Source organism: Otolemur garnettii, unplaced genomic scaffold (assembly GCF_000181295.1).
Source record: "Otolemur garnettii isolate 467f Iridium unplaced genomic scaffold, OtoGar3 scaffold00011, whole genome shotgun sequence".
NCBI lineage: Eukaryota > Metazoa > Chordata > Mammalia > Primates > Galagidae > Otolemur > Otolemur garnettii.
Genome location: NW_003852406.1, coordinates 3,833,144 through 3,904,280, shown reverse-complemented (window position 1 = coordinate 3,904,280; position 71,137 = coordinate 3,833,144). Strand labels below are relative to the sequence as shown.

Below are 71,137 nucleotides of genomic sequence, written 5' to 3'. Positions count from 1 at the left end.
AAGTGCTCAGAACTGGCATCTGCCTTTTCAGTATGGCTAGCACACACAGCCCCTGACTTGCTTAGGCCTCACGTCAAAGTCATGAACAGCCAGAACACAAATCCAGGTGTCTTCACTCCAACACAGCAGAAATTACTCAATGTTTAAGTTGTCTGGAGGCAAGGCCAGGAAGAGGACACGGGCTCCAGGAACATGAGGGCATGCAGGCCAGAAGGTCCCATGAGGATAACTCAGGGGAGAAGTGCCTGAGGCCAAGCCAGGGAGCCAAACCCTACAGCCCTCACAGCAATGCATGGGAGACAGGCCTGAAGCTGTCCTGTCTTCAGGAGGAGAAGGGGGGGTCAGGAGTGCTCGCACCAGGGATGGGACTGCTGCAGACTGAGAGCTAAAGGAACAAAGAAATGAAATGGGAGCTGTGGGTGGGGAGCCAGGGCAGGGGGCAGACAGAGACTGAAATGGAGTAGGACAGGGCTGGCCTGTGACAAACCCATCATGTCTTTGAGCCCGCTGAGTTCCTTATTCTGATATTGTCTGTAGGGCTCTCCTGTGAGAGGGGAGCAGAGCAGGGTAGCAGAGAGGCAGGCTGTCAGACAAAGAATGATGGCTGAGAAAGTCTGGGCTCTGGCTTGGTTGTAGCTGGATTTGGGCAAGGCTGGAAAGGGGAGACGAGCCAAGAGTGCATTGTTGCCGCAATCGTGTCTCGGGCAGAGAACTGGGAGGAGGGAACCACAGATATGGAAAGGAAAGGGTAAAATCAAAAGGCTTGTGGCAGAAATGGCATCACAATTTGATAGGGCTTTGATGCCAACAAGGAAATAAGACAGAAATAAGGGAACTAATTTGAAGCCTCTGAGCCTAGGGAAGTGGGGGCTGTTGGCACCTTGGATGCAACAGAGATGTAATTGTTGGAAAGCTGCGATTGTTTGGAGAGAGCTGAGAGTCCTTGCACAGACCCCACCCTCTATACTGGGAGAGGAGAGCATGATGGGATTTCAATTCCTGTTTCTGAGGCTGTCCTCTTTCACGCCAGCAACTCCCCATTCCTATTAACTCTTGTAGCCATAACTATAATAAGGAAGGTGTCCTGTACTCTTGTTTTCTGGGACAAAACCCCGATATTTGATCCTTGGACTTACTGATTTCATCAAGAGAAATTAAAGTTTGAGTAATGGGAAGGTGGAGGATGAACCATGTTCCTAAGTTCTTGACAATTATGTGACTGAGACAAAATCCACATTAGAGGAAAGTAAGACAGAATTTGAGAAGATAGAAGATCGTAATTAAGCCAACTGGAAATATGGTATCAACTTGTCTGTTTGGGGGAATGACCAGTTCACTTGACCAAGGTCACTATGACTCAGATATTATACTATAATGATGTTATCCTGAAACTGCTTCAATAAATCTAACCACTGATAAATGTCTAGATAAGACATCTTGGCAAGATGTAAAAACCAGCTAAGATTGATACTGACAGCCAAAGGAGAAAGTTGCTGAAACATTGGAAGCTCCCACGGGAGGATACGTGTTAACGGTCTGAACTGAAATAAATTTTATATCCTCGGCTATGGGAGGGTTTCCTATCTCTGCAATAGTGCTCGAGCTGCTAAGATACTCACAACCACAGGCAAGAGATGGGGAAGTAACAGACAGGCCCAGGCGTCAGCTGCTAAGGGACACATCAAGTGTGCCTTTCTTCAAAGAACAATCAAAGGTTTAGGACAACCAGGGATCAGATCCAGTGAGTGGAAGATTCCTCCCTCAGAAGTGTTGATGCCTTCAACCAGGCAGATTGCTCTGAGCACAGAAGAAAGGAATCACTTTAAGGACAATGCCAAGAGAAGACTTGGTAGGAAATAAAACGTTGGCTAGAGAGAAGAGAGAAATGAACAGTTTGAAAACTCAGAAAAGAATAAAAGGGAAGGGGAAATGGGGAAGGAACTGATTGAAGAGATGAAGAAATTGAAAAAGGCTTCGGTCAAGTCCAGCTTTTGATGATTCCATCCCGGGTTGAGATGGGCCACGAGAACACTGGTGTGTGGGAGGTAAAAAAAACAGGGAAAGATCTGTATTTGGAAGATATTTGGAAGAGGCTGAAAGTGGTCATAGTAAAGGAGAGAAGCAGGGCCATGGTGGACCACAGCAAGATGATGAGATCTCCCGGAGTAGGGCCAGAGACCTGGGTTTGAGTCCCAGTTCTGTCCCTAACTTGGGACAAGCTACTCTATCTTTCTAGATTTATTTCTTTGTGCCTAAAGCGATGGGGTTAAACCGAGTGACCTTGAACATTCCTTCTCCCTTCTACAGCCCTCAATTCAACATAGGCATTATGAAATCAGAGCCTTACATAAATGGAACCTTCCAGATTGGAACATGTATTTAGCTTTTCTAAGTAGAAAATGCTTTGAAGGGAGGAATAAAAGGTTCCACTCAACACTTGGCGAGCAATATTTGTTCTGTAAAATAATTAGCAAGCAAGCATTATTGAGCGGGGCTGTCACATAATTACAAGAGAATTAAAAGGAAAAAAAGAATTTAGGAGATTCAGTTATCCCTCCCATAGATCAGCAGGGTGATTAACATGAATAAGTGGAGGATGGCTAATCAAAATACATGCAGGAGAGAAAGCCAGTGTGAAATGGCTAGAGGTCGGAAGCCTTGAGTTCCAGTCCCAGCTCTGCCACTTCCAGGACTTGGGTGTGTCATTTCCTTTCTGTGCCTCAGCTTCCAGAGAAGCCTAAAGATCTTGGACTCCAGCCTCCTACAAAGCCCCAAAGAATACCCTGAACAGGATCAATTTTTTGTTGTTGTTTGCGACAGAGTCTCACTCTGTTGCCTAGACTAGAGTGCCAAGGCATCAGCCTAGCTCATAGCAACCTCAAACTCCTGGGTTCAAGTGATCCTCCTGCCTCAGCCTCCTGAGTTCCTGCGATTACAGGCATCTGCCACAACAATCAGCTGATTTTTCAATTTAAAAAAAAAATTTTAAAAATCAGGTCTCGCTCCTGATCAGGCTGATCTTAACCTCATGGGCTCAGATGATCCTTCCACCTCAGCACCCCCAGAGTGCTTCGATTACTGGCATAAGCCATCACACCCAGCCTAGTTGTAATTATTAAATAATCATTTCTTATTCTTGTGTATTTGAACCAATAATATCCAACTAAAAAAGTATTTTAGATATTTTCAAAAGAGGTGATGTGGGGAATTGGGTACACGGCTAGTGGAAGAGCTAAGAAGCCAAACAGAGGACAACAGACATTAGCAACAGCAAGAAGCCACTGCCACCTGGGCTGAAGCCCGTGAGGGAGAAGGTGCTGGGGGCACCTCATGGAAGCTGGAACCATGCAGCAGGGAGTCCAACTGGCAAGAGCAAGAGACACAGCCACTGTCAGAGGCGCCGAGATTAAGGGATAGAGGACTGAGGGGAACAGCCTGGCTATTTCATCCCCCACCTGCCAATCTTCTGCCAGCACCTCCTATTAGCTTGGTCCAGCTAGAAACCAGCTGGCACAGGAGCGTGGCAAATGCAGCCTGCAGGGATCAGCCCCTCTTCCTTGCAGAGGAGGGAAAAGCCAAGGGATGGAGCTGAGGATAAGCAGGCCAGGATGGACACAGATCCCAATTCTACTTTCCTATAACTTCCACCCATCAGTCCTGCAACAGCCTAGAATGTAAGTCTTTGCATAGTTGAGGACATGCATCCAGTCATGCCTTCTTGCTGATGTGGTTCTCCTTGCCCAGCTGACATGCAAACTTCCTCAGGCAGAAAGACTTACAGACCTCTTCTGCTCCTTGAGGGGGGCTCCTCTCCTTACAATGCAGCACCAAATATTCATAAGCCCCCCCCCCCGGTGTCCATAATACACTCACTATCTCTGATACAGAAGAACCATTCCTGTCCTCCTGTAGCAGTACAGCAGTTAAGCCCTCTGTTGACTCATGTTAATATTAGGAACAGCTAAGATCCACATATTTTTTCACTTGATTTTAGCCAAAAGGCCAGGAAGCAATCACATATTTTTTCCGTACGATTTCAAGTCTTCTCTGACTTCTCCTAGCAGGGCAATCTACTCATTTGATAAGTACAACCATAAAATTATTTTTCTAAATCACAGTTGCTGTTACTGTTTTAAAAAAAAAATTAGAATACATCATTCCCAGCTTCTTCAACCTTTTGAATTTTATTATCTTAAAAAAAAAAATAGAATAGCCCAAAGCCAAGAACAGAGCTCTGTGTCACTCCACTGGAGACCTCCCTCCAAGTTCATTCAGAGCCATGAATCAAACCGCACTGGTTAGGATTGTACAACCAGTTCCAGATCCACCTAACAGCAAGGAGATTGCACAAGACTGCATCAGATTCTTTACTTAAATCACAACATATGGTATCTGTGGCGTCATTTCTCTTCACTTTCTACCTAAAGCACAGAGAGTGCTCAACTAATACTTGCTGTACTAAAGTTGAATAAACTTATCATGATTTATTCACATAATGATCCTGTTTAAATAAAGTTAACATGGTTATTATAGTATTATACAACAAGAAACCCATATCGGCTGCTGGTGACCACCATTTCACTTTAAATGTTTATAAACCTGTTTGTTCCAGACTTTTGCTAGACAGCAACAAAAATGTCACCAGTCAGTTATTTCTGGAATCCAGCTTCTTCCATTTGAAAACTAGGGCAACATTGCCCCATCCAGTCTTTGAGTACTTCCTATCTTCCCCCAAAAAGACGAAGACACTAGTTGCTACTGTAGCCTCGTGGATCTTGCCTCAGGCTTCTCCCCCGTGGGAATAATATTAATCCTTCCCATGCCACAGAGTTGTGTAAGGAAGTATCCTGGGAGATGGGAAGGCACTGGACACAGCCAAAACAGTACTCAGGGTGCCCACATGGGAGCTGTGTGGAGCCTTGTAAGAACAGGCCCATAGGGCAGCACAGTCATCGCCTACAGCCCCCACAGAAAGCACAGCAGGACCAGTCACCATATGCAATCAGGGAGGCTTCACTTCTGATTCTGGTGCTGCTCTTTAAAGAGCTTACGAGTAACCCCACAGGAAGCTGTCCAGAGCACAACAGAGATTGGGCCCGTGAAGTTGTCTTCTCTCTCCCTCTTTCTCTTCCTCTTTTCTCTTCCTCAATTTCCTCTCCCTCTGAATCAGAGTTCTAGAGTCACTGCCTTCACTACCCAGGAAGCTGTCCTGGAGGCAGTTCAGGACGCAGAAGCTAAGAACCTGGAAGGACAGCTGAATGCCCAAGTTACCAGCCTTATCCACCCTCTGCCTTCCACAGGGCGTCTGGACTTGGACGGAGCTGTGCAGAGGATGCGTTGTCCACAAAGAAAGTGTGAAGGAAACTTTCCAGTTCTCTCCTAAATCCATAGGAATCCCCTCCGGGCTCCATCAATTCTTGACAAATTCAAGAATGAATTCAAAAACCCACCCTCTGCCTGGCCCATAAAAATTCTTGATAGCCTTAAAGTCTCACGATATAAGCAGAAATTACTTTGTTAGCTGCAATTTTCTGTCTTCTCTCTCCAAAGGTAAACCCAGCAGGCTGCTAAAGATGCACAGGCACGGATTAAAGATGTGTGCAAAGATTTAGATATGAGGATGTTTACCGATGCTATTGTAGCAGAAAATGAGAAACAACCTAAATGTCCAAAAATATTGTTTAGATACATTCTGGTCCATCCACCCAACAGGATACTGTGCAGCTATTAAAAATCATGTTAAAATGGGCTAGGCATGGTGGCTCATGCCTGGAATCCCAGCACTCTCAGAGGCCAAGGCAGGCCTCTCACTTGAGCTCACGAGTTTGAGACCAGCCTGAGCAAGAATGAGACCCTGTCTCTACTAAAAATGAAAAACTGAGACAAAAGGATCATTTGGGCCCAAGAATTTGAACTTGCTGTGAGCTATGACGCCATGGCACTCTACCAAGATCAACAAAGTGAGACTCTGTCTCAAAATTTAAAAAAATCATGTTAAAATGATGCTTATAATATATTGTTAAAAGGAAAAAGCAAGTTACAAATGCAGGACACTGGGAAATACACAAAGGGAAATTTTTCAAAAGATGTATTGTTAACAGTAATTGCAACTGGCAGAATTATGAATGGATTTTTTATTCTTTTTTGCTTATATGTATTTTTCAGTTTTTCTATAGTGATGTGAATTGCACTTGAAATAAAAGGTGGGGTGAGAGGAATAATAAAAGCTTATTTTTACCAGCAAGAAAGAAATACACCTAGCACTTTGGGAGGCCAAGACAGGACACTTGCTTGAGAGCAGGATTTGAGACCAGCCTAAGCAAGAGGGAGACCCTATCTCTACAAAAAATTAAAAATATTCCCTGGGTGTGGTGGTGCATGCCTATAGTGCCAGCAAGTTAGGAGGCTGAGGCTTCTGCTTGAGCCCAGGAGTTTGAGGTTGCAGTGAGCTCTGGTGAGGCCACTCTACTCTAGCTTGGGTGACAAAGCAAGACCCTGTTTAAAAAAAAAAAAAGAAGAACAAAATAAATAGGAAAATTCCCTCTTTCAAGGCTGTTTTCCAGCATGCTGTCCCATCGGGTAGATGTAAAGCAAGGTCGGACCCTGTGGTCCAGCTTGCCTACAGTCCCATGGAAGCCACCTTAGCTCTGGACAAAAGCTTCCTTGGGACCAGTGTCTACCTTGAGACAAGTTATTAAAAATGGGCTTGTCTTGGCCAAGCTTTCACCCCTAAGGACCAGGAGGCACTTCAGCCCAAAGAAAACTACAGTTCCAGAGCCTGTAGGCTCTCGAAGCAGCACAGCAGCCCTAGCATGTGAAAGGTATCTCTTTCCCTCCCACTGCTGAAGGCTTGCAGACAGCTCCCTCTCCATCCCACAAGAGGAGACAGGCAGATGAGTCATAGCGCTGGCTCAGATTAAAAGAGTATTATTGTGTTAGCAGAAATGGATCTATTTTATTATCTGTTTCTTGACACCTTACAAATAGATACGCTTTTCCCACCAGACTCACAATTCCCTTAAAAAGTCAACAATTTCATTCGCTGAAGTTAAAAAATGACCAATGAGAGTTAGAAACTCATATGTCAGAAGAGCTGCCAGGATGAAAAGATGTAGTGGAAATATTGAGGAAGGTGGTTTATAACCCTCAGACTCTAGATTCAAGTCTGCAGAGTGATGCCATTCTTCTAAAAATATACAGAGGAACCACAGAAACCTTGTCTCCAGTTCTCTCTCTCTCTATTTATTAAGAAATACACCAGAATTGGTTAGCAAAGGGAATTCACCACCTCAGACTTTTCTGTTTTTAATGCTGGGGCAGGGGGAAAGGTGATGGTCTGGGGTACTATTTTAAGGACTTCCTTCTCTTACCCAGATTTTTTCCATACTGGGAGGACAGATAAAGTATGTTCCACTAATGCTCTTCGTTAAAACTCACATGCATGCCAGCAGTCATTTCCCTTTGTCGTTCTGTCCCATGACAACAGATTGCATGTCATAGGAAATTGGAATGAAGACCTTATTTTGTTTGGATCTCTCCTCTCCATTGTTTAATTCCACACTCAATTTTTCATTCTACAGTTGCCTCCCTTTGCAGACATACACCACGAGTGCCTACAGAAACAGCTAAATGAATGGGTGTTGTTTATCTAAGCACTCACCTCAGAGACTTTTCAGGGCACGATGACCAGCTCTTCCTTCTCCTTGTCCCCAAGCACTCATCTCCTAGTACTAGGCACACAGTAAAGCCCCAGTGACCAACTGGCGTGCATTCCCAGCACTTTGTTTACCATTGATCAAGTGCCAGTACGTGAGCTTCCCTGTTTTTCCTTCCCATAGATGTCTCCATGGTACTTTTGTCTCTCTCAGCCTGCAACCCAGGTCACCTGTCCATTACAATATATAAACAAACACAACCGAAAATGCTTCCAAAACGTGCCAGGGAAAGAGGTCTCGGGAAATAGAGAAAGTTTCACATTTCCTGTTGTTGACTCCAGGCATGCCCTGTAGGGGAAGCTGAATGCTTTCCAATCCAATATGCTCTGTTCTGTGAAACTAGCATAGTTGTTTTACGTTAAGACTGCAAAGCTATATGGCTAACTTGTTAAATGACCTGATTTTTTTTTGTTTTTCTTTTTTTCTTTTTAATTATTATGAGTACCTAATAATTGTATACCTTTGTAGAGTATGTGTGATGTTTTGGTGCAGGCATACAATGTGAATTAATCAAATCACTGTAATTGACTGGGGTATCCCTCACCTCAAGCACTTTACATTTCTTTCTGTTAGGAACATTCCAACTCCACTCTTCTAGTTATTCTTAAGTATACCCTAACTTGTTTATTATAATCACATTGTTGGCAAATATTGTTCATTCTATCTTTATCTATATTTTTGCACCCACCCCCCTCTCCTAACCTTCCCAGTCTCTGGCAACTGTCACTCTACTATCTCCATAAGACCAATTGATTGTTATTTGAGTATCAGCTTATATCCAAATTTTGGCATTACTTTCTTCTTTTTTATTTAAAAATGCAATTTTAAAATATTTTGTATTTCTAAATAGAACCCGTTAGATCTAACAATTAATGTTGTTTCTGTTTATCAAACATTAACTGTGTGTCACGCATTGGGTAATTGCTTCCACACTCATTATTTCATTCTCATAATCACCCTATGAAGGAGATGCCAACACCTGAGGAAGCTGAAGGTTAAGCCATTTGCCCAAGATCACAAATGTAGTGTGATCATTTCATCGAAATCCATCCAACTTTTATCTCTGCAGTCCACGAGTTTAGTCACACGGAACACTTTTTCTGAGAACACAGAGTAGAACTGTATTTGCACTGTGGTGTCCACAACTTTACCAAAGAAGGCAGCCCCCGGGGAAAGCAGAAGCCAAACTCACCTGTGACAACAACAGCACAGCAGCTAGGAACAGGTCTGGGCATTGGCCCTGATTTCAACCCCAGCTCACACCCACTTACAAGACCTGAGACCACAGGGAAGTTTTCTACTCTCTGGACTCAGTTTCCACATCTGTAAAATGGGCAGGGGGGGTGATAATACTAGTAGGTTGGATTCTATGAAATTGCCAACCTTCAACCATTTTTTGCCTCCAAAAAAGTATTTTCAAATGGTTCAGCCTAAATTCTTCAGTGGGTCATTGTACAGATTAAACAAGAGCACACAGGAAACATCCCCCCCACCCCCCGATTTCCTGCCATTCAGGTCATACTACGCATTCTCCGGATAGACTTTATAGACAGAGAAGCCAGCTTGAGGTTATGTATGTGTTGGAGCCTTAACTCAGGGGGACAATAAAACTGCAGGGATAATCAAGGATTAACAACACAGGGCGGGGCGTGGTGGCTCATGCCTGCCTACAATCTGTACACTCTGGGAGGCTGAGGCAGGGGGATCACTTGAGCTCAGGAGTTTAAAACCAGTCTGGGCAAGAGCAAGAATATAAAAATCAGGCGGGTGTGGTGGCGACACCTGTAGTCTCAGCTACTCAGGAGGCCGAGGCAGGAGGCTGAGGCAGGAGGATCGCTTGAACACAAGAGTCTGCGGTTGCAGTGAGCTAGGCTGATGCCATGGCGCTCTAGCCTGGGCAACGGTGTGACTCTTGGTGCAAAACAAAAAGAAAAAAAAGGATCTTACTGCTCCATAAATTTTCCCCCTAGGTTGTGTTCTTAATTAGTAAATAGGTTTACAAATGCTTTTTTTTTTTAAGAAAATGGTGGGTGGATGACGGTGTTTCAGGAAGTTCAGCACTTTTGCGTTTAATCCCATCCAGAAAGAAGACGTTTCAAGATTAATTCTGGCCCCTCTAGTCGCAGGCGCTTGATTGGCTGCTCGATTGGCCGGGCAGGCCCAGCCTTTCAGGCTAGCCAGGGGTCCCCACTCACTAGCCCCCGGCGGCTGGCCCCACCTGCCCCGTGCAGTTCGGAGACCCAGAGCGGCTGGAGTTAGCATTACCTGCCCCGTGTGGTCCGCTTCCTCTCTGGGAGCAGGCCCAGCGCTTGGTCCCTCCTGTGTATCTTATTTACTTCCCACAGTCCCTAGGAGAAGGAAAATGTCATTCTCACCCCTTCTCCCCAATCCTCCAGGAGAGGAAAAAGACACACATAGGTCTCTCCCAAGGTCTACTCAGCGTTGAAGTCAGACTCGAACCCCGGGAACCCTAGAACTCGGAACACTTGGAACCCTCCTTTTCCTACGCGAGTAGAGGGGCTTTTTCACCCCCGAATTCAGCAAACTTGGCCACACCCTAAGGAAGGGGCTCTGTCTCGCCGACCCGCATAACCTCGTTGCGCTCCGCAAGTTCAAGGGCTCGCCGCGCCGGGCGCGGGTGTGGAGGAGTGGCGCCGCCCCCGGAGTATTTAACCCCAGCGCGGACCCCGCCGGGCGCCGGACGCTCCGGCTCCCCAGCGCTCGCGCCTCCCTCCTCCTCCCGGCTCTCTCCCGAGCGCCCCACCCTCCGCCCCGCGCTCGCCTGGCGCGCAGGCACCGGCCGGCGGGCACCGGGAGCTGGGCGCGGGCGGCGCTCGCCTCTGCGGAGCAGCCCCCGGGCCGCGGCCGCAGCGCACTGCCCCGGCTTCTGCCCGCACCGAGTGCGCCGCGGCAGCCCGAGCGCCCCGCAGACGGGCAAGTGGTCGTGGACGCCCAGCAAGCAGCCTGCAGCATGGATTCGGATTCCGGGGAGCAGAGCGAGGGCGAGCCCGTGTCCGCCGCAGGTACCGAGGGGCCGCGGCTGCCCAGCCAGGAGGGCTGGGGCTGGGGAGGAGGGGAGGCTGGGGCAGGAAATCGCGAGTATTTCTTGGAGCTGCCAGGCTGGAGGCCGATCGCCAGCAGCCGGATCCCTTCCAGGCCAGGACTGGGGATTGCTCCGCGCTGTGAGTTTGCTTTGGGGCTTACCCCACCTCACTGCACTTGGGCGCGCAGAGGGGAGAGAAGGCGCTTTTGCGGGTGGCTCTCTGCGCTGCCAGCCTCCTGCGACGGGCTCGGGTCGCCCCGGCTGGTTGGGGGTGGGGAAGAGTAGGGCAGCCAGCTCCTGTAGTTTGCTGCGGCGAGGGTTGCAACACGTCTGCCTTTTGAAATAAGTTTCCGAGCTCCGGCCCGGTCCTCGAACTTCGGGCGCCAAAGCCACGCTGTGGAGCAGGTGACCGGGTCCCAGAGGGATATACTCTGGGAAAAAAAGGACCCGCGAGTGAACGGCCGGGGTCAAACCACAGCTCATGACTGCGGTTTCTGGGGCTCCTGGCGAGCCGGTGCAGAAGCGCTCGCTCATCACTATCGCGCAGCCAGCAGAGAGGTCCCGGAGGAGGGTCCCCGAACCCAGACGCGGGGGCACGGCAGCTGGGTTTGGCCTTTAAGAGGCGCCGCCGGCTTTTCACAATCGATATGTTATCAAAGCAATAGGTGGATGCATACTTCGGGGAAAAATGAATGTCCTCCCCCGCCGCTCCCTGATACTGAGCAACAGGAGGAAGCCACCCACACCGTGGGTTGCCTTGCCGCGGGGTCTGCCCACCTCCGCCGGCCGGCTCCTCCCTCCGCCCACCGGGCCACGCACTTGGGACCCGTTTGCGCTCCCCACAGGCCCGCGGGCCCCGCGTAGCCCTAAAGGTTAGCGCTGGGTCACAGGCTGGGACCCTCCGGGTGCCGAGCACAGCCGGGTCTAGCCCCTACTCTTCCCAGTGTCAGACCAGAGTGCCGAGGGTGGGGACCAAGTGACAGAGAGGCACCATCAGCCCAGGCGTGGGTGTAGGAAAGGCATGTTAAGGAACCCGGCAGGACTGCGCCCTGAATATATTATTCCCCTTCGTCCTCGGTACCTTGCCAGGTGATTATCTCTATTTTACGGAGGTGCATAGAGGCTCAGGGGCTCGCCCCAGTCTCACAGCCAGGCAGTAGGCAGGGCCAAGTGACACCCTTCACCCTCCATCAGGTCCCTCAGAGGACAGCTGTGGTCTACACCTTTGAGTGGGTAGGTGGCTGGATGCCTGGCTGAGAGGGAAGGCATCGCGAGGATTCCTCTGTGTAGTGTGTGCGTGTGTGTGCGTGTGTGTGCGTGTGTGTGCGTGCATGTGTGCAAGAGCCACCTGCTCCGCGTAGGTATGTGTGGATATAATTCATAAACATGAGCCCTTTGCATGCCTGTGTTTCTGTGACTATAAAGCACGAAGATTGTGCTTCGCAGGTGGCTCTTCTCATCATTTAAAAGTTGCAGGAGGTGTTTTGTGTATATCTAAGTACATTTCCAGAGCTAAAGGAGGGGGAGGCACGTTGACACTGACACTGGACTCTCTCAAAATCCCAGGGAGTAACACTCATGCTACCCCTGCCACAGCCTCAATCCCTTTTGCTGGTTGAGGGAGAGGGGGCAGGAGGAGAAGGCCGGTAGAGAAGTGAGGGAGGGGGAGGAGAATCTCCAGACTCCTCGGTACTTGGGTGAAAGACGAGGGGGTTCTCACCACCCTGCTGTCTTCTCCCCCAGCCCGTCAGGGTGTCTGATATCCCTGAGTATGCTCACATCAGTTTGTCAACACCAAACTTACGGCTAAGGTCAGATGTGTGGGATGAAGAGCAGGGCGGCCAGCTCTCCTGTGCTGTCACCGTTCCTTTGCTCCTGCCTGTTTGCTATAGTCATTTCTTCTTTCTGCTCGTGCATGAATCTCACAAGGTGAACATTTATTTTAATGCCATTCTTCGACATGGCATTCAGTTTCCCTCATTATTTTTAATCTTAAAGTATTCTCTGTGACAAAGCTTCACAACTGGATGCTTTGCTTACGGCTGCCTCCTGTCAAACAGAAACCCTCGCTGCAGATTCCAACAGGAGTTAAATGACGGCTATCCCACCTGTAGAGATTGACCTTTGGCCATGCAAGAAACTTGGCATTCCTCTGCGGACCTGCACTGTGCAGGCTGCATGAGTGTGTGCCTGAGAAAGGCAGCAGAGTGAGCGGGGCCTCTTGGAGCTCTTAGGTGTGTTTCTGTGTGCACCAGCCTCTCAGGGAGTTGAGATGAGAGAGCTGCTCCCTCCTCCACACCCTTCCCTTCCTGGACTTGTGAAGACTTGTCATAAAATGGACCTTATAAGGTTAAGAGGCTGGACTTTGGAATCAGACAGACCTGGATTTCCATCTTCACCGGATGGGCAAGGTTAAGGTTACTTAACCTCTCTAACCTCAGTTTCCCTCTTTGTAAAATGGAGAAAACAACAGTACTACCAGGACTTACAAAAATTAAATCAAATAATACATGAAATCATTCAGCAAATGGTAGCTACTTTGACTATCACTTGATTGGATTAATTGTTGTAAGAAGATTGTTGAACAACAGACCCCAGCTTTATAAAATATAAAGCATTAGGCATGTGTAAGGTGATTAATATTTTGTTGTTATTATTGCATTAATATAATTGCTTAAAGAGATTTGTTTGGAATTTTCTCCTTTTTGGTCTCATTCTCGCTAGTGTGTGCATGTGTGTGTTGAGGGGTATTTTCAATTTACCTCTTTCTCATCTTCATCCATCTTCCAGCTCAAGAGATGAAGATGGTGGCCAGGCATAGTGGCTCATGCCTGTAATCCTAGCACTGTGGGAGGATTGCTTCAGCTCAGGAGTTTGAGACCAGCCTGAACAAGAGCAAGACCCCATCTCTAAAAAATAGCCAGATGTTGTGGCAGGCACCTATAGTCCCAGCTGTACTCAGGAGACTGAGGCAGGGTGATCACTTGAGCCCAGGAGTTTGAGATTACTGTGAGCTCTGATGCCACGACACTCTGTCTCTGTCTGGACAGCAGAGTGAGACTCTGTCTCAAAAAAAAAAAAAAATGAGGACATTCCAATCTGCACTTCTCACCACCCTCTCCTCCACCCTAGGGAGAATTGTAGACAGCAAAGGGCCCCTTGTCCAGCTAACTGGAAATGAAGGCGTTTCTTTTTTCATGCTGCTCCACATAGAAGTGGGGGCAATCCCCTTCCCTTCACCCCCTACTCCACTGCTAAACCTGTTCCCTTCAAGGTGGCAGGAGGCCCCAGAGGTGCTGACCCTCCTCCCTTCCACCTTTGCCCATCATGGTCACCTTCCCGTCACTCGGCAGAAGAGTGAGGACATCTCCACAGACCCCTCACTATTTATTGTACCCCTTCAAGAGACTCTTCCAGAGGTCTCCCCACTGCACGCATGTGGTGCGGGCAGGGAACGGGAGTTGTTTCCTCCTGCATTTTCTGTTTTTCAGGAAGCACTGAATGATGCTTCTAGGTCATTCTGCCGCCTGCAGGTCTCCTCAGCCTTTCTGTCATTTTATGGATCTTTCTATGATTAGGAAAAAGGCAAGGTTTATGGAACACTGGACTCATTCCAGAGACTCAGCTTGGCAGTTTCTCCTTTGGCAAACCTACCATCCATCTCTCAGAAATCTTAGAGCTTGGTGTATCCTCTCGGGAGTAGTTGAGAGTCTTTCCTAAGAAGCAACAGGGGAGTAAACATTAGCGACATCGGCTTTTTCCCTTTCTGGCTTGGAAGACCAAGGCATCTACCCTGCCTCCCCTAGCTAGACAGTCCAGGGCTGTCTACAGTGGGCATCCTTGTGATGGAGTTGGAATGGTAGGGGAACCCCAAGAGAAAGAGAGGACTGGGGAAACAGCAGGCCTCTAACTCTGCCATTCCTGTCCCTCTCCCCCCGTAGGTCCTAACAAGCAACAAGAAACAGGTAGGGGAGGAGAAAAGACAGTCCCAGAATCAGATACAGCTTGAACAAAGACACAGATATACCGGCAACTAGAGTAGGGGCATGTACTGGGGAGTCCCAGGAAATAAAACTAGGGGAGTGTGTAAGGAGGCCAATGATAAGAGGGTCTTAATACCTCGGTCCTGAGTGCCTGGGGGCCCCCATGATTGCTGAGCAGAGATGTATTCATAGGAGAGCTGGCTTTTCAGAAGCTGTATGCAGCAAAGATGGAGAAATTTGGGGTTTGCCTTGGCTTGGCACCTCTGCCCCCAGGGTGTGTGTGGCCACAGCACAGGAAAAAGGGCAGTGACAGGGAGGAAGCAAATGGTATTTCAGAGAAATCAACCACAGAAGCTATGACAGATTGTACAAAAGTGATAAAAAGAGAGGGAGAGTGGAAGGAGATGGTGGCCTGTTGAGTTGGATGAAGATGCCCCGGAGGCAGGCGATGGGATCCCCCACCCAGCAAATGCTCCCCATTCCTCCAGGCCCTTGTCAGGGGGGGGTTAAAGGTTCTTTCCCCCCAGTAAATTATACAGCTGCACTGGTTTTGAGTTTTGGGGGGTTGGTGATTCTCATTGTTAGGTAGAAGCTGTTCCATCATCTTCCTCAAGTCACAGATGGACGACGGATGGGCTGGCCAGCTGAGGGAAGGGGCAGCCTGGGATGATTTGGCTGTTAGTCATATTCCCATTTCTTCTTCCTGTTTGTAGAAATGTGCGCAAATCTGCACCTTGTCCACACGGTGAGCAGTTGCTTTGCAGTCAGGATCTTGTCTTGTGCTTGTCCGTGTTCCTGAGATTTTATGGACTTTGTAAATGGCAGAGCATCTTGAGGAACCTCCTGAGAACTTTGCATTAAAAGGCCAAACCAGCGCCTAGAAACCTGTCCTATAAAGCTGTGATCCCCGACCCCCAGCTGTAGACCGGGCTGCACAGCACCACCACCTGAGCACCTCCTCCTGTCCATCCCACCCCCTTCTGCAAACAAACTGTCTTCCATGAAACCAAAAAGGTTGGGGGCCACTGCTATAAAGTATAGTTGCCCAAGCGTTGTTTGCTTCAGAGTTTTGTCTGGTTCTGTGTTTTCAGATTTCTTGCACTATTAGAGACACTGTATTAAGAATTATGGGAAATGTAAAGAAAGAGAAGGAAACCGTCTACAGTGTCCTTCAGAAATCAGGTGGGGAGACAGGGCTTGAAATTGGGTGGGGAGACAGGTTGTGTGCACTGATGGCTGCAGCCCGCAGGTGCGTGAAGACTCTGACCTCCCTTGTCTGGGATTATAGCGCTGGTTGCGTATGTTCCAGTCACTTTTTATCTCTTGTGTTCTTTATAGTTCATTCCTGTTCTGTACTGTTAGTTTGTTCCCTAAGGGCAAGGATTGGGTTTTTTCTTTTTTTTCATCTTTATCGTCCCACACTACCCAGGTACCCTGAACACAGTGGCTGGCTAGGTGGGTGGACAGATGGATGTGTGAATGGTATTATAGGTCGGTTCCCCAGAAAGCAGACTGAGATGGAAGTTGGCAGTGTGTGGAGGTTTATTTGGGACTCCTCTTAGGACTAATAGCTGTAGAGAACCTGAGGTCCTCTTAGGACCTGAGCTGCAGTGCAGGCTGGGCAACCGCCAAGCCCACAGGGAGCTCTGGATGGGCTGGAATGGCCCTTCAGAACTGTACGGATTTGGAGTGAGGGGCCACACTTTATGCCCCCAAATGAAGCATCCCAGGGAACAGGGTGTGACATTGAGAGGGGCTGTTCCTTTCAGTTGCTGAAGGGAAATCGAGGCAGTACATAGCAGTGACCACTGCAGGTGGGCTGCACAGTTCTGCAAGGATGTTTCATCAGGGACAGCAGCCCTGCCTACCGGCAGAGTTCAGTGGCTGGTCATGGCACTGTAAACCTTATCTAGACCTCTTCTGGCAGTTGTAAGTTGCCAGATTAAAGTGTCTGCTCTACACCTCCTAGCTCCGCATCTGTCTGTTCCATCCGATCAATCCAACAACTTTTGCTGGATAGGCTGTTTTGTGTTCAGAATGGTGCTGGTGCTGCAGTGGTAGACAGAAACGGAATTAGATGTGGCCTTACCTTCAAGTGGTTTGCACCCATGTTAGAGAAAACACCCAACCATGGCTGAATCTGTGAAATTGGGCAGCACCAGCAATAAATAACATAGGGCGTGGAGCATGGGCCAGTGTGGTTTGCAGTTGGAGGAGGAAGGCTCTCGGAGGCAGAGAGAAAATATATGTGAGTATGTACTTACAAAGCTCTATTTTCTACATTTTTTTTCTTAAAAGATACAGCACCTGCTTTTTCATTGTCAGCAAAGCCAGATTATAGTCACACTTTCCATTAGCACCTTTCTCTCCCTGGTTCATCTTCCTCCAGAGTCACCATCAGCTTTCACTCGACTTCACACGTGACTCTCTATAAAGATACTATAGAAATAATTTTGTTTTGTTTTTTCAGTCCCTTGGCTTCCAACTCTTTATGTAAAATGCCTGTGTAGGTGGTGTTTGGGCTGTATTCTATATAAGTATAGAAGGAAAAAGACAGAGAAGGACATAAGAGACCAGGTTCCTCTAACAGCTCAATCCAAAAAAATTTTCTAAGGAGAGCAAATACCCCTCAACCCCCATATATATTAAGGTATGCTGGAAAATGTTATTTTATTACGTATCAGCAATGGTCTTTTTAGGCAACTTCGTGGCACAAATGCTGAGGCTGCTTTAGAACGGCCTTCGCGTTCATATTGGGTTTCCTAAACATCATTGCCTGGGAATAAATCTGAGCCTGTTCATGGAAAATCTACCAGTGTGCAGACTATAAAAATGGAAGACTTGGCAGCACAGAAAGTGCTAGACACACCCTAATAGAAACCAGTATTTTCTAACTTAGTTCTCTGAAAAAAAAAAAAAGAGAGAGAAAGACAGAGAGACTTCCAGTGATGTCTAATATTGCTTTAAACTGTAGAAAAGCCACAGGGGCAGCCACTGGCTTCTAGGTTCTGTGTCAGAAGTAAAATATGCTTTCCGTAAAACTATTCTCACCCTGAAAGGAAGCATTTTAGTGATACGTAGGTCGGTGGAGACTCCCGGTTTGTATTTTTATAGTAGAGGCATCCAGTTCTGCACGAGGGAGGAACAGAGCTGCTGCTGGTGAGCGTGCGCCTCCCACGCTCCTGAGCTGGGCCTGTGGGTTACGCTGGGAAAGTGGCGAAGAAGGAATAGAACATGGGGGGGCAGTGATGGGGGCCGTCTGCAGGGCGGGCGTCTACGGCAGCTCTTTCCTGCCGCCACATTTGAGTCCTGGTTCCTGGGTTTCCTTTGGATAATACTGAGAAAGTGAGAGAGAGAAGACTAGGTTTAGGGGTTAAAGGTTAAAGAAACTAGAATTTAAGAAATTGTGGCAAAGGAAGATGACAAACCCTGAGGACGATCTTTCCCAGCAAGAGCCCAGCCCCAGAGGGCTGGTACTGAATGGAAAATAATAGTGATCTTTTAAATTTGTATTTATTTCATATCAGCTAGCATTTACACTGTATAAGGCACTGGGTTCATTGTTTGTATGGTACTTAGTCCTTTTACCAACCTTCTGGGCTACGTACTATAAATAGCCCCATTTTATAGATCAGGAAACTGAGGCACAGAGAGATTAAGTTGCTCAGGATTATACAGCTTGTCAATGGAAAGGAAGCCAGTCTAACTCCAAGACTCATCTCCTTTATAAGGCAGACCACATGGTTAGATTGATGGGTGCCACTGTGATCCCCCACTCAGCTCCCACTGTGCCCAGAACCCTGACCATGGGACCCCTCTGTTAGGTCAGGACATTGTATCTCTTCAAGGCCCTGTTTTAAGCTGCGACACTCCCTGTATTAGCCCAATAACACACAAGTGAGGACTGGCGGATGTGGGCTCCAGAACAGGGCTGTGAAGTATGGTTTGGGAGGGAAGATGGGGAGAGCTAGCACAAAGCTGCTGCAGGAAGAAGGCCCTGGAAGGATGCAGCAGCCATGGGCTACTTCTGGGTCCCAGGGGCCTGGTGAGAGAAGAAGGATTGAAAAGCACAGTTAAGAGAGACGCCAAAGATAAATGTTCCTTTTTTAGAGAATGTTTAAATTGGGGCCTAAGCCTTTTTTTTCCTACCCCAACATTTAGAACCATTTCAAATGTAGAATCCCCAGGCCATGGTGACATTAGGACTTGACTCAAAGGCGTGACTTCAGCATAGTGGAAAGAACTTGAGATTCAGAAACTAGGTGACTCAGTTTGGGTTTCCAGCATTGTCGCTTAGTAACTGCTTTTTAGTAACATTATTTTCTGACCAAAGAAGTCCAAGCTCATGGTAGATTATGTGAAAACAGTATAAGGAAGAAAATGAGGTTGAGCCCTGAGAGAAGATGCTCTTCTTCTCGAGGAAAGGGTGTAGCCCAAAAGCAATCTGGAAAAGATACGAGAGAGCTGTATTTAGAGAGAGGGGGGTTTATAAGAGAACGAGAGTCTCACTTCTGAAATGTTTACCAGGGGCTGCTGAAAACATTTGGTTACACTGCCAGGCAGTGTGAGAATCAGAACTGCAGGCCAGATTCTGTGAATCCTCTTTCCTTCCTCAAAAACATATGTAGTTTAAAAAAAAAAAGGATCTGAGTTACTTTGAGTGTTAAGGTATCCAAAAGACTTCTGCTCTTTTTCCTTCTGACATCTTCCACTGGGTTCTCAGCGCTCCCTCCTCTCACCTGCTTTTCGCTTCTTAGTTTTCTCCATCCTGGGTACTATCTGAGGCCAGCCCACCGCAGGCCACACCAGCGCTTTCCCCAGCAGCCCCCTTCCCTTGCAGTCAGACCTGTTCCTCTTTCTCAGTTCAAAGAGTCTGTGTGCAGCCTTCAGAAGATTATTTCCTTTTTTTAATATTTAATACCTGAGAGTCATTTCGTAAGTTTTGCAGATGCCCAGGGACAATGGCAAAGGTTAATTTACTTTGTGTTCAAATAGCTACTAGCTGTTCTTCAATTATGTTTTATCTTTCTTTAGATTGATTCTTTGTAATTGTATAAAAACCTAGAAACTTGTTCATCTCTGTTAAGCATCTCTACCTTTAGAGGTTAACTTCATAAGTCACTGATTGTGTCTCAGTCAAACAAGTCACACAAGCCTAAAGCTAAGTGTGTACAGCTAACTTTCAGAGTGCCCAAATGATAGCTGGCAGGAATTAAAACTGAATTTCCTCGACTCTTTCTTTTTAAGGTCTCCGACTATACAATCCGGGTTTCCTTATACCTTCCTCCGTTATTATTCTTGCACCCCTCATCAATATCTTTTTCCTACCTGGGTCCCCAAAGGTAGAAGAGCTCTAGCCTTATTCTTTTCTGACAAAACATTTCCTTTTGCAAAAGATCGTTCATTTTTACAGTGGAAGTTGTAAGCTTTTGAGAAGCTAAAGATCCCAAAGCTGTGGTCCAGCCCAGTCCTCTCTCCTGAGCAAGAGTCCTGACATCCAAAGGCCCCAGGCCTGACCTCACTGCCCAGGGGACACTTCACTACATCCACATCCAGGCCACTACCTTTCCCAACTCTGCTGGTGGCCGTGACAGCCACCAAGTCATAAAAACAATGAAGCATCAGATACACATTTCTCATAGCAAACCCATGGCATGGATAAAGCAAGTATTATTCTTCCCGGTTTACAAGTGAAGAAACAGATTCCGAGTGATTAAAGTATCACAGTCACAAAAGTAGCAGGTTTTCACTATTTAACCCCCCCCCAAAAAAATAAAATGAACAGAAATAAATAACTAAAACTGCCCAAAGGGGGACGGGAGCAGAAACAAAACTAAATACCCAACCTCGATAAGCAACTTTAATATTTAGTCAAACATTTACTGAATAATTAAAGACATATGACATTTCTCACAGTGATTCAGCAGTGAAGAAAAACTAAAGAGCAGTTGACGATAGAGAGAAATGTTCACATTATAATGTACAAAGCGGGCTCAATAACCTATGATACCACGTGTGCCGTTTGTGTGTTATACACAAATGTGTGCGCACACACACGTATTTGAAGGAGAGATCCCGTCACATTCACACAAGGGAACACTTAAAATTTCATGCTCAAACAAAATAAACCCCTCTATGTGATGAGTTTACAGGTAACTTGGATTTCCTTCTTAGTACTCTCCCCACCGTTCCTTCAGTGAGTACATGTTGCTTTCATCAGGTAGTGTGCATTATAAGCAGCAGCCCTGTGAAACCAGGGGCCTGTCCTAGTGCTCACCCTCCCGCAGCCTTGTCCCGGGTCTCTGCATCCTTCTCCTTAAGCTTGCTCTTCCCTCAGTTTCCTGTGCTCCTTTTCCCCCAGAGCAGTCCTCCATGGCTCTCTCATGGCTCCTCCCAGGACCGCTTCTCTGGTGACCCCACCTTTCACCAGCCACTCCTCCAAGCCCTCTTGGCCTGGGCCCCAGGTGGGTGATGAGGCTGACAGACTGGCTGCCCAGACCTGCTGGGTGGATTGTGAACACAGATGTCCTGTCTGTCATGAAGGGTGGCCAGCAGTGTGGGCACCTGGCAGCTCTGACCCTCACTCCCTCTGCGACCCTTCCTCTGTCCTTGACCCCATCTCAAATATAAATGACTTTTACTTTCCACATTTTCATTTACATGTATTGACTTTGTGTTGTTACTACTTTTAAAATTAGGGGGGAAAAAGAACATTGAGAAATCCATTAGAATAGGATTATTAGTTTTTAGGAAGTATTAGTCCATCATTCTTAGGAAAAAATCTATTATAGAGGAGTTGTGGATATCAAGTATGCATCTACTTCGGAAGGAATGAGGCAGAAATTTAATTAAGCATTCCTTGTGCATCTTGGAGCTGAAAATAAACGGTTATATGGTGTCCCCATATTCTTTCCTGCCCTTCTGCCTTCACCCCATTCTGCTCTCACCTACCAAATATAGGCAGCCCTGTCGGGAAGCTCATAGGAAAAAGCAGTGCTCACTGGTTAGACTCACGTCTGTCAGAGTTTTTAACCCAATTTTATAGTAGTATTAGCCACAGTCACCCTTAAGGCTTGGTCTTCCCTATCAGCCAGGATTTTGTCTAGCTTCATTTCCTTTCTTGGTTATATTATTTTGAAAGGGTTTATTTTTACTCCTTTTCAGATACATATTAGAACAGACAGTCAGGTACCACATAACAACATTCTACTCAGTGGCCAACCCCATATAAGCAGGGGGTCCCATAGATTATAGATTATAATGGAGCTGAAATCCTATCGCCTGGTGATGACTTAGCCACCTGCCTTGATATAGGCCTAGGCTAATGTATGAGTGTCATCGTTTTTAATAAAATAGTTTTAAAACTAATAAACAAAATTCTAAAAATACAAAAAAACTTATAGAATAAGGATATAAAGAAAGTATTTTTGTACATCTGCATGCCGTGCATGTTAAATGAATGTTATGACAAAAGAGTACAGAAGTTAAAAAACGAAAAAGTTTATAAAGTAAAAAGTTAGAGTAAGCAAAGTTTCACTTATTATTAAAGAAATGAAACATTTGGAATAAATGTGGTGCAGTCTGAGTTCCAGTGTTTATCAAGTCCACAGAGGTGCACAGTGACATCCTAGGCCTTCCTGTCCACTCCCCACTCCTTCGCTGACTCACCCAGAGCAATGTCCGGGCCTGCAAACGCCATTCTCGTTAAGCACCCTACATAGGTAGGCCTTTTAAAAATCTTTTATACTGTGTTTTAACTGTACCTTTTCTATGTCTCCATATGTTTCAATACACAAATATTTGCCATTGTGTTACACCTGCCTGCAGTATTCAGTACAGAAACATGCTGTGCAGGTTTGTACCCTAGAAGCAATAGGCTACAGCATAGAGTGTGAACATATTACAGGCTACACCACCTGGGCTTGTGCGAGTACACGCTATTATGTTCACACAACAGCACAATCGCCTAACAACATGTTCTTAGAACACGTGTCTAATATTAAGTGGTGTATGACAATGAATTGACTATGCTTCCTCCCCCCATTTAAGAAAACAAGACCACTCTTCCTTAGTCTTCAAGTAGAAAGCAGTAAAGTTCCCTTACTTTGTTCCCTTCTTGGGAAAAGCCATCTTTCCTTACTGGTAAGTTTGCAAGTGAGTGCATATGACCACTGTGATTTTTAGAGGAGAGATCAGAGAATGTGAGAGGCAGGATGACTGAGATAGGAGTGAACTTGGGGAAAGCAGGTATGTGCCAAGAATGACGGGCAGCGCATGCCAAGCCCAGCAAGCGTGATAGGCGCAAGGGCTGTTACCAAACACCCACCCCGGGGGGACGGTCAGTGATGGACTGAGGCCAGGGATGGGGGAAGAGGTCTGTTTCCAGCCATCCTTGGTGTTTTGTTTTGATTTATTAAAAAACAAACTCTACATAAAAATAGCTGTACTAAATTGTCATAACCTAACGAGAGTGTCTGAGCCTGAGCAAAGAATGAAGAGAGTTGAAGGTAGGTGGTAATTAGGAGCGAGACATCATGTAGGCAGAACCAAGCCTGGGCAGGAGCTAAGAGCTGCTGGGCAGATGGTTCAGGAAGTGGGGGTCCTGCACAGGGGTGCTGCAGGACAGCCCCATTCTCCTGAGAGTCACAAGGCCTACAGCTGGGCTGCCAATCACTGCTGCCCTGGCTTTCTTGGGCTCAGCCCAAGGCGGAAAGGGGGAGCTATCCATTTTTCCCCTGCCCCAGAAGCAATTTCTCTTCCTGACTTCTCCCCCATCTTCCCCATCTCTCTGGTCCATCTCTCCACCTCATCTTTGGAGTCTGCCCTTCTAAGCAGTATTATCTTAGGTGCAGAAGCTACTCTCCATGTCCCCTGCCTTGGGCCCCTGCACACCCACACCGGCCCTCCAGGCACCAGAGGGATGAGGCAATGGAAACTCCAAGTTCTGTGGGCACTCCTGGAGACTGGTCACGAAGCATAAATCTTAAAAGCTTCCCGAAAGAAAAACCAAGCCCTTACCGATGTGCTAGTTTTCTCAGTAGCAACAATGAGCACTAGACAACAGTCGTGCAAATGCCTTGAAATTCTCAAGGCAAACAATTTCCAACGTAGAGCTCTGGACCCCGGCAAACCATCCATCAAGGTATGGGTAGAACAAAGTCATTGTAGGGCACATTAGAACCCCCAAAGTGACCTGACCATGCCCCTTCCTTAAATAGCTGCTTAATCAGGAAGCTGCCAATGGCAGCCCCCAGACCAAATCAAGCTGTCACCTGCACAATATTCTCCATTTTGCCTTTGGCCCATTTACTCTCTGGACCTTTAAGATGGTTTGCTGCGGCCTATGCTAGACAAAAGGCTCCACTGCAACAGGGAAGTGAGTGAAGAAAGGGGAACTGTGAGATCTTGAAATCAGGAGACAACACAGGAGAGAAGGTGTAAGGATGGAGCAGAACCCAGGTGGCAACTTGCTCCTGGTGAGGAAGGAGAAGCGCCCAGACTAAAGCCAAGGACAGTAGCTCCCAGAGGTGTCCCTAAGGGGAAAAAAAAAACAAATCAAAGTGGTAGATAAGTTGATGTGTTTGAACATATTGAGAACTTCATATTCTGCTAGGAACTTTGAGAGTGAAGTAGCACCAGACAGAAGGATAAGCAAGCAGGCTTTAACTCTGGGAAAACAAGATGAATAAGAAAGGAAATGGAGGCATGTCAGTCAAAGAACAGGCGGTGACTCAGCTAGGAACGCTGTCTAAATCATAGTGACGCAACCGCTGAAGTCTGACTGAACCAAATGTTGAGACAGAACCACATTGGAAGGTGGAAAGAAACATGAATAGGAACGAAAGCTAAATTGTCACCTTCTATACTAGGAAGTTAAAAGCAAATAAAACCAGGCCCAAAATAAACATGGAATTTAAATATACAGAGATAACTATTTATTGAAACAGCTAAAATAATAGTTATGCCTGTAAGGAGCCAACATCAGAAGTGGCCCAGAAGGATACATCATTTGGGGATAAACCTTATAAAATAATTTGTCTTAAAATAATGTACCTGTATTACTTGGAAAATGAATACACAAATAATGAAATGAGAAAGACAAGTGGCAGATCAGTGCAGGGGGTGATGCGGTGACCGTGCCCGGGTGGGGAGGGGCACAGTGGGGAACCCCAGGCCCCTGGTTGGAGGAAGCAGGCTTCAGGGTCCGGGGACATGCTGCTCCAGTTGTCATTACTGTTCCTGACATGAGTGTGAATGCGTTTCAATAACACGTCAAGACTGAGATGCAATGGACATTCTCTTGTTTCGATCTCTGGCTGTAATTTCTGAAATGAATAATCCATGTTTCTTCCCTGTAAGAAGTTCACAGACTGGTGGGAGATAAGAACGCTTGTTCAGCTAAGGGGTGGCCGATTGCTCTATGGGTGATGAGCAATCGTGTGCTGGGGGGCAGGTGACTCCAGAGAGAAATTGCCCAGAGGTTAGAAGTCCTTCAGGTGGAACCCTGGGGGTTGAGTAGGAATGGGGCAGGATGAGAGGGGATTCAGGGTCCAAGTCCAGCAACAGAACATGCAAAGGCACAGAGGGGACAAGGCATGAGAGAGCTGGAGGAGGGGAGACCTGCATGTGGCCTGGAGTCGGAGTTCAGGGTTTGTGAGCCTAAGCAAAAGTTGGTCAGCTGAGTGGCCTCTCATGCCATGCTAAGGAGTCTGGATTTGGTCTTGAAGGTATAGGAATCCAGATGAGGATGTTACTGGAGAAGAAGCATCATCAAAGCCTGTTCTGTGCCCAGTGAGGAAAAGGAACGGAAGCTGGGGCAGAAAGAGGAGGAAGGAGACAGAGAAGCATTCCAGGAAGAAATGAGGGGCTCCATAGTAAGGCAGTGTGAGTGAGGCAGAGGAAGGCAGGTGCATTTGAAGGTACTAAGGATGGTGAGTAGACAGTGTGAGGCTCCATAGATGTGGGAAGTGAGAGCAAGAAATAAGGCAAGGATGGCCCCTTGTCTGGAGAGAGGGCAGGTGGCAGCGCCATGGAGAATACAAGGAGAGGGCTTCAGGGGGCTTAGGGAAAGGAGCCAAGGGAGGTTTGAAATGGAGGGTGAGGCATCTGTGAGAACCCAGGCTGAGAGGCCAGGTGAGCATTTCCAGGTGGGGAGGGCCTCGGGAGGGACCCTTGGCTGGGGAGCATGTTGGGCAGGGGTCAGTACGTGGGCAGGGGTAGCATCCACACTCAGGGAAAGTGTGTGTTGGAAAGGAGAGGGCCCTTAGTGAACTCAAGAGAACACTCAGATTTAAAGCACCCACAGAAGATGGAGGAGGACCAGGAGAGGGGTCCATGCTCCTGGCAGCCCACCAAGCAAGGGCCAGCAAGCATGGGTCTCAGGGATGCCTTTGGTGCTCTCTGTTGGGGAATAAGGATAGTTATCCTATCTGCTCCCCGCCTCTATCCCCTGCAGAATCCCCCATTTGTATGCTGTGACAACTGAAAGACCATTTGGTGACCTTGGTGAGAGCAGTTACTATCGACTGTGGGATGAAAACCAGGGAGGGACAAAACCACAGCTCCACTGTCCTGCTACAGACATTCCCTCCGGCTGACCAGTCACTGTTTATTCTTTGAGGTTTGAATGTATTCTTGAGTTCCCACCATGTGTCAGGGATGCCACGGTGGACATGGTAGTCAAAGGTTACCCCCTCCTAGAACTGCCAGCGTTCCTTGAATAGGCCCTGTGTGGGGAGTTTGTTCAGAGGGTGGGGGTGGTAGCAGGCTTGCCTGGATCTGGAGAGAAGATGGCCAAAGCAAAACGGCTGAGACCAGGCAGAGGACCTTAAGGCCTTAAGGGTTCAGAGACAGCTCCCACACACATCTGCATCAGCACAGGGTGGCTTACCAGGGCCAAGGGCCTCTGGAGCTGGCCGTCTGGTAATTGGCCTGAGGGAACCAAGGCCATCACAGGAAGGGGACTCAGAGAAAGCCAGCATGGCCGCCTGCTCCGTGGCTGGGCAGCATTTTGGAGGAAAGCTGGAGGCTCCACGGTGATGGCCCCAGGTGTTTCAGAGCAAGGAAAAAGCAGAAGACGTTCCATTTCTGAAGAACAGCAAAAGCAAGGAGAGTGGTTAGGGGGTGGCAAGAGAGCCAGCATGGAAGAGGAGGAGGTGACCCATCCCGTGCGCATCCAGTGTGGCGATAAAGGATTATTTTTTTAAGTTCAATCTCTGATACTTAAGGGATTACTATTAAATTGAGAATCTAAAGCAAATTAGCAGAATCATCTAGTGTGCTTCCTCGTTTAATGGACTGAGAAACCAGAACAGAAACAGATGGGCCCACAGGCCCTGAGCAGGCAGGTTGGAGCAGCAGGGCATGAGGGGAGGCCAGACTCTCCCCTCCGCTCCCTGACACTGGCTCAGCAGCAGCGAGTCAGGACTAGGGCTCAGCTCTCTGGTTTCCCCAGTGTTTGGGAGCAAATGGATATAACTAGCATCTTGAACGTGCGGGACAGCCCTTCTCAGCATCTTTGAGTGACCATTCCTGGTGACTCAGCTGAAAAGTAATGAAAACTTTTGGTGATACTGTTTTATATTACCATGAAGTATAAAAAATGTTATTCTGAGCTGTTTACTGCCTTAGAGACAAGGATGGGGGGAGGTTTAATTTAGCAAGGAAGCCTCAGAGAAAGACACATTTCTGAGTAACTTTAGGGAAGTCAAGCCTCCACAGCTACTCGGCCCTTTCTCTTGTGAATGGTGTCGCAGGGACTCCCCTGGACTCAGAGTGGTCCCATCACAAGAGGGGTCTCAGCAGATCTGAGAGCTCCAACCATGGGGGACCTGTGGGTGCCGTCCCACCTGCCACCTGCAAATGACATCCTTCAACGCCATCATTCCACAGGCCAGACAGTGACCATGGCCATTGGCAGATACCCAAAATGTGGTTTGATTCACGTCTCAGATCTCAAGTCCATAAACAAAACCAAGTTTACTATAGCATTATACGCAAGGAAAAGTATAAGCAATATATCACACGCGCCCCTTCCTGCTGTTCCACGTTCACATTGACTGAAATTCAAAAATGCCATTGTACAACATTTGTATCCAATTAAAAAAAAAAAATCAAGTAGAACAAGCCTCGTCTGCCTGCCAGATCATCCAGAGCACCTTCTGGTTCCTTCTCTCTCACGTGCTCCCACTCTCTAGTACAAAGCAGAGGGTTTGTGTGTTATGGTATCAATTAATCAGGGCACCTTCGAGTAGCCTGGCCTTGAGGCTTAAATACCCACTGGCCCCAGGCAGTGAATTGTTTCTTTTTTCGCATATAGACTGGAGTTTGTTCCATCCCATTCCCTGCTTTTTAACAGTTCAGATTCTGTGTGCTCCCAAAATTGAAGTATGCCAACAACTGACATTTTGATTGTCTGAGTCTCTACTAATTTCACATATTACAGTGATGGCATGCTTCCACGGCTGTGAACGTGGCCTCCTACTGGTGTCCTTGTTAGCAGTCTGGTGGCCTGAGCCTGGGATTTTGGGTGCCTGCCGTGGTGGAGAAGTTTGTGAGCAGCAGAGAGGGGATTGCCCTGTGCTATTCCGACGCCCGGCAGCTCCTGAGTATTAAAATAGCTCGTGAGTGTGAAGGGGCGTAAATGGGGAGGCTCCGGGGGTGGCAGGAGGGAGGGGTGCTGCAGCCAAGGAGGAAGGGTTCTTATTCAAGGGAACACCGAGGGCATCGCGGGCGTGGCCCCAGGTGACGCTGCTGCGGTTGAGGCCAAGCGGGCAGCTCCGGGTGAGAGGCGAGGGTGGCCTGCTGCCAAGTGCAGAGGGCGTTTGAGGACATTCAGTCCACGTCGGGGAGGCACCGCTACCAGGCGGGAGTCCTCAACAGATAGAATCTGGGCCTCAAAGAACCACACGGACGCTCCAACCGTTCACTCCGTCATGCCCTTACTAGACACGCGATGAACAACGTCTGCCGCAGGCACTGTCCTTTGTGTAAGGAGGCTCAGGTCTTCTGAGCATCAGTCCTAAGAGCTCAGCCCTAGTTGCGGAAGGCAGAGACGCAGTCACAGTGCAGCTCGGCCACCGGCCACATCGCGTCCGAGTGGAGCGCCAGGGCCACCCTTGCTGCTGGAGGGACGTGAGTGAGGGTTGGCCGAGGCTTACGGTGGGAGGGGGCCTCAGCTGCAAGGAACAACCTTTGGGCCGCCTCCTCCTGGCTAGGGGTCTGCCGGATTCAGCTATAGGCCGGAGAAGGTCAGGGCATGCTTAGCAGCCATGGCACTGCCCCCAAGAAGAGCCACCTTGCTCTCAGGTTCTGTCCGTTTCTCTCTCATTCCTGGCTGTCTTCGGCCAGTAGGTTTAGGGCAAAGCCACTCTGATAGACGGGCGAGCTGCTTTTGGCTTCTAACTTCATTCAGCACGAGGGCATTTGACTGGCACTGGACCCCCAGGCCTCTGGGGGAGGGAGAGGAGCGGATGGGCAGAACCGAACACAGTGTCTCCTGGCTTTTAAGAGGGAACTTAAGGGAATCCTACCATAGGCCAAGAGAGACTGTTAGACACCCTTTCCCCCAACAGACAGCCTGGCGTTGGGTTATTTGTAACTTTCTTCAAATACTTTATAGCAAACCCTGGAAAGACTGAAATCTGGGACTGGTAGAAGAAATGGTGGCATATGCTGTCATCAAAAAATGATGATGAAGTACATTTATTGGCCTGGAAAGATATCCTCAGAATGCTGAGAAAAGCAGATGAGGAAACAGTGTTCGCTAATCCCATGTTTATGGATGTTTAAAGCCCATTTGCCTGGCAGAACGTTTGGGAATATATGTGCGTGCTAACTGGGGTGTGCTGGGACTGTGGGGTCTCATTTTCTCCCTTTATCTGTCTTTTCTGACTTTTCTTAGGGTTCATGTAAAAATGTTTTAATCAAAGTATTAAAGAAAGAAAAGATTTTTAGAAACACTCCTTGGTCTCCCTTCTTAAAATAAAACAAGGAGGATAATATTGGAAATTACACCATTGGAGAATGTTTATCCCCCCTCTTTATCCCTGAGAGTGACCCTACCATTCAGAACAACTACTTTGTGGATGCTTTAGGGAAATAAAAACAACCTGGAGAGTTTATGATAGTTGTTAAATGAAGTATCATCAGTGCGGGTTGTTTTAGGGAATGGTTGCCCTTCTACACCCGAATAAACATTGAAGAAATTGATTTCTCACCTCACCCCCACTCTCAAAATGTACACTAGACACAAGTGGCTGTATAGGTGAGTTTTACTAAAACCATCAAAAGCCAGTTAATCCCCCTCTTTACATAGTATCAGAAAATGGAAAAAGAGAAAAAGGTACACCATCCATTTTATGGGATTAGTTTACTCTGACATCAAATTTTGACAACAGTACTCGGAAATAGTTGTAGACCAATCTCACTTTTGGGCATAGTTGCAAAATGCTGAATACAATATTTACCTTTAGAATTCACCAGTGTATTAAATACATGATCATCATGACCAAAGAGGGCTGTCACCCTGGGTAAAGTGCTGTGGCATCACAGCTCATAGCAACCTCCAACTTCTGGGCTTAAGCAATTCTCTTGCCCCAGCCTCCCAAATAGCTGGGACTACAGGCACCCGCCACAATGCCCAGCTATATTTTGGTTCTAGTTGTCATTGTTGTTTGGCAGGCCTGGGCTAGATTCAAACCCACCAGCTCTAGTGTATGTGGCTGGCACCTTAGCCGCTTGAGCCACAGGCGCCAAGCCTAATCAAAAGACTTTTAATAATAACTGGTTCAATTCACATATTAGAAGAGATATGATCATCTCAGTAGGTACAAAGATAGCATTTGATAAAATTAGATACACATTTCTACTTAAAAGCAAACAAGACCTTAGCAAAATTGAAAAATTTTTTTTTTTTTTTTTTTGAGACAGAGCCTCAAGCTGTCCCCCTGGGTAGAGTGCCGTGGCATTACAGCTCACAGCAACCTCCAACTCCTGGGCTCAAGCGAGTCTCCTGCCTCCGCCTCCCAAGTAGCTGGGACCACAGGCGCCCGCCACAACGCCCGGCTATTTTTTGGTTGCAGCCGTCATTGTTGTTTGGCGGGTCCAGGCTGGGGATTCGAACCCGCCACCTTAGGTGTACGTGGCTGGCGCCTTAGCCGGTTGAGCTATAGGCGCTGAGCCCCAAAATTGAAAAATATAAGGAAGATTCCTTAACTTAATAAGTGGTATCCATCAAAAACCCATAGCAACCATCATACTCTGTGGGGAAATTGTAAAGGCAATACTATTGAAGTTAAGAACAAAAAACAGAGATGCTAATAGCGCTCTTATTATTCAACACTGTGCAGGATGTTCCCACCAGTGTAATAAAGAAAGAAAAAAGAAATAGGAGATAGAAGAAAACAATCATTTTGTGCAGGCAATGTTGTGCACATTAAGAAAAAAATCTAAGAGATGCTACATGAAATATATTATAACTAATAACAAAGCTCAACAAAATCTCTCAACTGGAGATGAACATGCAGGAATCAGATGGGTTCCTATGCATCACTAATAACCATGTAGAAACTGTAATAGAAAAAGTTGTACTAATAGTAACAGCAAAACTGAGGTACCTAGAAGTAAATCTGATGAAAGATATGCAAAAGCTTTATGGTGCGGACAATAACAGTACAGAGAAGATCTGACTAAATGAGAGATCTTTCATGTTAGTGGATGAGAAGATTCAATATCGTAAAGATACTAGCTTATCTCATATTGATATAGGACCTTCATGGCATTCAAGCAAATGATTCTGAAATTCATATGGAAGAATACTGAAGACAATTTCTAAGCAGAATAAAGAGATGGAGAAGTGTTCCTCTTTTTTTCTATTGTGACTTATTATGACTTATTATGAGTTATAGCAATTAAGAAAATGTAGTATTGGGCAGGATGTGGTGGCTCACACCTGTAATCCCAGCCCTCTGGGAGGCTAAGGTGGGTGGATCACTTGAGCTCACGAGTTCGAGACCCCATCTCTAAAAACTAGCCAGATGCTGTGGGGTGTGACTATAGTCCCAGCCACTTGGGAGGCTGAGGCAAGAAGGTCACTTCAGCTCAAGAGACTGAGGTTACTGTGTGCTGTGATGCCACGGCACTCTACCAGGGGCAAGAAAGTGAGACTGTCTCAAAAATAGAAAAAATGAAAAGAAAATGTGGTATTGAAACACAAGTATAGGGCAGTGCCTGTGGCTCAGGGAATTGGGCACCAGCCCCATATACCAAGAGTGGCAGGTTTGAATCCGGCCCCAGCCAAACTGCAACAAAAAAATAGCCAGGTGTTGTGGCAGGTGCCTGTAGTTGCAGCTACTCAGGAGGCTGAGGACTAAGCCTGGGAACTGCAGGTTGCTGTGAATTGTGATGCTATTGTGGCACTCTACTGAGGGCGACAAAATGAAATTCTGTCTCTAAAAAAAAAAGAAAGAAACACAAGTATAGTAGCAAGGGGGAGGGGAAGGAGGGAGGGCAATTGACAGGATCTCACCTAATGTGCACAATGTGAGGGCATTCAGCACGCCCCTGGGTGAGGGGCTTAATGACAATTTGAACTTTTACCAGAGAAATGAAAAGAATGTGAACTAAACATTTGTACCCTCATTAATTTGAAATTTAAAAAATACTCAAAAAAAAAAAGAAAACGTGGTATCAATACTGAAATAGACTAACGAAACAGAGTAAAAATCTCAGAAACTGGTGTATGCGATATGGAAACACTATGAAAAAAGTGGGCCTGCCATTTCAGTAACGGAAGAATGTGAACTATTCAATAAATAGAATACAGTGGAAGGAGAAAAAGATTCCCAATCTCAAATAATATGTACAAATAATTTCCAAGTGGATTAAAGCCCTAAATGTGAAAAACAAAACTTTAAAACTTCTGGAAAATATATGAGATTCTTTTATCATCTCATGGCAGGAAAGGAATTTTTAAAATGAGATACAAAAACCACTAACCATCAAGGAAAAGATTGATCAATTTGACTATATTAAAATTTACATTTTATGTGTGACTAAAGACCCCATCATAAAGTTAAAAAGTCATGCTACTGACTAGAATGATATAATTGTACCTCATGTGATCACCAGAGGATTACAATTCGTGATATATAAAAACTCCTGCAAATTGATAAGAAAAAGACATATAATCCTCTTTAAAAAAGTGAGTAAATTATATGAATAAGCAATGCACAGAAGAGAAAAACTTGACTGCCCAATAAACATGAAAATATATTGAATCTCTGTAGCAAGCAGGGAAATTCATATTAGAATTAGAACAAGATACCATTTTGTACCTATCAGATTGGCAGAAATTAAAAAGCTAGATGATTTGAAGTGTTGATGAGGAAGTGGAACCACAGGAACTCATACATTGCTGCTGGGAGTGAAAATTAGTGCAATCTCGCTGGAGAGTAATTGGCAGCCCTTGCAACAGGACTTGGCAGGCAAGATCTAGGTGCAGAACTGGGGAGGCTGCTGTGTGTGTGCACAAGGGGACACGTATGTAGACTTTTTTTGCCTGCAGAAAGTGGAAAGAACTTAAATTGTCCATCAACAGAAAATGTGAATATATAAAATATTTATATAAGCAACTTAATGGCTAAACTAGATAAATCTTAAAAGTGATGCCGGACTTTTGATATTGGATTTCCAGGCTCTTGGTCTCAACGATTTGATGAATGAATCGACGGACCACAGGATGGAAGTTAGGTTTTATTTACAGAGGTATTACAGCTCTTACAAAGAGCCAAACCTTGCAGAGCAGGATAAGATAGGTTTTATACAAGTGTCACAGCTCTTACAAAGAGCCAAATCTCCTTGCAGAGCAGGATGCAAGTGTTACAGCTCTTACAAAGAGACAAACTTCCTTGCAGAGCAGGATCCAAGTGTTACAGCTCTTCCTCTTCTGCTCTTTCTCCCTTGATGGTCTGCTGTGATCTACTGAGGTCTTTGCTCTCCTGCTGTCTCTCCCTGGAAGGTCTGTGATGATCTGCCCCTAGGTTCTTTACTCAGGGGTTTATATAGGGGCAGTTGTCCAATGAGCTGAAAGCTGAGCTGATTGGTCTATTTTCTCCTAAAAATAGACCAATCAGGAGCAGGATTGAAAATGGACCAATTAGGATGCACTGGAGGAATTGCCAGTGTTTTCCCCTGCTAGGTCCGTCTTTTTGCTACTGGAGCCTCCGGTGGGAGAGGAAAGCTCCCTCCGCTTGCTCCAGCCTGCCAGTTCCTCTGCTGGCTGCCCCAGCCAAGACGGAGGTGGCAGGTCCTAGCCCTGCTCAGCTGAGCTGGCTGGGGTGCCACTTTGTCCAGTATCAAAAGGAGGAAGTTGAGGGGTGGTGCCTGTGGCTTCCATATACCAAGGGTGGCGGGTTCAAATCCAGCCCCAGCCAAACTGCAACAAAAAAATAGCTGGGTGTTGTGGCGGGTGCCTGTAGTCCCAGCTACTCAGGAGGCTGAGGCAAAGGAATTGCCTAAGCCCAGGAGTTGGAGGTTGCTGTCAGCTGTGTGATGCCACAGCACTCTACCAAGGACGATAGAGTGAGACTGTCTCTACCAAAAAAAAAAAAAAAAGGAAGTTGAATGCAGAGTTGCAGAAAGATCAGTGTAGTATGACATCTTTTATTGGAAGTTTAAAAATACTCCAAACAAACTAAAAGTTGACCTTCTATTTGATCTCTTAATTCCATTACTAGGTGTCTAACCAGAACAACAAAAATCATCTTACCACAGAGCCATTTGCACCAGCATGTTTACTGCAGCTCAATTCATAATTGCCACGCCTTGGAACCAACCCAAATGCCTATCAACCCATGAACACATTAACAAATTGTGGTATATGTATACCATAGAGTACTATTCAGCCATAAAAAAGATGGGGACTTTACATCTTTTATGTTTATCTGGATGGAGTCGATTCTTCTTAGTAAAGTTATCTCAAGAATGGAAAAAAATATCCAATGTACTCAATATTAATACGAAACCAATATATAAACAAGAACGTGCTCATACAAATGATAAAACCCAAATATAGCCTAGCAAGGGCTGGGGTGAGGAGGGAGAGGGGAAGGGAGGGCATTTGGCGGGATCTCACCTAATGTGCACTATGTGAGGGTGTTCAGCTCTCCCCCCGAGTGAGGGGCTTTTCTACAACTTGAACTTTACTTTGGAAGTGAGAACCAAGTAACCTAAAAATTTATACCCTCATTAATTTGAAAAAAAAATAAAAATACTTCAAACAATATCCTGCTGATGCACGCATACCCATACCAGGCAGCAAAAATATAAAACTGTGGATGACATGAAAACACATCACCTTCTGAAGTGCAGTGAGATCTGAGGAGGTGGAGAAGAGGGGGAGTTGAAAAAAAAGAAGGCTTTACCTCCCTCTTTGAGGGCAAAGGATTAAGGATTGGTTCTATCTGGGTGGTAGCCAGACAAGCGCTTGTTATATTACCTTCTGTTTTGTCTGTGTGTTTGATATGCTTTGTTGTTTTGTTTTTTTTAAATAATTCTTGCAGGAGGGAAAAAACTGCTTAATCTCCATCTTAAAGTGGGCAATAATTCAAAAAACATTTTTACTAATTGCTATTTGTCACCCCGTACATAGCAGTCAGTGTGGCAGGCTGAAGTCCAGGACGCTAGGGCTGATTCTCGGGCAGGCTGCCCCATCCAGCTCCGCCACTCCCAAGTGGCAGGTTTAGACAAGCTGCCTAATATCTCTACGCCTTGGTTTCCTGGATGCAACATGCTTCTGCTGCTGCTGCTATTAGTGCCTACTTCATGGAAGTGTTGCAAGAAGATGATAAATTACAAATTGCTGTGCCCACAGCACTTAGAAAAAGCAAGCGCTATCTATATAAGTGGACTTTACTATCATGATGCCTAGGTATAATCTACCATTCAGAGAGACACTAGTTATTTATGAGATGCAAGGGGGTTGTGAGGGATGGATAAGCTTTGTTTAAGGGAATCATGTAAGTAGATGTTGTTTGTAGGGTTGGTTGCTCTTCTGCAGTGAGACAAAAATATCTCTCTGATCTCCAAAATTAACCTGTTGATTTGGAGATGATTCACATACACACACACCCCCCCAGTGATTTCACAATTATCTGCTTCAGTTAGCTCTGATAAGTAAAATTATCAAACACTCATTCACTTTTCAGAGCGGGCTGTGCAATCAATATGAAACACAACATCAGTTATAGAACTCTGTTGAAATATGTCAAATTCCCTCTAAAAATGAAAGCTACATCTCTACTCATTTTGATGAATCTATGTGGTATTTTTCTATCACATAAGACGTTCCTTTTTGTATTTAAAAAAAAAAAAAAAAGATGAACTGTAACTTCCCTAGTTAGATGGAGCTTTACATTAAGGCCTATTTAATGTTTCAAGTAAGTGAGAAATCACAGCCATTAGGGAGCCAAGGGCAATGTTGTGAGGGCAGAGGCCGGAAGACAAAGATTGCTGGCTTTGTCTGTGTCTGGTGAACTTGGACCCAACTGTGGTTCTGCTACTTACTAGCCAAATAGCTTTGAGTGAATTATTTAAATCTTCTGTGCCTCAGTTTCCTCATCTGTGAAATGGAGCTCACAGTCTCTCTCTTGCAGGATTGTTGTTAGGACCTAATACAGGGTGTACACCACCTGGGTACACAGTCTGTGCTCGGAAGTTATCCTTACCTCTGGCATCATCCTTAACTGAGTTACAGGTTGCTGATGGGAGGTGGGTTGGAGGGTCTAAGATAAAATGAGAAAATAACCTGAAAGGTTTTGCAGTCCACCCTCCCAATCTCTCTTCACTTTACCTGAAACAATAAATTATTTCAAGACCAAGGAATGAAAAAAATCTTCACCCTGAAGATGATCAGATGCTGCTTTTCAAGGGTAATTATTCGGTGTCAGTATTGAAGTGATTGGACTCTGCATCCTGTTTTGACTGCCATTGCCTTTGGGTGTCTTTATTCAGCACCTTAAAAAGTCCAACATAGCTGTGAAATTTCATCATGCTTGGGCCTCCCAATTTGGTTGTCTTCCTCCTGCTAACCTCCCCCTGGTCCTACTGCACCTAAGCCTGCCTCTCCCTTCCTGCCTGATTTTTAAATAATTCATTCTTTTTTTATTATTATTAAGCCAAATACACATAGATCTTGGATACATTCATGCATATGTGGGGTACAATGTGCTGATTTTTTTATACAATCTGACGTGATTATATTTAACTAATCAACGTAGCTTTCACCTCAATTACTTGATTGTTGTGCCAAAACATCTATGTTCTATATTTCATAGATTTGACTTGTACCCTTGTCGTATGTTCCATAGGTGTGATCCCATCTTTTACCCTCTCTCTGTCGAACCTCCCCTCCCTCCCCTCCCACTCCACTACCTACTTATATTTACTCACACTTTCTTGTAAAAAATAGAACACAACCATAGCCCAAACAATTCATTCTTTTGGTGAGGGAGGAGGAGGAGTTTGGTGGGCAGCCACAAAGGGGAGAGGGAATCCCAGGAGAGAGACAGTGTGACTCTGACAAAAGTGAACGGAGAATCCACTCCAGCCAGCTCAGAGGTGTTTGCATTTTGAAGGAAGAGCCCAAGTGCCCATCAATCCACGAATGGATCAATAAATTGTGGTATATGTACACCATGGAATACTATGCAGCCATAAAGAAAGATGGAGACTTTACCTCCTTCATGTTTACATGGATGGAGCTAGAAAATGTTCTTCTTAGCAAAGTATCTCAGGAATGTAAGAAAAAGTATCCAGTGTACTCAGCCCTACTATGAAACTAATGTATAACTTTCATAGGAAAGCTATAACCTAATTATAGCCTAAGCATATGGAGAGGGGGAGAGAAGGGGGTGGATGGATGGAGGGAGGGTGATTGAAGGGATCACCTCTATGGTTACCCTCACAAGGGTACAAGTGAATCTTTCTAAAAGTAGACTATAAACGTCTTAACACAATAACTAAGAAAATGACATGAAGGCTAAGTTAACCAGTTTGATGAAAATATTTCAAATTGTATATGAAAATACCACACTGCACCCCATGATTGCAGTAATGTACACAGCTATGATTTAATAAAAGAAAAAGAATATAAATTGGTACAATCATTATGGAAAATAATATAGAGATTCCTCAAAAAAGTAAAAAATAAAGCTATCATATGATCCAGCAAAAAAAAAAACAAACAAAAAAAAAAACGGAAGAGCCTAAGGCTGGTGGGCACCTCACATCTGTAATCCCAGCACTCTGGGAGGCCAAGGCGTGAGGATCCCTTGAGCTCAGGAGACCACCCTGAGCAAAAGAGAGACCCTGTCTCTACTAAAAATAGAAAAACTAGCTGGGCACAGTGGCAGGCACCTGTAGCCCCAGATACTTGGGAGGCTGAGGCAAGAGGATCTCTTGAGCCCAAGAGTTTGAGGTTGCTGTGAGTTATAATGACACCACAGAACTCTACCCTGGGCAACAGAGTGAGACTCTCTTTCAAAGAAAAAAAATGTATATATACATTTTTTATGAAGGAAGAGGCTGTTCATCCTTCAGGATCCCTAACTGGCTAATTATTTCAAGACGATGGGTCTTTTCATCATCTCTTACTTAACTGGGAAGGGACAAAGTTTGCATGGAAATGGGAAGCTCAGGGGACAGGTGAGGTTTAAGTGCCCTACTAGACAGGCTGGTGTGACCATCTCTACCCAGGTGTCCTATAGGCTCCTGCAACTCTGGACTGATTCTATCTACCTGCTGGCTCTTCCTCCCAGATGCCTCTTCCAGTTGGTGGCGCCTTAGTACACCCCCTCACTGCACCCCAAGATAGAGAAGACAGCACCATCCTTGATTCATCCCTCTCCCCCAAGGCATTCATGCCATCCCTTGTCATGCTTTCTCCTGTCACCCAGAGGACATGCTGCAGATCAAAACCACAGTGCTTTTAACCATCTTGCTAACTGCCATGGCTTCCTGCTGCCTTTGGGGAATATCTCAAAGCAAGTAAAAGTGTTTGAAATCTGTGCTTCAAATCATCTTGTTAAAATTTTTGAGATTTTTATGGCCCGTTTCTTGTCAGATCTAATTAGATCATTACTTTTACCTTAGAGTTTGGCTGCAGAAAAGCTCTTGGCACGAGAAAATCGTCCACTCTGCCTTTTTCTGGTTCTTCTTTTGTGCTTGTGTGATTAACTGTATTGTCTTCAGTTCTCAAGTTTTGTTTCTTGCAGGAAACTTTCAAAATTGGTGGTCCCTTTTGCAAGGGTTAGTGTAGGGGAAACTAAATAATAGAATCAGTGAGTCTGTTTAGCCATGTAGGTGGAAACATCTACTGAGATAAATCCAAAGTGCCGAAGGAAGCAAGCAAGGGAAGGGTACAGTAAACACTCCTTCCTCCGTGAAGGGAACCTAGCCCTCCTCCTCAGAGTGCCGCGCAGCAGAGGGGTGCAGGGTCAGTCTGTGTATTAAGTAAAAATAAAGCTTAATTTAATCTCACTACAGAAGAATAAAAAAGGAAACAGAAAGAGATGTTCTGATATTCCCATTTTGTGCACCCCACCAGTACACCCATGGGACCTACAAGCCAGTTTGCTTCCTGTTCAGCTGGTAGAAATTTGGGGGACCTCAGGTCTTCCCAGAAGTAGGGATGAGCTCAGGGGTCTATGTTTAAGGCAAATGGCTTCTTTGGAGGGTCGAGAAGGGACCGGACCTAAGAAGTCCCCAAGAGTGTGCTGCTGGTTAACCTGTGCCAGAAAAATCCATTCCATAACACCCCTAGGTCATCTAACTTTTTTTTGGGGGGGGGAGACTCACTGTGGCGCCTTAACTCACAGCAACCTCAAGCAATCTTCTTGCCTCAGCCTCCTGAGTAGCTGGGACTACAGGTGTCCACCACAATGCCCAGTTAGTTTTTCTATTTTTAGTAAAGAGGGAGTCTTGCTTTTGTTTAGGCTGGTTTGGAACTGCTGAGCTCAAGGGATACTCCCACCTCCCAGAATGCTAGGATTATAAGTATAAGCCACTGTGCCCCGCCAGATCATCTAACTTTTGCCCGGATGCCTTTTAAAGTATCCCTAAATACATTTCTTAAGCCCTCATTTAAGTATGAAAGAAATTGGACCCCAAAAGGCAATTTTCATGAGCTTCTAAGCTTTGCTCTTTTCCCAGGGTCAGGAGGAGGATAGGTTTTTTTGCTTGTCCCTAACTCCAAGGCATCCACTGTCCCTTGCTGATTTCACATCTTTCTACCTCTCCCAGCTTTGTATTTGTTCTTTAATATTCCAGGAGTAGGCTTGGCGCCCATGCTCAGAGGTTAGGGCCGTGTATACTGGGGCTGGCGGGTTTGAACCCGGCCCAGGCCTGCTAAACAACAGTGACAACTGCAACAAAAAAATAACTGCCGGGCATTGTGGCAGGCACTTAGTCCCAGTACTTGGGAGGCTGAGATAAGAGAATCACTTAAGCCCAAGAGTTTGAGGTTGCTGTGAGCTGTGATACCACAGCACTCTACCGAGGGTAACATAGTAAAAAAAATATATATTCCACGAGTATACAAACAACAGTTTTATACAAGGGAAGGAAAATGTTTTTTAGTTTGACTCCACTGTACAGGCAACAACTTAGTCTTTCTGGAAACCACAACTGTGTTAAGTTCTCATTTCAAAGTACCACTTAAGATCCCTTAATAGTCTTGCCCCCACAACTGCCTAGGGACAGCCAAGAACTAAAGCAGAGGCAATGTCTTCTCCAGAAGGTGTTTTATCATTGTCATGGATATCTCATCTTGCACACCACCTCACCCTTACAGCAAACACCTTTTCATCGCTCACCCTGAAAATGGAAGAGAAAATAGGGAGGGGTGAGGGAGGCCGCCATTCTCTTCCTCATGCCCAGCTCCTGGCCCCTGATCAGTAGTGAAGGATGGGACATGAGGGACGTGACAGGTCCCGTCAGGTTTTTGGGTTGGATCAGCAGCTGAGCAGAAGGATGGTTGTTCATCGAGAAAGTTCAAGTTCAAATTCAAAGTAGTTTGTGAGCCTGCGCTACAAAGATGAGCTCAGAGCCTGTCATCTGTTATAACCACCATTTACTTTATTTGTCCCAAAATTTATTACCTTGTTCTTACCATGCTGAAGCACATCTTTTTTTGATTTTCTGGTTGGTGATTCAGTGCCCGAAATTTGGACTAACATGAGTCTTCCGCTGCCCAGGGCCTTCCCCCAGCCCTAGGTCTCCCCTCCCACCTTCCCAGTCCTCTGGGGCCCCCCACCCTGCCAGATGCTGCTCGGTAAACACTCCAGATGGTTCTCCTCTGGGAACCGTCTCCACTCCTAACTTCTACTTAACATTTTTAGCTAATTCTCTTTGCTGCCATCATCTGAAGCTATTTACAGAATTGAAGTGATTATGTGTGCTGGCTATTACAAATAATTTCCCATTGTATAATTTTGACACAGCTTTCCATCCTTACGTTCTAGTTTTCCACACACTCCATAGAGAAGTTACAGAGTCCTGTGAGTAAGAGGAGAGAATGTTCTTCCCCTAGCCCTCTCCACCTCTCCGTCCTGGGGTGATGCCTGGAGCACTTTTCTGGGCCGTGGCTGAGGGCTCAGAGCCTGTCATCTGTTATAACCACCATTTACTTTATTTTTCCTAAAATTGATTACCTTGTTCTTACCATGCTGAAGCTCATCTGCTTCTTTTCTACCCACTCACCCAGCTTGGTGAAGTGCTTCCTGCTGTTTATCACCATCAGCTTGGAACTTCACCATCTGGGAGCGCTTCGTGTTTTCTAGAAATGTCGAAACATCACTTGTACTCTGGCTGAACACCATTTATAAAAGCAGCAACTCAGATGGGCCCAAGCACGTTTCCGTGGGGTGAGGTGCCCACTTCAATTATCTTTTGCTTTCTCTCTCCTGACCAGTTCACAAACACGGTCATACCATTCGCCCCATGTGGTTCTGGTATTTTTCCTTTCTTCGAGAATATTCTAAGGCACTACTTATTCTCCAAACACTCCCTTTAGCTCTCCCTTCAATCCTGGAAGCCTGTTCTTTCTACAAGGATAAATTTCACTGTAGCTGCATAATCACGTTTTTATCTCTATGCTCAGATTCTGAAGTATTATAAACAATTCAGTACCTTTCATGGCTGGAGAGTCGGAACTTTTGTTCAGACATGATTAAGAGAATTATCCCTGGCCAAAAGAGCTTTCTTAAGACTTGTTGTATATAGGAATCAATGACCAGTTTTTGTCAAGACCTGTGCTAGATTTCATGGGGTTTTCCCATCAACAAGCTTATATCTACTAGAGAGGCCTTTTCCCCAAATATCCCGAACACTCCCCTGACCTTGGCTCCCAAGACTTCGCTCACACTCTTCCTCTCAGCCTAGAGTGTCCCTCCCTGATAGGTGCCCAACATGGACCCTCTGCAGAAGGTCCCAAGATTACCGTATGTAACAGGCCTTTTGAGTAGGGCTGCTTCCCCTGTGCACCCACTCTCCCTTAAATCATTTGCAACATCATGTATGCATGTTGGAGACAGTGATGGTGTTCACCAGATGGTCTTGATTATATTCTCTTTATTGACCCCAATGTTTTCTACAATGCATAGCACAAAATGTGATATACATGCATAGAGATGTAGGTGTGTGTGCCAGTAAATGTGGGAAATGTTGGACTAATCAAAACTATACAGGTGTCTTCACTGCAGGTCTTCTCAGAGGCTTAATAAGCTACCCAGTGTGGTGGGCATGAAGAGCAGGCCATCATATATAGTCGTCTTCAGACTCATTAACTGACCACAGAACTTCTTTCCTGGAGCATTTAACAGGTCGAATGGTCTATACATCTTGGAGTCCATTGTCATAAATCAGTGACAGCATGTCCTGTGTCCAGCATGTCCAGATCACCTAGGGAGCTTGTGACAATCTGGGTTAGAGTGTGGGAATCTACTTGTTGGTTATTGTTCGTTGTTTTTTCCTTAAAGCTTTCCTTGGGGCAGCGTCTGTGGCTCAGTGGGTAGGGCGCCGGCCCCATATACCAGGGTGGCAGGTTAGAACCTGGCCTTGGACAAACTGCAACAAAACATAGCCGGGCATTGTGGCAGGCACCTATAGTCCCAGCTACTCAGGAGGCTGAGGCAAGAGAATTGCCTAAGCCCACAAGTTGGAGGTTGTTGTGAGCTGTGACGCCACAGTACTCTACCGAGGGCAACAAAGTAAGACTCTGTCTTTAAACAAAAAAAAGCTTTCTTTATGATTTTGATGATCTGTAACATTTGGGTTCCTTTGTTCTAGACTTGATCTTTAAGATGCTACCCTTGTGACCCTCTGGAGCCCTTTCCATAGAAGTTTATGCTCCAGGTTTCCTGTGGATAAATAATAATCCCACCCCACCCACCCCCGCTTTTTTTGAAATAAAGTTTCACTTTCTTGCCAGGCTAGAGTACCATGGAATCAGCCTAGCTCACAGCAACCTCACATTCCTGGATTCAAGCAAGTGGTTTTCTTGCCTCAGCCTCCCAAGTAGCTGTGAATACAGATGCCCACCACCACACCCAGATAATTTTTCTATTTTTCATAGAAACGGGACCTCACTCTTGCTCGGGCTTGTCTCCTGGCCTTGTGCAGTCCTCCCACCTCCCTTGAGTGCTAGCATTACAGGCATGAGCCAGCACACTTGGCTCATTTTCAATTTTTAAAGAAAACCTTGTTCATGCCATTCTTTAAATGGACATTCATGGGTATTGTTACATCACAGTGGTACTTATGTTACATTGGACACATCTAAAAGAATGATTTAACAGGTTAATTTGAAAATATCAATTATATTATTAGCCAGGCACAGTGGTTCACACCTGTAATCCTAGCCCTCTGGGAAGCCGAGGAGGGTGGATTACTTCAGCTCAGGAGTTCAAGACCAGCCTGAGCAAGAGCAAGACCCTGTCTCAAAACAACAACAAAAACACACACAAAAAAACTAGTCAGGTATCGTTGTGGGAGGCTGAGCCAAGAGGATCGCTTGAGCCCAGGAGTTGAAGGTTGCTGTGAGTTATGATGCCACAGCACTGTACCAAGGGCAACAAAGTCAGACTCTATCCCCTACCTCCAAAAAAATTATATTCTTGCATATTCTATCTTTCCTAGTTAACCTTAAGGTGAAAAATACTTGCTGTCAGGTTTCAAAATTATGTTATGAGGTACAGAATTCTTATGGGGGCTGGGCATGATGGCATACACCTGGCAGTCCCAGCTACTTAGGAGGCTGAGGCAGGAGGATGGCTTGAGCCCAGGAGTTAAAAAGACTCTGTCTCACAGAAATAAAATAAATGTTGATAAATGTAATTAATTATAAAAAATCTTCTTAGGGGGTATATGTGAACAAATATCTGAGCACAGCTTCAAGAGCAGAATGGAGGAAATGATGGCAGTACCAAGAGCGGGGTTTGGAATCAGGCTAGCCGGGAAATCTCCACCCAGCTCTTGGGGTTGAAGTGTGAAGTGCCTGGCACAGAGCCAGCTGTTCAGCCAACACCTGCCATGTGCTGCCAATGTGCCAGGCACTGGGGGTAAAGTAGCGCTCAGGCAGACACACACAATTCCCTGCTCTCAAGGCATTAACATGCCAGGGGACACAGATGTAGTTAATCTGTTGCTTCTTTGTAAATTCTGTGCTGAATTTCTAAAGAGCTTTTAAAAAGACATTATTCTCAGGCAGTTTTAAGGAGCTGGGACTACAAAAGCACTGACTCATTTTTGGATATTTTAGAATGGATCCATCTAGATTCCGTCACTCTTATTAGCATATTCACCTGGGGAGGCATACACTTAGTGACAGGCCATTACTCAAAAGTCTTCAAGCTTCTTCTGTGGAATTGCCTTCACAGCACACAGTCATTTGAACATCCCTGGTGCTGGTAAAAGTTTGGCTTTGGAGGACAAATTTGTCTTGGAGGGGAATAAGAGTTGAAAATATGCTTTACTTGTAGAAATATAATAAACAGTCCTCATATTTGTATAACTTTTATTTCTTTCCTTACCATAGGTCCTGACGTTTTTAGTTCAAAGAGTCTTGCCCTTCAAGCCCAGAAGAAGATTCTGAGCAAAATAGCCAGCAAAACTGTGGCCAATATGTTGATTGATGACACCAGCAGCGAGATCTTTGATGAGCTCTACAAAGTCACCAAAGAGCACACCCACAACAAGAAGGAAGCCCACAAGATCATGAAAGACTTAATCAAGGTGGCAATCAAAATTGGGATCCTCTACCGGAACAACCAGTTCAGCCAGGAGGAGGTTGTTATTGTGGAGAAGTTCCGAAAGAAGTTGAACCAGACCGCCATGACCATCGTCAGCTTCTATGAGGTGGAATACACCTTTGATAAGAACGTGCTGGCCAAGCTCCTGCACGAGTGCAAGGACCTGGTGCACGAACTGGTACAGCGACACCTGACGCCCAGGACCCACGGGCGCATCAACCACGTCTTCAACCACTTTGCCGACCTGGAGTTCCTCTCCACCCTCTATCGCCTGGATGGAGACTGTCGGCCCAACCTCAAGAGAATTTGTGAAGGAATCAATAAATTACTAGATGAGAAAGTCCTCTGAATGCCTTCCCTCCTCCTGGACTTTGCTGCTTTAACATTATGGCACCCAACCATGGTCCGGGTGAGAATCACATAGCCAAGCAGAAACCCTTGTTGAAGATGTCTGTGTTCTGTCCATTTGTCCCTCTGATGCTGATGCTGAACTCAGCTCAGGTGTGTTTATCTTCTGAGCTCTCTGACGAAGTCTGTACTTAAAATCACTTATGTTTGCAAGTCCAAAAGGACATTTCATCTATTCTAAGCAGATAGGCTGCTTTGCTCATCACAGTGAGCTCAGTTCATCTCGAGGAGTAGAAGGAGCCCTGGACCATATGGATTTGGTTCCCAGCTCCGCCAGTTACAACTCTGTCCTTTGTGTCCTGGAACCACGATGCCACCTGCCTACCTCACAGGGCTGTTGTGAGGACTGAATGAGATGACGTATGTTCATGGTTTTGAGAACACGAATGTAAGGTCTTCGTATTTTGTCCTCTGGGTGTGAGAGGTATAAACCTGGATCTAGACGATTGAGCAGCAGAGAAGAAAAGAACAATAGAATCTATAGGCTGGGTTTGCAGTCTGCCTCTAAATGTGCCCCTTCCAACATGGTGAAATCCAAAGTATGGCTGTAAATTGGAAAAATGTTTTCCAAGAGCTGTGTTTCTGAGTTCTTAGATGTGCAGGTTCATGACCCTGTGTAGGGGAACCTTCCACGGGGGTTGGGGAGAGAGTGTCCCACCCGTAACACGGAAGCAGAGATGGTCTGTGCTCCCTCTGCAGGGCCAGCATCCCCTCACCCAAGGGCACCATCCACTGGGCAATGGGAATAAGCATGTGAGTGGGGCAGAATGAACCACCCCGTCTGTTCTTCTTGGCCTTTCACAGTCATTTTCTGCTGTTTTCTCTGGTTCATTAATAAATTAAAAATACCCTTCAAAAAAGTGGTCTTAGAGTTGTGATTTAAAATAAAATTCCTTTGCATTTCATACAGTATTAAGAACAACAGGCTAGAAAAGAAGAAAATGAAGAGCAAGAGGTGTACACTCAGTCCCCAGGGGAAGCGCTCCAGGGAAGCACAGTGGGTATTGTGAGTGGCTGATAGGGCGCTAACCCATACAACAGACCTCCATCTCCAAAGGTCTCACAGCCCCACCCTCACACTGCAGCTTCGGAGGTCTTTTCATCATGGTCTTAACCAACAGGACAATGTATTTAGTTGCTCACAACATTGTGCCACTTTAAGAGACATGGTCCCCCTGCCTCACCTCTAGCCTCGTGTGCTTTTCATGCATCTGATAATAATGTAAAAAACTATATGAGCTCATCCCACCCCATGGGCTCTCTCTAGAAGGGGCATCAAGACATGGTTTGTGGGATTTAATACAAACAAAAACAAAAAGCAAACAAACAAAAAAAAGAGGTGGTTTGTGGGAGGGCACGTAGTGAAGTCCAACGAGCCTACCTTGGCCATTCAGCCTCAACTGGCTCCCAAGTCAACATGACTGCAAACCATCCAGGAAGTTCTTCAGCCACAACAGCCAGAATTAGTTTCTAGGATGGATATCCAGTACAGAACAGGGAAGAGTGAAGTCAGCCCCTGTTCTCCATACCAGACCAACATGGCCTGGGGCTTCTCAAGATGCAAGGGCTCAATGAGGATGCCCTGTGCACATCTGGCTGGGGCAGTCCTGGTCACTTGGCAGTGCTCCTAGGAGCTGAAGGCAGCAGGCTCCCCTTCTTTCCTGCTTGCCTGCCAGATAGCAGTCAGTAGCTGGAATTTTCCACGCTGAGCTCTCAAGGCCTGCCTTGGTGTGCTCATCTGACAAGGACTGCCTTCTAGCTCAAGAAATAGTTCTAGAAATAAGCTTGATTTTCATTACAGGGAACTCCAACCAGGGAGGAACAGCGGACCTGTCTGACACAGTAGGGAGGAGGGCAGGATCTGCAGCCATAGAAGGTTGTGGCTTCTGCCTCCACAGGCCACAGCACAAGCGGCACAAGCGGTGGTGGCAGAAGAACAGCTGTCTTGGGTTGTGACAGCCCACAAGTCCCTAGGGAAACTGGATCCCTCTTGCTCTGGTCGGGTGCAATGGCAGAGTGTGGACCCAGACATCTTTTAATTGACTCAGGCTCCCTTGCTGCAGGAGCCAGTGGGCCTTCCATACAAGGGCCCCAAGTTAAGGCCAGGGGAGCAGGGCTACTATGCATAAGCAACTCATTTCAAAATACAAAGCCAAAACCAATCCCAAGCACACATTTCAGACATGCTATTGGCATCCAAACTCAAATGATTCTCAAGTTTCATCAAGCAGCTGGAAAGACCCACAAATGTCAGAGACTTCGTATAAAAATCTAGAGACCAAAGACAGAATCTTATTACACAGTCATATTGGTTTATCCTGAGGACTCTAACCACATCTGGTAGCCCCAAAAATCTGTTTTGGCTGGAAAAACGTAAGAGAGGCTGGCAGATGCTTTTGAAAACAGGCCTCTGTGTGGGTGCATCTGTGCTCAGAACTCTGTACAGAATTTCCAGTAATGAGAACCACAAAAGCAAAGGTAGAGGTATCTACATGTAGGTGTCCCCAACAACGAGCATATCATTTTGCAAAAATGATGGGAAAGGAAACTAATTTCAAAAGGAGCAACAGTACAAAGTCACTCACTGCTAAGCCCCACCCGGACTTCAGAGAGCAGTGCCTGGCTCTGAGGATCAAGTAGAGACGTAACTCATTAAGGGTTGGAAGTGGAGGGAGCAGCTCTTACCAGTCATCTGGAAGCTTCACTGGTCTTCGACCCTCCCTCCCTGAACACTCAGCTCTGTCCCCACAGGGGGACACTAGGGACTCGTGATGAAATTCCCAGCCTGCCCTCTGGTCTGCGTGTCCTTTTTCACATCTCTGAACCCTGCAGACAGACACATTCCCTGCCAGCTGCCGCCTGCCATGTGCGGTATCACTCTGCCTCCCTGCTTTTGCATCTGTGAGTCTTAACACCCTCTGTAACTCCAGGTCTCTGCTCGGTGACAAATCAAAATGAAAAGACTTCTCCATCTGTGCTTCTTCTCCAAACTCCCATTTCCCTCATCTGTACATTTTTCAGAAACAAATCAGTACAGTGTGTCCCAACAGTCACCCGTAACGTAGCCACATCGGGAAAATGGGGAATTGTAGCTAAATGTCCTTTTATTTCCAAAATGTTCATTACAAAATTTTAAAACAATATTTTCAAAATATTCTCAACATGTGGGCCACCTCTTTGTAAAAAAAGAATATTTTAGAAATAAAGGTACATTTAGCTACAATTTCCCATTTTCCAGCATTTGGTGACTTTACGGGTGACTTTTGGGACAACCTGTAGATTGGCTGCTCCAACGAACTGCTCGCCTCTGTTAATATAAAAAGAGAAAGGAACTCAGGCCTGTATGTCCTCTGTCCCTGTATCTTTGGGGCTGTTTTGTTTTCTGTCTGTTTAATAATTCAACAGGATCCCAGAGACCCAGAGCAAAACTAATCAGTGAAAATTCTGATTAGCCAACTTTGGCTGTGAAAATATCACATTAGCAGGAGCTGTCTAACAATGGCCTAGGATGTTGACAATCAGATGGCCTTGGAGGAGAAGCTCACCAAGGCCCTCCCAACAGAGTCATGTGGCCAAATGGCTTCCCTTATTTTTCTGACCCTCTGAGATGACCCACAGCCCAAACTAGGCCCAGCCTTGTCCTCCTCCTTTAGGTGGAGGTCTTGCTTATTGGGGAAAAGACTCTTCTACAGCAATATTCCTCAAAATAGCATCTATGAATCCCCAAAAGTCCTTAGAACAGGGCCCAGGGGAGCTAGAGCCCATGAGTTTCAAGAGAAGTTCTTAATTTTTTGTTTTATTCTGAAACTTTCTTTTGAAAGCTAAAATTAACCTAAGTATGTTCTGAATCATGGAGATGAACTTAGAGCCATGTGATACCATCTGGTTTCAGAGTAGGAGTTTCTCATTGTGCAGTGTTTGTGCTGATAGAGCATCTCAAGTGAAAGAAAATAATTTATTTGTGTGTTTTTTAAACGAGGTCTAGCATCTCCCAGAGAGATCTACAGACATAGCTTGTGGTTCTGTGAGTGCTCAGTTTTGACAGATAATTCTACATGTATGAAAATGGAGGCTCGCAGGAATGAATGTCACCTTGTCCTCAACAGTGACTCATTTGTGGGGGCTCAAAGGCTGAAAGGCGAGTTAGTGTGTGGGGTCATCTAGGTGTGCTTTACATGTAGAGGTGGGTTTCCACATGTCCCGCCTGCCAAGATGGGCCAGAAAAGCTACCACATCTAAATTGAATCAGAGAATTGACTAACCTGTCCAGGCAATCCTGAGACTAAAGAGTGTCCTTCTCTGGACAAACCAGACATTTCCTCCTAAGGAAGGGAATGGAGGAGGAACCAGGGAGAAGTCACCTGCACGTGCTCACGCTGCCTGAGTTCCAGCCTCAGCTACTGGCATGCAGACACAGTCTCAGGCCTTAAGAGACCTTGTGTGGTTCTCAAGTCCCAGGAGTTTGTTCCTGATGAATGAGGCACGTGGCACTCAGATACTGGTAGCATCAAATTCCCCCTTCCAGTCCCAGAAAAAAGAGAGGTCAGCCCGAGCAAACACTCACACCTGCCCGTAGCAGCACCTCAGCACCACTACTAACTTTGCCTTTTCCTTACTTGTTCCTCCTGAGCTGGGGCAGGTCTCTGCAGAAAAGGGTCCAGACCACCCACCCAGGCAGCCAAAGTCTGGGCAGCCAGCCTTCCCAGGCCTTGATATAGAGCTCCTCTTAGCTGACTACTAAGGACCATTCTGGACCAGTTCCTAGGACAAGGGAGTATGGGATTTGGCTCTTAGCTTGAAGAGCAGCTGGATAGGAGCCAGAGCTTGGCACGGAGTGAGTGCCGGAGGCTAATGGGAAGCAGCAATTAGGGTATGTTAGGGAGAAAAGCGCTTTTTAGGCTCTGTCACCTGTGATGGCAGAGCTTATGGGCTGGTCCCCAAGGAGTGATCTGGGCTCCATCCACCTCCCGGATCAGCCGGCTTCCTCCTGAGAGGGTCATCTTTCCTCTGGTGATGAGATGGGACTGCCCCTACTTTGTGTTTCAGAAACAATTACAACTTGGTTTTAGAAATAGATCATTGGATTTGGATTTGGGGGGACAGAGGCGATGGATGTTTTGGAGTGTGTTGCTCTTTTCAGCTTGCATGGATAGCAGAAAGTATAGAACATGGAAGCAACCATGAGTCAGGAGGCACAGTCTTAGCTTGCCCGCGACCTGGTGCCATCCTTACCCTTCACGTCAACTGTAAAAGCAGAGTGTTGCACAGGCCCTTCTGACTCCTACGCTTCCCCAGTTCCATGTCCTGAGCAACGCTGAAGAGCAGCTCTGGATATTTCTGCACTGTAATTTTCTTAGAAGGAAAACCTATTCATTATTTAAATGAAGGAATAGCTTCCAAATTGACAAATAACTCAATTATTTTCTTTAAGACTTTTGAACGAAGATCTGATTTCATGGATTTTAGAGGGGAAAAGCTTTAAGCCAGAAGACGCAAGGAAAAACAAGACTCTATAAAGACCAGGGAACTGCACAAGGTGGGCCCAGGTAGCCAGCCAGGCCGTCAGCTTGGCAGGAGCTGCTGGGAGTCAATGTCAGGCCCAATCCTCAGCTAAGACATACATTCCAAATTAAAATTGTGTCAGACTCCAGTAAAATATCTCAGGACACATAATAAGGTAGTAAGCAAAGCCATGAATAAGTCATTATGGATTTGAATCAAATATAGGATACTACCTAAAGTATTTTAAAATATATTTTAAGAGTCATTCCCCCAACAAATGAAACATTTTATGGAATTCTGAGACCTCTTTTTGACAGCTTTATGGAGATAGAATTCACATAACATGCAGTTCACCCATTTTAAGTATATAATTCAGGGGGTTCTAATATATAGTCAACAACTGACTAAATATACGACAATCATCCTGTTAAGATAACACATGGAGCTGAAAATTTCCCATCACCTGATGATGTCTCCATGATCCTGACCCTGTGTAAGCCTGTTAAAGTGTGTGCTTATTAGCTTTTAACAAAAAAAGTTTGAAAAGTTAAAAAAAGGCAGATTGGTGGCTCAGCGCCTGTGGTTCAAGCAGCTAAGGCGCCAGCCACGTACACCTGAACTGGCAGGTTTGAATCCATCCTGGGCCCACCAAACAACAATGATGGCTCCAACCAAAAAATAGCCAGGTGTTGTGGCGGGCACCGATAGTCCCAGCTACTTGGGAAGCAGAGGCAGGAGAATCGCTTGAGCCCAGGAGTTGGAAGTTGCTGTGAGCTGTGATGCCATAGCACTCTACCCAGGGTGACAGCTTGAGGCTCTGTCTCAAAAAAAAAAAAGATGCAGCGGCTTATGCCTATAATCCTAGCAATTTGGGAGGCCAAGGCAGAAAGATTGCTTGAGGCAAGAATGCAAGACCAGGCTGAGCAACATAACAAGACCCTGTCATTACCAAAAGTGAAAAAATCAGCTGGATGTGGGCTTATGCCCCTACAGTCCCAGCTACTCAGGAGGCTGAGGTAGGAGGATCTCTCAAGCCCCAAAGTTTCAGATTTCAGTGAGCTATGATCATGCCACTACACTCTAGCCCAGGAAACAGAGCAAAACGATATCTCAAAAATAAATAAATAAATTTTAAAGATAGAGAAAAGCTTATGGAAGGATGATATAAAGATCTGTCTATACAACTATACCATGTTTGTGTTTTAAGCTAAGTTTTATTACAAAAGGGTCTAAAAAGTTTTTTTAAATTTACAAAGTTTCAGTAAGCTAAGGTTAATTTATTATTGAAGAAACAAAAATTATGTTTATAAATCCACTATAGCCCAAGTGTCCAGTTTCTGTCAAGTACAGTGGTGAACAGCAGTGTCCTAGGGCCTCATATCCACTCACCGCTCATGACACACCCAAAGCAACTTCCAGTCCTGCAAGCTTCATTCATAGTATGTGCCCTGTATTGGTGAACCATTTTTTATCTCTTACTGTGCCTTTTGTATGTTTAGATATACAAATACTTGCCTTTGTGCTACAATGGTCTACAGTACTCAGTATAGTAACAAGCTATACAGCAGGTGTCCTCAAACTATGGCCCACGGGCCACAGGCGGCCTGCCTAGATTTATCCGGCCTGCCGGGTGTTTTTGCCGCTGCTGCCTGTCCTGCTTAGCAGCTGACTCGTCCTGGGGCCCGCAGTCTGGCCCTCCAACAGTCCGAGGGACAGTGAACTGGCCCCCTGTTTAAAAAGTTTGAGGACCCCTGCTGTACAGGCTTGTAGCTCAGGAGCAACAGGCTGCACCCATACAGCCTAGGCATGCAGTATGCTGTGCCATGTAGGCCTGTGTAAGTGCATTCACTCTGTGATATTCACACAGTGACAAACTCACCAAACAACACATTTCTCGGAACATATCCCCATCATTAACTGGTGCATGGCCGTATTCACCCACATATGCAACCATCACCACAATCAATTTGCAAACATCTTCATCACCTCAAAAGGAAACCCAGTATCTTATCAGCCACCTCCCTTTCCACCTTCAGATCTTTTTAGCAACATAAAAGGAGATCTCTGCCTACCCCCCAAAAAAATCATTGACAATTTCTCAATGTCAGAATTGTTCTGTGGTCTTAGATTCAGAGCAGGCACATCCCAGTTATATGAGGGATAAAAACTCAGTGTGCTGAACTGCATCCTAAAATGAGCATCGAGTGCCATCTACGTTCCCTGTTGGGGGTCGGGGGTCCCACTTCCCTGAACTCAGTTGACCTGGTTTGATTACTTGGCTGAGCTAGAAAGTTCAGCCAAGACACAGTGGTAACTGAAAGTAATAATGAATGGAAACAATTCAATTGGAGCAGCATCGGAAGCTTGAATAGAGAACAAAGTCACTTACACAAGTTTCGGGGTAACTAAGAGAAATTTTATTGAGGAAGAACAAAGAGAAAGTTTAGAGCACTTCCAAAGAGAGTTGGAAGTGGGTCCCTCTCATGAAGGAGCACAGGTGAGAGAGACAGAAAGGTAGAGGCCTGCAGGGGTATAAATATCTTCTTCCTTTGAAATTGGCTGCAAGTCTTTCATTGGCCTCTTTGTGTCTCTAGGCAGTATCGCCCTTTTCTATTGGTCATTGATAGTTTCTCTTTTTTAGTTATTGGTTATTAAGTCACTTTATATCTATGTTTGTTTGGGCCCTTCAGACTTCTTAGTTCAGCTGGCCCAGATTTCCTTCTGTCCCCTGCTTGAAGCCCCTTTCTTAGTATCTTGTCTTATTCCCCCACCTCCACATGCCCTTAAGGAAAAGCCTCATCAGCCTCTAACAGGGGAGGCCTCTCAGGGAGGTGGATTAGACACCACTCCCTCATCACACTGCAGCCGCAGTGCTGGATGCAGAGTCAATGGCTGTGTGCTGGTGGTGCCACAGAATGAATTTAGGCATTGCAGAGGGCAGAGGACCTCAAAACGTGGACCATGAACCACCTGCATCCAGAATTCCCAGAGATGGGGGACGAGTCTAGCAAAAATCCAGAATTCCAGGTCCCGCTCCCAAACTACCTAAACTAAATCTCTGGAGCTAGGACTTGGGAATCTGTATAGTTAAGATTCCTGGTGATTTTCAGACACAGTAAAGTTTGCTGACCCAGTATAGGGGGCTCAACTTGCAAGTCTTTGCATCTCAAATTCTGTGGGTTTGGAGAATGTAATTCCTTCCTGAATTGTTTTTACCTCCCGCCCTTTCCAGCTTTGAAAATAAGTCCACCCCCTTCTTCCTTTGTGTCCGCGAGGCACCCCCACTGAGCACACACGCACTCCATTGCTCTTCTGCTCATATTTCCATCACCCTGGGGCTGTCAGCAGGTCCTGTCCTCAGATAGCTGCCTTTGTGAAGTGGACACTGCTTAGAGTCATCCAACCCTGGGATAAGTGGCACAAAGTGGCCTGTATTGTCCTGGCAATGTTGTGAGTTTCACATTTGCTATATTTATTCTATTTCTCATCTCTTAATTAATAACCTTCAAAAGCAGCGGTTCTCAACCTGTGGGTCGCAACCCACAGGAACTGTATTAAAGGGCCACGGCATTAGGAAGGTTGAGAACTATTGTTCTAAAGTAATTGTTTAAAATTTTCTTCTAGGCCAGAGGTAACAGCTGACACCTGTAATTCTAGCACTCTGGAGCTCAATAGTTCGAGACAAGCCTGAGCAACAGTGAGACCCCATCTCTATTAAAAATAGAAAATTTAGCCAGGTGTTATAGTGGGTGCCTATGGTCTCAGCTACTCTGGAAGCTAAAGCCTAAGGATTGCTAGAGCCCAAGAGTTTGAGGTTGCTGTGAACTATGATGATGCCATGGCACTCAACCTCAGGGCAACAGAGTGAGACTCCGTCTCAAAAAAAGAAAAAAGAAAAGAAATTTTCTTCTAAGTTCCATGACTTGGGATACTGATCTGGAGATATAATTTCCAGATTCCCATGGAACATTAAACAAGAGTCCTCACCCTTAAGGGTAAATGCCACCTCTTAGCCCTTTTTTCCCCCAAGACCTCCTCTCCAGTAATGTAGGATAGTCTGGAAATCCCAAGGGGGGAAGGACTACTCCCAGATCCAGGAGTTCTAGGAAGAATCCTGGATCCCCCCGAGGGTATTCCTTCCTTTCAGCTATTCGAGAAAAAGAATCTAAAAAATTGAACCCAACCTCAGATCAGCCAGCCCTGGGACTCCCAGATGGGAGGGAGAAGAGGATCCAGGAGCACACAGAGACACAGAAAGAGGCCCCTGGGGAACATGGACGTTTGGTTCTATACAGTTGTAAGTTGATCAGGGATACCGACCTTACTCTTTGAGCACGGGGAGGAAGGCTTCATCTAAGGAAAGGAACCTTACAGCCAATGAAGTGAAGAAAAAAAAAAAAAGAATGAGGATGCTCCAACCATGATGTAAGTGATGGTTAGTTGCTCATGAGCCTCCCCAAAGGGCCAGGTCCCTCTCACTGCAGGTCGCCTAGCACAGGGCAGCATTATAGGGGCTGACAGACAAGGCTGCTCCTAACAATGGCTGAGTATTGCCCTACAAAAACCAGGGATTGCCCCAGTCCTCATGCCTCTAATCTGACAACAGGCATTTCATTTCTGGAGAGACCAACCAGCTGCTAGTTCAGGTTATCAGTCCACATCCTGGTCATTCCCCCAGCTTCAAGTGCTCAGAACCCAGAAGGGCACTTCTCTCCATTCAATATGGATGGAGGCCCTGTCCTTCATTCAGTTGGGAGGGGTAGGGAATTGAAAGTGTTTCCCTCCTGCTGCTCAATACAAGAACAGGCACCTTCACTCTTGGGTCTCCTTGCCCTATCACAGCTTTCCTGCTCCAGCCCCTCTTGGATGTTCAGATCACTGAAGAGGTCACGAAATCTTCAGCTAAGGGCATCAGTCACATGCCAGGACTCATCAGTCTAGGAGAAGCAGAGATCCACTTCTTTCGATCTCTTTAACTCTTCCTCTTTTTGCAATCACACCCTCTTTCACACTTTGGCCTAATTTTCTGCCACTGTGATCAAAATCCCAAGAAAAGCCAAGAGACTGTCATGCTGTTCGTGTGTGCACACACATGTACCTCCCAATACCACAGCAAAACATTTTTTTTTCCTCTTTAAAGGTTATATCCAGTTGACAAATTCCCTATACTTCCTCTGAATTAATTGCAAAGAACAGAATTATTTGAAAGATTCTTGGCTAAACTTAACATGTCCAAGAACTTGAATGTGGAGAACCCGCCCATTAGCACAGATGCTTGATATCTCAGAGCGTGGAGCAGGTCCTCCAGCCATCACTGGGAAGAAGAGGTAGTATTTCACCTCCCATCTCTCCTCTGGCTGCCTCTTACTTACCCTCTGAGTCACAGTGGACTAATCAATGCCAGGTCGGTGTATTAGGAGAGATACTGCAGCTTGGCCAGGCTGCTGAACTCGGCCTTTGCCGGAACCGACTTCTCTCCCATCCTCCACCCCCGGCTCTCTGCCCCCACCTTGTAACAGCTCAGGGAGAAAAGGCCCACAGGGGTGTGGGTGACCCTTACAGTTGTGGCTGGCCAATTCCTCACTTGCCTGTGAGTTCCCAGAGGAAATGCAAACAAATCAGGCCCCACTTGGCTGCTGGCCAATGAAATCTTTGAACTTCTTCAATAAAAAGTCTTTAAAACTTTGGTTCTGACCCAAATCTTTTGCTTCAACATAAAAACCGCAGGGCCTCAAGACTCTCTGTTTAGAGAAACAGTGTGTCTGTGGCATTTGAATAAGGGTGTTTATGTCAGAAGTGGTTATTTGAGTTCTACCACGTCCTATAAGCTCACACTAACCTTCATCCTCAACCCTCAAACCTTCCTGACTATCTGGCATGTGTGCCTACAGCACTTACAGCGGTTGATTGGTATACTTACATGTTTCTAACTCCATCTTTCTTTATAAGCTCCTAATTGTGCCTTGTAAAAGGGCTCAGAAGTTGCTGAGTTTCCACTGAAATCAGGACAAGAGAGAAAAAATCCCTCCAGCATGAGGGAGGTAAAAAGGAATTGGTCACTGGTATTCACTATCCCTTGTGGTCCTGTAGCTGCTCTTGGAGAAAGGAACACTTATACCCTGTTGGTGGGACTGCAAATTAGTGTAACCTCTGTGGAAAACAGTATGGAGATTCCTCAAAGAAATAAATGTAGGCTTACCATTCAATCCAGAAACCCCACTGCTGGCTATCAACCCAAAGAAGAATATGTCCAAAAAATGCCTGTATTTACCAGGTTGAAACTGACTTACCAATACCTAAGTCATATATAGAGATCAAGCTCAATAAAAATCAAGCTGGGAGAGAGAGGAGGAAGGGGTAAGTACCTTCAACCTATTGGGTACAGTGCACTCTGTCTGGGGGGCACACTTATAACCTCAACTCAATTTGTGCAAAAAGTAAAGTATGTACCCCCCAATAGTCTGAAATAAGAAAAAGAAAAACCTGAGTGTTCACCACAACATAATTCACAATTACAAAGATGCGGCATCAACCACATGTGGATAAAGAAAATGTGGTGTGTATACACACACACACACCATGGAAATAATGTCTTCTGCAGCTACTTGATGGAACTGGAGACCATTGTCCTAAGTGAATTCTCTCAGGAGTAGAAAAACAACCACCACATGCACTGTCTAATAATTGGAAGCTAAACACTGAGCACATACAGGCACCAAGAGATGTAAAGGAAAGCAAGAAGGGGGTGGGTGGAAAGACATGAGGGATAAAAACTTACCTATCAGGTACAACGAACACTATTCCAGTGAGGGGCACACTAAAAGCCCTGACGCAAGCATTATACAAGATATCCACATAACAAAAACATTGTACCTGGTTGATATTTTGAAATTAAAGACAATTCATAAGGCCTGGTGCAATGGCTCATGCTTATAATCCTAGCACTCTGGGAGATCTAGGCAGATGGATTGCCTAAGCTCAGGAGTTCGAGACCAGCCTGAGCAAAAGCAAGACCCCATCTCTAAAAATAGCTGGGCATTATGGTGGGTACCTGTAGTCCCAGCTACTTGAGAGGGTGAGGCAGGAGGATCACTTGAGCCCAAGAGTTTGAGGTTGCTGTGAGTTCTGATGCCACGGCACTCTCCCAAGGGTAACAAAGTGAGAACAGCTCAAAAAATAATAATGATAAAATAAAGACAATTCATAGAAAAGAATAATAAAATGTTTAAGAAACTGGTAAATTATAAGATATAGTTGTTTCTTTTAGACTAAATGGTATGCTGGCTTTTTTTTTTCACTCCCTCTTCATTGCTGCTCTAAAGCAGGTAACAAGGCAGACACCATCTCTCCAAAGCCACAGCACTTACCTTTAGAAAAGCCTCGGGAGGAAGGAGAACCTCGTTTTCCAGACCCAGGCTTTTCCCTTCATCCCATGTATTCTCCAAATCTATACTCTCACCACCTCCATTTCCGCACCTTCTAGGATATAATCTTATTGAATCTGCTCAGTCTTTGAGAGGAATTCTGGAGGAAATCAGAGCAGTTGCCAGCAAACCATTAAACAAGCCCCCTTTTTAATCTGCCCTGCAATACCAATTTACCTAAACAACATGGACATTCAGACAGTGGCTGACCCCTCCCTAGTGTGTCTCTTGAAGATATAGCCTTGAACCCAAAGTCTTCAACCAGACAGCTGCCTGCTCCCAACTTGTGCAGCACATCTGGAAATCCAAAACATTGAGAAAGTTCTCTTAAGAGTCTCGAGTTAACTGGAAAAGTAACCTGGGAGCAGGGGAGGACTCCAGATTCAAGGTAAAAAGAGACAACCACAGGGCATACCTATGGCATATTTTTTAGAAAACTCAAGTGAGCAATAATTGTTAACCCATTTCCATAATTGCTCCCTGAATTAACACCTTCATAAAATCCAAACTGTTAGTGACAATAGATGGGAACTCTGTTTCAGAATTAATTTTATTTCATGGCATACTTCCAAAAATGTCACAAGGCATTGAGTGTTATAAAATAATGAGGGGGGTTAGTTATAAATAAAAGCCAGGATAAATTTATATGTACATAAATGTGCTGGGTCTAGTATCTTAGGACACCACCAAATCATTTATAAGGATGGCCATCCATTAACCACAGATAAAAAGAGGATCTAAACATGGCTGCTCCTGGCTGGGCCTGGTGGCTCACACCTGTAATCCTGTCACTCTAGGGTGGTTGAAGCAGGAGGCTCCCTTAAGCTCAGGAGTTTGAGACCAGCCTGAGAAACAGTGAGACCACCATCTCTACTTAAAATAGAAAAAATGATTAGCCAAATGTTGTGGGAGGCTCCTGTGGTCCAAGCTACTCAGGAGGTTGAGGCTGGAGGACTACTTGAACCCAGGAGTCTGAGGTTGCTGTGAGCTAGGCTGATGGTGACTCCAGGACACTCTTGCCTGGTAGTCTAAGCAATGTCTCAGTGAGACTCTATCTCAAAATTAGAGAAAAAAAGAATAAAGAGACCTGATCCATTCCCTATTTAGGCATCCTTTCTTTCTAGACTGGTGACATAACATCATCTTCCCCACTAGGCTAAGCCTTAGCCACCTATTAAACAATTTCATATTCTATCATAATATTTGTAGATTAAATGTGATACTTGACCTCATTTTGTTCTGGTTTCATTTTTTCCCTACTGTTACTTTCATATATTTACATGGAAACTTCTAAAATTGGCCAGAACCATGGTGGAAAGGAAAAATTATGAGAGCTAATGAAATAACATGTTCACAGATATTTATGATGTTGTAACTTTCTAAAGCGCTATGAAGTCAGTTCCTCACATGAAGATAATATTGCCAAGTGCTGTATTTATGGCGAGTCATAAATAAATATGTTGGATGCCTATTTTGGATAACTGCTTTAGGACTTTGGAAGAATTTCTTACTGTGGGTCACCCTACTTGACATTACTCTTTCTTCTGGGGTAATTTTGGATGGCTGTTTAAGAGGGGTCTGATCCTAGAGGCAGGGATAAGGGAGTATGGTCACTGTTACCCCCCAGATGCCATGGTTTCCACTGTTCTCAGGTTGCAGCCTTGAGGCAGTTGGAGATTCATAAAGCTCTGCATTTGCTTCTGCTTTCCTGCCCCTCTCCTTTCTCTGCCTCCATCCTTGTTCTAGTTCACCCTACACCTGATTGCTTTGGAGCTCAAACACAACTCCCTGCCCCATCATTTCTCCACCTGCCCATCCCTGACCTCTCCCCAGCCATGAAACCCAAATTCCTCCTCTGACCTACATTTATACCCCTAGGGAATAGGACTTAGCCATTCCGTTGATCAGCGAAGTCTACTTCAGAAAAACATGGGCCAAGAACTCTTCTGCTATTTTCAATCTCTGGCTTCTCTGAGCCCAGCTTGTTTCATTTTCAGCTTCCTAAATTCTTGTCAGTTAGAGAAAATGGAAGTTACTCAGTGGAAAAGCCCAACATTATGAAAGTACAGTGCATGTTTGGTGAAGTTTTTAGTAGTTCCCAGGAAAACTTTGAAATTTTAATTGGGACTCTTTGAGTGAAGCATCATGTGGCCATACATTTCCGTGTAAAATCTGAGAACTACTGAGAAGGATACACAGTAATCCATTAACATGCCCTAATACCGTGGCACAACTGGATGCCAAATAGCTAGCTGGTTTTTTGGAAAACAATGTAATGGGACGCTGATGTGCAAATTTTGATAGAAAGTGGAAGATGAAGTATATAAAATACAGAAAACCCAGGCAGGCATGGCTCAATCCCATTGCTATGGGCAACATTAAACACTTATCAATTATAACAAAAAGGAAATAGGGAAAGAGATCTGAATCAATCCAGGTTCAATGAGGAAAATAGAAAGGACTTCAAAAATTTCAGAGAATTTAATACAGGGAATTGATGACCAGGTTGATGAAAGAGCTAAGAAATCTAACAGGGTACAATGATGCACCCCAAAGATTAGCAATAGCAGGAAGCTGCTATCAATCCCTTAAAGCCAGAAGGTCAGAGAAGAGAAAATGTTACTAAATATTTGCTCTCAACAAAATGAATCTCAGCAGTTGGGAGGTCCAATTTCAATCAAAATTTGAAGTAGATTTTAGATGTTCCCATCTCCATTTCTGTGTAACTCCCTTTCAACACTCTCAAATTACAAAGTAAAGATTTCACTATAGATTACCTGAAAGATTAAAGAAAGCCGCTGTATCCTATGGAACCCAGTCTAGATCCCATTAGGCATCAAAGAAACATTTGAGTCCTTTTCAGGTCTTTGAATAAATGAGAAGATGAAGAATGATTATTACCAACCTTTGCCCTAGTTCTCTCGACCCCAGTGGGCTCTCTCTCCCAGGCCATTGGTGGTAGGGAAACCATATATCATGATTTGCCAAGGACAAGCCCAACATACACCTGTTTTCCTGGAATCTCATCTCATTAAGGTCATGTTCTGGAATTTCCATTTTCTAATGAAGTATTATTAATAACAATTGTGTTAAAATGAACTGGTAGACTTCCACTCTGCAATTTCCACTTTCTACCACAGTTTCAGGTAGTAGTGTGTAAGAAAGACTTGTGTAGAGTGAACGGATTTCTCATTTCAACACATTTGAAAGATGATTGACTATATAATTCATAATTCTTTTCCACCCCTTTTTTGATATAATATAACTGAGATATCTTTGTCAAAATTGGTTTGTAGGGTGTTCCCTGACCAAACTAAGTACACTCCTACACTAGAGACTGAGTTGGGTGGTTGTAGAAGTGTTTGTTACCCTTGCCCACCTGGCGCACCACAGCCTTTTCAATGTGCAAAGCATCCACAACACTGGAACGGTCAGTGAGAAGTTATTTGGGTTGTAAAACATGAGGGTAGTGGAGACAGAACACATGAAGTAAGCTTTCTGAATGCTCTTGATGTTGTGGCTTATTTATTATATAATGCTGACCTATAACTATTTATTTTCTTGTTTGGCAATACTTTTATATTTTGCAGTAAATCCTTTCAAAGCAATGAGTTCAAAAATATAAACGTGTTTAGGGGAAGTTAAGTACCAAATTTCTATTTTACAAGAAAGTTGATGATGGATATGCAACTTGTACAAAATGTTCTTCAGTATTTATTGTCTACCACTGTGATACTCTTGACCACATGAGCATTAGAAGCAGCAACAGCATTTTCTTCAGAAATTAGTAATTATTTAAGAAGACTGCACCCAAAGACATTGATTTATCACGTTCAGCTGTAGAAGGTGTGTTGACATATCGCCTAGCAAAGCACAACTTTTCATTCGGATCAAATGATTCTCCTCTTAAGTGGATTTTGCTAATTTTTTTTTTTTTTTTTTTTTTTTGAGAGAGTGTCTCACTATGTCACCCTGGGTACAATGCCATGGCATCACAGCTCACAGCAACCTCAAACTCTTGGGCTTAAGTGATACTCTTGCATCAGCCTTCCAAGTAGCTGAGACTTCCAAGGCGCCCGGCTACTTTTTGGTTACAGTTGTCATTGTTGTTTGGCAGGCCCAGGCTGGATTTGAACCCGCCAGCTCCAGTGCACGTGGCTGGCACCCTAGCCACTAACCTATCGGCGGTAAGCAAGATTTTGCTAATTTTTGATTTCAAGTTCTTTCATGCACAGACAAAAAGGAAATTAATAATATGAAAATCTGAAGGAGATTGACCAATACTCAGAAGCACACCACCTTCCAAGACTTAGTCAGAACCAAGTGGAAATGTTGAACAGGCCCATATCAAGCTCTGAAATAGCATCAAGTATACAAAATCTCCCTAAAAAGAAAAGCCCGGGACCAGATGGCTTCACGTCAGAATTCTACCAAACTTTTAAAGAAGAGCTAGTACCTGTACTACTTAACCTTTTCCAAAATATAGAAAAAGAAAGACTACTACCCAACACATTCTATGAAGCAAACATCACCTTGATTCCCAAGCCAGGAAAAGACCCAACAAGAAAAGAAAATTATAGACCAATATCTCTAATGAATACTGATGTGAAAATATTCAACAAGATCCTAAAAAACAGAATCCAGCAACACATCAAACAAATTATACACCATGATCAAATGGGTTTTATCCCAGGATCTCAAGGCTGGTTCAACATACGCAAATCTATGAATGTAATTCACCACATAAACAAATTAAAAAGCAAAGACCATATGATCCTCTCAATTGATGCAGAAAAAGCTTCTGATAATATCTAGCATCCATTCATGATTAGAACACTTACGAGAATTGGCATAGAAGGGACTTTTCTCAAACTGATAGAGGCCATCTACAGCAAACCCACAGCCAATATCGTATTGAATGGAATTAAATTTTGAAATAATTTTCACTCAGATCAGGAACCAGGCAAGGTTGCCCATTGTCCCCATTGCTCTTCAACATCATAATGGGAGTCTTAGCCATAGCAATTAGGGAAGAAAAAGCAATCAAGGGTATTCACATAGGATCTAAAGAGATCAAACTCTCACTCATCGCAGATGAGATGATTATATACCTGGAAAACACCAGGGACTCTTCTACAAAACTCTTAGAAGTGATCAAGGAATACAGCAACGTCTCAGGTTACAAAATCAACACCCGTAAATCAGTAGCCTTTATATATACCAACAATAGTCAAGCTGAAAAAACAGTCAGGAACTCTATTCCGTTCACAGTAGTGCCAAAGAAGATGAAATATTTGGGAGTTTACCTAATAAAGGACATGAAAGATCTCTATAAAGAAAACTATGAAACTCTAAGAAAAGAAATAGCTGAAAATACTAACAAATGGAAAAACATACCTTGCTCATGGCTGAGAAAAATTAACATTGTTAAAATGTCTATACTACCTAAAGCAATATATAATTTTAATGCAATCCCTATTAAAGTTCCATTATCATACTTTAAATATCTCGAAAAAATAATACTTCATTTTATATGGAATCAGTAAAAACCTCGAATAGCCAAGACATTACTCAGAAACAAAAACAAAGCAGGAGGAATCACACTACCAGACATCAGACTATACTATAAATCCATTGTGATCAAAACAGCATGGTACTGGCACAAAAACAGAGAGGCAGATGTATGGAACAGAATAGAGAACCAAGAGGTGAACCCAGCTACTTACTGCTATATGATCTTTGACAAGCCAATTAAAAACATTGAATGGGGAAAAGATTCCCTATTTAACAAATGGTGCTGGACGAACAGGCTAGTGACCTACAGAAAACTGAAACTGGACCCACACCTGTCACCACTAACTAAGATAGACTCTCACTGGATTAAAGACTTAAATTTAAGACATGAAACTATAAAAACACTAGGAGAAAGTGTAGGGAAAACTCTTAAAGAAACAGGCGTGGGAGAATATCTTATGAGGAGGACCTCCTGGGGCAATTGAAGCAACATCAAAAATATACTACTGGAACCTCCTCAAATTAAAAAGCTTCTGCACAGCCAAGAACACAGTAAGAAAAGCAAGCAGACAGCCCTCAGAATGGGAAAAGATATTTGCTGGTTATGCTTCTGACAAAGGTCTAATAACCAGAATCCACAGAGAATTCAAACGTATTAGCAAGAAGAGAACAAGTGATCCCATCTCAGGGTGGGCAAGAGACTTAAAGAGAAACTTCTCTGAAGAAGACAGATGCATGGCCTACAGATATATGAAAAAATGCTCATCAACCCTAATCATCAGAGAAATGCAAATCAAAACAACTTTGAGATATCATCTAACGCCAGTAAGATTGGCCCATATCCCCAAATCCCAAAATCACAGATGCTTGCAGGGTTGTGGAGAAAAGGGAACACTGCTACACTGCTGGTGAGAATGCAAACTAATACATCCCTTTTGGAAAGTTATATGGAGAACACTTAGAGATCTAAATATAGATCTGCCATTTGATCCTATAATTCCTGTGCTAGGTATATATCGAGAAGACCAAAAATCATGCTACAATACAGATAACTGTACCAGAATGTTCATTGCAGCCCAATTCACAATTGCTTAGTCATGGAAGAAGTCCAAGTGCTCACAGACCCATGAATGGATCAATAAATTGTGGCATATGTACACCATGGAATACTATGCAGCCATAAAGAAAGATGGAGACTTTACCTCCTTCATGTTTACATGGATGGAGCTGGAAAATGTTCTTCCTAGCAAAGTATCTCAAGAATGGAAGATAAGGTATCCAATGTACTCAACTCTATTATGAAACTAATTGTTAGCTATCATAGGAAAGCTATAATCCAAATGGAGTCCAAGAATACGAGGAAAGGGGAGAGGAAGGAAGAGGGAGGAGGATGGGTGAAGGGAGGGTGATTGTGGGGATCATGCCTATGATTTATCCTATAAGGGTACATGTGAATCTTTCTAAATGTCGAATATAAATGTCTTAACACAACAATTATGAGAAAGACATGATGGCTATGTTGGCCGTTTGGATTAAAGTATTTCAAATTGTATATGGAAACAACATACTGTATCCTATGATAGAATTAATGTGCAAAAATATGATTTAATAAAAGAAAAAGATGCTAGTTTAATACCAGTGTTATCAGATGGTTCAAATAAAAAAATCAGTTAATTCCAATAATGCCTCAATTTTTTTCATCTAATTAAAAGTTATACAATATACTGCCAAAAGTAAAGCATTTATAGTACTGTGAATGTTACTGTAAATTCAATTTAAAATTCCAAATTGAGGCTCAGCGCCTGTAGCTCAGCAGCTAGGGTACCATCTACATATACCAGAGCTGGCAGGTTCAAACCCAGCCCAGGCCTGCCAAACAACATTGACAACTACAACCAAAAAATAGCCAGGCTATTGGCAGGTACCTGTAGTCCCAGCTACTTGGGAGGCTGAGGCAAGAGGATCACTTAAGCCCAAGAGTTTGAGGTTGCTGTGAGCTGTGACGCCATGGCACTCTACTCAGAGCGACATAGTGAGAGACTGTCTCAAGAAAAAAAAATTCCAAATTGAAGATAGAATTAGTTATTTTTGCAATGGTAATATAAATACAAATTTGGTTGAATACAGCATTGTGGTAACACTAATGTGCTTATTAATCAAGACTCTTCTTTTTTGAGACAGAGTCTCATTTTGTCACCCTTGGTAGAGTGTCATGGCATCACAACTCACAGCAATCTCAAACTCTTGGGCTCACATAATCCTCTTGACTCAGTTTTCCATTTTTAGTAGAGATGGGGTCTCACTCTTGTTTAGGCTGGTCTCAAACTCCTGAGCTCAAGCAATACACCCACCTCGGCCTCCCAGAGTGCTAGAATTACAGGCGTGAGCCACCACGCCTAGCTAATCAAGACTCTTGAGCAAAAAGTCTACTTGGATTAAACTGTGGTACACACATAACTTATAATTCAGTATAATAAGATGTGGTACTCTATGAATTGAAACAGCAGCTGTACTTATCAATGTTTATATATGCTTTATATGTATAGACTACAAAATTTTTTAATAAAGATGATGTTGAATTTTTTAAATGCTTCACTATGACAGTTCACACTTTTTCTTTTTACTATCCACCATCAATTAGATTTCAGAAATGTCTGAGCCTTTGAAGAATTTCTTTTGAAATCAACTTAAGTACCCTAAGTGGCAATGAACTTTTACAGAGCTCTAAAATTTTGGCTGCACTTTGTTAAACATCAGTTGGAAATCTTAAAACAGTCACATACCAATGGAGGGGAGGGTCAGGGACAGTTTGTTTCTGAATGTTCCTGACCACCACCCTGCCTTTGGTTTGTGACTGTGCAGGTCATCCTCAAATATAGTACCAAAACTTCAGTTTTTGAAGCTTTTATCAATGTGTGGCTTTTTATCAATGTTTGTAGCTTTTTATCAATAGACACAGAAAAAAGATTTCACAGAACCCAACACTTTTCCCAGTAAACATACTCAAAAAATTAAGAATAGAAGGAAACTTTCTCAATCCATGATAAAGGAAATCTATGAAAAACACACAATTTATGGCTGAGTGTGGTGGCTCATGCCTATAATCTCACCTCTTTGGGAGGCTGGGGCAGGAGAATTGCTTTAGGCCAGGAGTTCTAAACCAGCCGGAGCAATACAGCAGGACAAAAAATCTTTTTTTTTAGAAATTTAACCAAAGAAGTACAAGATTAACTATAGAAAAATGCTGAAATAAATCAAAGAAGACCTAAATAAATACAAAGACAACCTGTGTTGATAGATTGAGACTTACTACTGTTAAAATGGCAATATTCAAATTGACCTACAGATTCAATGGAATTCTCGTCAAAATTTCAACTACCTTTTTTTCCTCCCCAGAAACGGAGAAGTCTCTTCTAAAATTCATATGAAATTGCAAGGGACCAGAATAGCCACAAGCAGTCTTGAGAAAGGAGAACAAAAGTCAGAGTACTCACACTTCCCAGTTTCAAAACTTCCTACAAAGCTAGAATAATCAAGATCATGTGGTCTTTGGACAGATATAAAGACTAATGGGATAGAACTGGGAGGCCATACATTTATGGTCAATTGAATTTTGGTGAAGGTACCAAGACCATTCAATGGGAGAAAGAATAGTCTTTTCAAGAAATGGTGTTGGAACAACTACATATCCACATGTAAAAGAATGCATCTGGCCTCTATTTCATGCTAATTCAGAAATCAACACAAAATGAATCAAATACTAAATGTAAGATCTAAAACTATAAAACTCTTACAAGAAAATATAGGTGAAAATCTCCATGACCTTGGATTAGACAACAATTTCTTGTACATGACAACAAGCATATCAGCAAGCAAAAAGAAAAAAATAGATTGGATTTTGACAAAATTTAAAAAGCTTTTATGCTTCAAAGGACACCATTAAGAAAGTGAAAGGACAACCCACAAAAGGAGGGAAATGTTTTCAAGTCATATATCTGATAAAGGTCTAGTATCTGGAATATACAAAGAACTCTTATAACCAAATAATTTCTTTAAAACCAAATAACCCAATTAAAAAACAAGGCAAAGGATTGTATATACATTTCATTTCTTTTCTTTTCTTTTCTTTTTTTTTTTTTGTAGAGACAGAGTCTCACTTTATCACCTTCGGTAGAGTGCCATGGTGTCACAGCTCACAGCAACCTTCAAGTCTTAGTCTTAGGTGATTCTCTTGCCTCAGCCTCCTGAGTAGCTGGAATTACAGGCACTCAACACAATGCCTGGCTATTTTTTTGTTGCAGTTTGGCTGGGGCTGGGTTTGAACCCACCACCCTCTGGATACGGGGCTGGCACTCTACCCACTGAGCCACAGGTGCCGCCCTGTGTATACATTTCTTTAAAGAAGATGTGATGGGCGGCACCTGTGGCTCAGTGGGTAGGGCGCAGGCCCCATATACCAAAGGTGGCGGGTTCGAACCTGGCTCCAGCCAGCTAAAACAGCAGTGGCAACTGCAACAACAACAAAAAAAGCTGGGCGTTGTGGTGGGTGCCTGTAGTCCCAGCTATTTGGGAGGCTGAGGCAAGAGAATCACTTAAGCCCAAGAGTTGGAGGTTGCTATGAGCTGTGATGCCAAGGCACCCTACTGTGGGCAACAGAGTTAGACTCTCAAAAAAATAAAAAACAAATAAAGAAGATGTGATATTTACCAAACAAAAATATGCTCAACATCATTAAAATTAGAGAAACTCAAATCAAATTCACAATGAATGTAATAAAAATAATGCACAAGTGTTGATAAAGATGCAGAGAAATTTGGACCCTTATACATTGTTGCTAGGAATGCCAAATGGTGCAGCTGCTATGAAAAACAGCATGACGGTTACTTAAAAAGTTAAACATAAAGTTATCACATGAACCAGTGAGTCCCCTGGTAAATACCCAGGAGAACTGAAAACATACTCACATAAAAACTTGTACACAAACGTTCAGAGTAGCAATATTCATAAAAGCCAAAAAGTGGGAAAAACTCAAATGTCTAGCCACTGAAGAATGGATAAACAAAAATGTGATATATCCATACAATGAACGCTATTCAGCCATAAAAGATTGTTACATGCTACAATATAGATGAACACATTATACTGAGTGAAAGAGGCCAGGCACAAAAAGGCCACACATGATATTATTTCATTTCCATGAAATGTCCAAAATAGGCAAATCCTTAAGAGATAGACAGAAGACTAGGTGGTGCCAGTGGTTGGAGAGAGGCAAAAAATTGGGACTAACTGCTAATAGTATAGGGTTTCTTTGGGGGTTGATGAAAATTAGATAGTGCTCATAAGTGTCCAAAATACACTATGGTCTTCAGAGAATAATAGATTGATTTCAGCTGTATTAACTATAAACTGCAACTTCAAAGAAGACTGTATGAAATTTTAAGAAGAAATTAGTAAGATATATGTTTAAAACATGTATCTTTATGTTTAACACATTTTTTTTTTTTTTTGGCCGGGGCTGGGTTTGAACCCACCACTTCAAGCATATATATGGGGCCGGCGCCCTACCCTTTTGAGCCACAGGCACCGCCCCTAACACATTCTTTAGAAAAATCATTTGTGACATGATTTGGGGACAGAAATGGCTAAGAAATGTGGATACGTTCAAAGAAAAAAACTCTGCTTATGTTATTTTTTAAATGATCAGATAATCAATATAAAGATGTTAAATTTTCCTTTGATATATATGGATCTAGGGGGAGGGGTTCCCAAAATTTGTTGAAAATAGCTTTTTATTTTATTTACATATTTTACTGATCCGTCAATATAATAAAACCAATTTGTTGATGAAAAATAGTTCAAAATTATATAATTTTAATTATATTTAAAGCCTTTATTCACTCTCCAAAGTATCTTAGTTTCCACCACAAATTATACGATCACCCCATTTAGAAATAGCCCAGAATGATAGGTAATAACTCCTCTGTACCTTGCACCCAAATATGGAAGATCCAGGCTACTACACACCTTTACTAACGACATAGTCTCCTCTGAACACCTTGTAAGGCTCCTGTAGTTACCTCTGTTCCCTATTCCAATGGTTTTCTACTATCCAGAACATCAGGAGGTAATTGCCCCAAAGCAGGACTCTCCAAGGGCAAGTCTCATTCACCTGGATATAGCACTGTAATTGACTTAAATGATGAAAGGAAGGACTTAGGGAAAGGCAGAGGGAGGAGGGAATTACTCGTACTTGTCAGCACTATGCTCTTCCTGTAGCCCCAGTCGTTGGAGGTTGTGCCTCCTTTGTTCTCCAGGATGCTCCCAGGAGAACCATGAGAAGCCCAGCATGATGACTAGCGCTTGCCTCTCTCCTCTCTGAGTTTCTGAGATTGGCAGCTGTATCCCTCTGAACTAGACAGGAAAGCTCCATTTTGACCCCAAAACTGGCTTCAGATCGAGTCTCAGATACCCAGCTCTGAATTCTAGGGCTCTTGTCACCTGGGCCCTGTGGGCGGCAGCTGTAGGCTACTTATCCTACATTTTGCCCTAGGAGCCAATCATGGCATTTTGGATGAGAAATATTATATTCAGAGAGTCTCAACTTGTGGCTGAAATAGTTTTATTTAAAAAGATATTTCACAGATAAAATTGTTAATTTCAAACATGCTTATTTTATTAACTGTTATACGTGTACAACTGTGTGTATGTGTGTGTCTGTCTGTAGGGTGGGTTTATCTTCTTCTCAATTCATTTCTGAATTTGATGATGACTGTTCTGCTAATATAACACTACAAAAAATACCAGTGAATCATCAATGATTAACTTGTTGAAATGGTTTCCCTCTGGCTTCACAATTACCGGCTTCAACAAAATAAAATAATCACAGCATTATTTAATTTCCTAACCCAACTACCAAATTAATCTAAAATAAAACAAGTTACTATAATCTCTCAATTTTCTATAGACTAGCTGGACTTTTGGCAGTCAGAATGGCTTCAAATCTTACAAAAACCAAGAAAAGAAAAAGAAAACTGTAGGGCTCTCCAGTAAAAAAAAAGAAGAACCCTCCTGTGACAGGCTGTGACTTGTCAATCTGCTCACAGACATTATGACACCCTTTTATTGGCAGAGCTCCCAAAGGACCAGCTGCTTCTCAACAAAGCCAAGAGGTGTGGAAGAAAGAAAGGAAAAATGAAATAAGAAAAAGGATAGTCAAGGAAGGCAATATAATCACAGTGCCAAG

The 71,137-nt window shown here is 44.5% G+C and overlaps 1 protein-coding gene across 1 annotated transcript; it reads left to right on the top strand.

Annotated features, from left to right (window-relative positions):
* Nucleotides 1-10,574: 10,574 nt before the first annotated feature.
* Nucleotides 10,575-46,293, top strand: TNFAIP8L3 (TNF alpha induced protein 8 like 3). The gene is made up of 2 exons (XM_003784354.3): nucleotides 10,575-10,738; nucleotides 44,833-46,293. Exons 1-2 carry the CDS (start codon nucleotides 10,687-10,689, stop codon nucleotides 45,393-45,395), a joined length of 615 nt encoding a protein of 204 aa, XP_003784402.1. The 5' UTR covers nucleotides 10,575-10,686; the 3' UTR covers nucleotides 45,396-46,293.
* Nucleotides 46,294-71,137: the final 24,844 nt, after the last annotated feature.

Bases quoted from the DNA above. Each gene is read 5' to 3' on its own strand.
- TNFAIP8L3 (XM_003784354.3), top strand. From the start codon at position 10,687: ATGGATTCGGATTCCGGGGAGCAGAGCGAGGGCGAGCCCGTGTCCGCC. The intron at 10,739-44,832 runs GTACCGAGGGGC...TCCTTACCATAG, and splicing joins CGAGCCCGTGTCCGCCGCAG to GTCCTGACGTTTTTAGTTCA.